Genomic DNA, 72089 nt, shown 5'->3' with positions numbered 1-72089 from the left:
AGTGAACTAGCAAGGAGGAACAGAGAGGTAGAAGGTGGTGGAACTCAGTACATTGATCAGAAGCCTCCATCATATGATAACAATCAAGAAGCAATTTTGATGCAGAAGAGTGCTGAATCTGAAGGCCAATCAAATCAGTGGAAGATGGTTCTGTGTCAAAATCAGAATCAACCACCAAGAACTCATGAGAGCTTCTCAGCTGTGTCTTTAGACCACATGTTTCTACATCAAGAAGTAGAGGAATCTAGTAAAGTGAGAAGCCATGTGTCAAATCCTTCTTCATTGGCCACAAGTCTGAGTAGCTCAAGAGAAGGTAGCCCAGATAGGACAAGCATGGCACCTGTGCTTTCTGGAATAGCTTCAACAGCTGCTGCTTCAAAACTATTGGCTGCTAATCCAAATAGTAACGTCAATTCTTGGGATCCATCACATCATCTTAGGCCTGCACTTTCTTTGCCTCAGATTCCAGTTTTTGCTGCTTGGACAGATGCATAGTCCTTTTCTTTTCTTTTGTTTTTTCTCAAGTAAAATTTCAAAGCTCTTGTTTTTTTCTTTCTGCATGCATGGAAATGGACAACACAAGAGAAAGGGTGGTGGGTTTTTAGCTAGTAAAATTGAGGGTTTAATTAATTGTTTGCAATTTTAAACTTACAAATCGTTAGATTTTAGCATTTTACTAGCAAAAATTTCCTAAATCCTCATGTCTTATGGCCTGATTTTATGGATGATTGGTTTCACAGTTTATAGGGAGTCCGAGCGACGTTTAGATTGTTGTTGACATACAATTTAAACTACGGTAAAACACAAGTTACACTTCATAGTTTCTAATCATAAGTGATTATGAGACTTCCTATCATAGGGCCAAACAAGCTGTGAGTATTTGGTTTCGCATTGTTCATCCACAGAAGCACTTCTAATGTTCTCTAATATGATTTTTCAACATCAGAACATATTTGGGTGAAATTCCTAGATGCACTTCATGCTGATAAAATCAAGTTGTAGCTACAAAAAGTCCAAGCTTTTAAGTTGACATGAAAGTGATTTGAGCTCTTTTAACAAGACATTTCAATCATTTTCCTATGAAAATCATTTTATAGTGAACTTATCCAAACTCAATCCACTACACCATCAATAACTTTTACCATAATCAATATTGTCATAATCAATTCTATTCAAAATCACTTCTTCCAACACCAAATCAAATATGCACTAAACTTATCATTTTTAATCAGCATTGATTCTTGTACATTTTACCGTGGAACCAAACATCCTTTATAAAGGTTGAGTGATAGGTTTGAATGACCGAACATGTACTAAGTAATTTCTAATCAGGAGTGATTCTATAACATTTTACCGTGGAATCAAACATCTTTTTTTAGGTCAAGTGATAGGTTTGAATGAGGAGGCTATAAAAAGGTTATGATTGAGAGGGGTTAAATGATCATAGCAATATGGGGGAGACACCATCATTGGTTTCAACATTGCAGGTCCTCTTTACAGAACCCACCTCAGTTTGTGTCTCAATAATGCAGAGCTGGGCCTAGTATATCAATTTCACTCATCCTTTGACCGTGATAAGCCTCCTGATCACGTCATTGCCACTGATTTCATTCTCCACGTATATAGTCATCATTACTAGCAACCTTTTCTAGCTAAACTTTGTCTAAAAGCATAGCAGATATTCCCTTACCTGATTCAAAACAAAATGCAGTGGGGTGCAAAAATTAGATTCCCTTAGAGAATGACTTTATGTGATGTGATCTGATTGATGACTTGATTACTAGAATGGTATTGGAATTTGTCTGCTGCGTTAAGGAAAGCGATATAGTTGGAATAGCTTTTCAATTCTTTCTTTTTGTTATTAGGAGTCTAATGATCACATTGGCCCTTAAAAGCAACATGTGGCCTATCGCCTATGTCCATTATGAACTAACCACCTTAGCGTTCAAACTATCAGCATGGGTACGTTCACATGTGAGGTACGGTTTGTTCTCATTGTACTCCTCTTGTGCCTATGATCTAAGTCAAATAATGGCGCAAGCAAAAGAAAATGACATGTAATTGATCCCAAGAGTATGTGTGTGTAGAATAGATACTAGTTAAATGTAGTGTTGAAAGACTTTCAAACTAATACGTAAAAAGAGTTTCATTACTATTTATGGAAGTGATATAATCTGATAACCAAACACACATGTTATATAGGAGTATATGTTTGCCTATAAACCATTTGAGAGATAGAACTTAACCATAATAATATCATGCTAGTGGTTATATATATTATCAACTTAAAATATTCTGGATTCGACTTCCCTACACTCGAATTTTCTTGAATTCATTATAGTCAATGTTCCATAACCCTCTGATCAAAATTGGATGACTGAGATTTAAAAATCCAATTTTAGGTCTATAATCATCTTTTTCAATTTAAATTGTTTAATTTAATCCGATAAGGCGATAAACTACTGAGTTCTAACTAGGTAATTTAGGAAAATGGATATGACAGAAAAATGTGAACATCAATTTGGTAACGCATACTTAACTAAGCTAAAGACTAGGCCACTACCACCACCTTCCTGGTGAAGAAAAAATGTATAGTATATCCCCTGTTAACTTAGGACCCTTTTATTTTTCCTTTTGGCTTTAATTAAGTGGGCGTGCCCTCCCAAATTCAAAAAGAAAAAGGCATACATATTACATAGCATGGTAGCAAGCCAAATATCCTCACAAGGGTAAAAGCAGCAATTAGGAACATATAAAGGGTAGCATGCCGACGGCAAGATCAACGTGGACAGAGTCAAGAATGAAACATTGTGAAGTCAAAAGAAGATCACCATGCAGAAAATAGAGGCATTGGCAATGTGTACGATAGGGAGAGGGTATATAAAAGTTGAATATGTGCCATGTACAAAGTATTATGTTCACATGGTCCTGCATTTTCTTGCTGATAAATCATAAATCACCTGATTAAGTAGTTGATTAAAGCTCCATTTCTAATGGGCTTCTAGTTATTGGGCCACATGCATCTATTTGACTATTTCCATTAGTTCTAGCTTTATTGACTCTAGTTTAATATCTTTAGTTTATGTTTCGATGTATCAAAAAAAAACTTTAGTTTATTGACCAAAAAAATCTTTAGTTCGATCTTAAGTTTTAGGCTTCTTTCAAAAAAAAGTATAGGCTTATAGAATATTCTATTTGTTTGACCAAAAAAAAAATTATTGTTGGTCAGCCTTAATTCTTGAGACCTAGGTTTAGCTATAAATTTTTCTTTTGTTGTTCAATAAATTATTACTTAGAAAATTAAGCATTGCTCACCGGTTTTATCTGCCCTTTTATTTTTTACCAAGTTTCTTTGTAGATCTAGTTTGGTATGAATTTTTTTTTCTATCAATCGTGTTCTCACATTGTCTGCATGCCTTCGCAATTTTTTTTCAGAAAAGGTAGCCCACTAGCCTAGTCCCGTGGTTCAGTGGTTGGTCACATCCAATTATTGACGATAAAAAAGCAGTTGGCCAGAATTTTGTTTTGAATGTTTTCAGAAATGTCGAAAAGGCTAGCCCAGGACAAGTAATGAATATGACCCTTGCTATTTAATATTTTGGTAATGACAAGAACAAATATGGAGCAACTCGGGAAGTTGAGAAATCCTAAGTCGTAACCGTAATTGACAATAAATAATAACGGCTAAATTATTTTTCTTTTGCTTATATATAGCATTGTTAAGTTTGTTATTTTGCTCATTGTTTGAGTGTTTTTTCTCTAAAAAAAAATTAACATTGTTTCTACATTGGAGTGAATTATCAAAGGAGATATTTGATATCAAAGTGTTGCAGAATCTCATTATTTCATTTCTTTGCTTCTTGTTTTCAGGTTCTATTTTTCATCATTTTTTATTATTTAAAACTTTACGTTCTTTTTCAAATGTATATATTGACAATCCTTGTAATGGTTGTTACTGCTGAAAGAAGTTTTTTAAAATTAAAATTGCTTAAATCATATCTAAGGTCAACAATGTTACAAGATAGATGAATCAGTTAGCTATTTTATCTATAGAAAGCGAAATGTTAGAATTACTTGATTTTAAAACTTTAATAAATAATTTTGCAACTCAAAAAACAAGAAGATTGATATAAAAATATAATATTTTAAAAGTTAGAAAGTTACTTTAACAGTTTTGCCTTAGGACTAAAAATACTTGTACACGGCCCTGCTCTTCTTCACTACACTTTACATTATCCAGACCATTATGAATAGGGATGGAACTAGGTCAGGTTGTCGACATGGACCTATGACCTAACCTACATCAGGCCCAGGTCAGGCCATCAGGCCTGGCCAAATTAAAAAATAGACAAGGTCAAGACTTTTTAAAAAGTCTTTTAGTTAAAAAGACCAAAGTTAGGCTACTTAAAAAACCTTATAAGTCTAACATGCCAGCATATTTAAATAAATATAAATTTATTTTAGGTTTAAATATGCTAGAGATCCCTGGAATTGTACCCCGTACGAAAATAAGTCCCTGAAAAAAAAAATTCTGATTCCCGGTCCCTAAAATTTTTTTTTTAATCAGAATAGGTCCCTACGCGTGTTTAAAGCTTAGGTGGCTCTATTTTTGCACAGTTGTTATTTCCACGTGGCCTTTATAATTTTCTTTTATTCCACATGGATAAATCAATTAATTTAATAAATAAAAATAATTAAACCTAATAAAATCAATTATACTTCTTTTGCTGTAAAAAAATTAATCAATTATAATTAACAAATTAATCTTAATCAAAAAACAACATTACAAAAAAATACTTAATCTGATAACTAACAAAAATAATAAAATATCATAATCTTTAACTAAAACACATTTCTAAACTTTTTATCTTTGATTAACGCCTTCTGTAAACAAAACAAAAAAATTAACGCCTTCTTCATTGTCTTCTTCTTATCCTCATCGACCTTGTTCCTACTCTTCTTCTTGACTCAAACCCAGAAATCCTAACCCAATAACCCAAAAACCAGAAGATGAGTTGGTGGTGCTGGTGGATTTAGGGTTTTTTGGTTTCAGATGAGGGTGGGGGTGAGGGTTGATGTCGCTGGAGAAGGTAACCCTAGAGAAGAAGAGATCACATAAATTAACCATGGTGGGAGCAGCAGAGAAGGATCAACCGCTGGAGAAAGCAGATCCTCTCTCGCACAACCGCTCCCTCGTCCCAATCTTCGAAGCAGATCCGCCATGTTTCTGGTCAAGAGAAGAAGAAGAAGAGATCAAGGCCTGAGGGGAAGTGGATGCGCTAAACAAAACTGAGCAGATCAGATGCGCCTTCTTATGCCTCACTCTGCCTCTCCCTTTCTTCATTTTCTTGTTCTGTGGTGGTTGAAGGTTTTGGTTTGGGAACTGTTGTGGTAGTTGAAGGTTATAGGTTGGGGTTGGGGCGGTTGATTTCTGGGCTTGAAAATGCAGTTTGATATTACATTTCCTGAATTACCATGTTCTATTTTCGTTTGCAGATTTAGGTTTTGAAAATTCTGGGTTTCGGTTTGTTGTTTTCAGATCTGAGGTTTGGTTGTGGTTGGGTTTTGGAAGAGAAAAGAGAGGAGTTGGAGGTGGTTTGCATGGAGGGAGTGGTGGAGCACAACTTGGCCATGGCTGGTATTGGTGCTGAGGATGGTGGTTGTGGGTTTTGGCTTGAGGGTGGTGGTGGTGGCTTGAGGGTTTAGATTCCAGAAAATTTTAATGGTTCTTTCTTCCTAGAAGAAGATGAGGGATTGAAAATTAATGTTGATTAGGTTAGTGTTAAGTTAGATTAATTTGAATAAGAAAGAGACACCTAAGCATTAAAAATAAAAAATAAATGCGCGTGGAAATGATGATTGTGTAAAAAATGAGCCACATAAGCACATAACACGCGTAAGGACCTATTCTGATTAAAAAACAATTTCTAGGGACCGGGAATTGGAAAAAAAATTTCAGGGACTTATTTTCATACAGGGTACAATTCCAAGGACCTCTAGCATATTTAAACCTTTATTTTATTATTTTTACATTGAATTTCTATTATAATATCTAAAAATTATATATTTATGGACTTATTTATATGTTTAAGCATGTTAGATTATATAATTAGCCTTGTAAGTCTAACAGACCGGCCTATTTAAATAAATATAAATTTATTTTATTATTTTTACATTGAATTTCTATTATAATATCTAAAAATTATATAGTTAGTAACTTATTTATATTTTTAAACATGTTAAATTATATAATTATTTAAACATATAAACCTCTAAATATGGAGTGTATAATCTATTTACTTTGAATCTAATGAAATTGCATCTTCAACTTTTTCTCAGGAACTCACGTGTCATGGGTATAGTCCCCGAATGATAGCTCAAGCAGTAAGAGTTAGGGACATAAAGATTGGGTGTGATGAAGAGTGAAGGATCCAAGGTTTGAACCCTGGAGATGACTAATTTACTAATATTATTAACAACTAACATTTGCCTATAAAAAAAACGTATCATGGGTATATGCAATCAATTAACACTTAAATTTTTCATTAATCAAATATCAAACAAATTGACATATTTATGAATTATTAATAAGTTAGTTTTCTAATAATGCTGGTGTAAGTAAAATGAGATCCGAGATAGCCGTGTATATTGGCTAATAAACTAACACAATAGTTTTCTAATTAAAACGATTGTTTTAGAAAAAAAAAATTCATCAATATAGATTTTTAAGATGAATTTAATGGATAATGCACTGACAGTGTAAAATAGTTTTACACATTCATCCAATCAAAGCATGCCACATAGGAGAGATAATTACATTTGACTTTAATTTTAATTAAAAGAATAAGATATTTTCTGATTTGGCGGAATTCAATTGGATGTCTGTGTAAAACTATTTTACACTGTCAGTGCATATCCATTAAACTCTTTTAAGATACTGAAAAAAGCTTTTAGTTAGCAACTATTGAGAAGTAAATGAGAGACGACTTGAAAGTAACTATGATAAGAAGGCAGCTAGTAAAATAAATAGACAATTGAATAGCTAAAGTAAAGACTTAGAAATTATAGGTTGAAGGGGACACTCCTCCGGCACACGCTATTTTTCTATCTTTAATCCTTATTTCTCCCTCAACTTTTTTTTGTCTTGAGTGTTGAAGTGCCGAGCAAGAGCTCACCTCTGGCATCCACTTAATTACTGAATGTGATAAGACGTAAACCTTTAACGGAGAAGAGAGCAATGAAGTATTCATTATATATTGTCAAATGTTTTTTACTTAGGTTCGATACCGAAACACTAAACGACTTTGGTGGGATGGGTAGTTCATTTGATGAGCTAAGGAAATAAAGGGTATTAAAGGGTGAAGGACTAGGTTTCAAATCATGGTGAAGAAACTAATTTACTGATAATAAACCACTAACATTTGTCTATAAAAAAGCTAACAACTATGTTTATTACATTAAAGACAAAACTTAGGTAGGTACAATTCCTTTAAGAACAATTTTTAGTACTTTTCTTTATAATATTTGACAAGTATAAAATCGTTCGAAAAACCGTAACAGTCTCGCTTAACAAATAACTTTATTAAAATTCGAACTTGTGTCATCATCGTGTGTGAGAATATATATTTTTTTAACAGCACCTTAATTGTTTAAGTGAGGTATATTTGAGTAATTATTCATTCACATTCATATTTATCATCTATCTTATTTTCCTTAATTTTTTTTATTTCTCTTTTCCTTATCTATTATATCTATTTAAGGTGCCGTTTGAATTTAAGTGTGAATGAATTTTTATGGGGTCTATTTACTTGCATATGTTTTATTAAAGTTTTGTATGGATGCCGCGTTGTAGAGCGAGTGAGTAGTGCGATTTGCCAAACCACAACGCGTCTCAGATCTGTTCTCTGCTTAATGTAATCATTTCCGCTCCATTTTTCTTATTACACTTAGATCTCACAACAGACAGACAGACACAACTATTTATGAATGTGATCTAAATTCTAAGGTTCTTGTTTCCATCTTCATCAATCATCTTTCATTCTTCATCTTTCTGAATTAACAAGAACAAGAAGAAGTAATGTCACGAAGGCAACCCAGTTCCACGAGACGTCCTGGTGGTGGTGGAACCTTTCCACTTTCAGGACTCTTGAATTCCAAATCTAAATCTTCTCCTCTGTTATCAGTAACCCTTCTCCTTTTGGTAATTTCATTTAATTTCTACATCTTTTATATTTTTTCTTATTTTCATGCAAAATGGGTAATTATTAATTAATCATTTTCAATTTTGGTTGAAAACATCACAGGGAGCTGTCTTTCTCATCATTTATGCTTTTGGTGGATCAGGTAACAAGATTTTATACAGTTTGTTTCTCTTCAATGGATCAACAGATTTATATGCAGTGAAAACATATTTCTTATTACTTTTTACCAGCACCAAATGTAAGTAACATAAAGTTATACTTATAGCTTGTTTGGAAATTTTTCTAAGTGCATGTTTCGAAATGAGTTTGGGTACCGCGTTTTCTTTTTTGATCCACGTTTAGTCGAAGCAACAATGTGTAGCTTTTACAAACTTCACATGATTGTTTGGTTTTTTAATGCGCAAACAATCGATCTAGATTCTAAAACCAAAATCAATTATGAGGAGAAGTTTTTATGCGTAGTTTTTACAGACTTCACACGATTGTTGGTATTTTAATGCGGAAACAAACGATTTAGATTCTAAAACCAAAATCAATTATGAGGAGAAGCTTTTATGCGTAGTTTCTGGGTTCTAGGATCATTTGTGAGAAAAAATAAGGGTATACAAGCATGCTATATTGTCTTGTTGCTTTTAAATCTGTCTGTTGTGAACATTCATTAATTAGAGGAAGAAAGAGTGCTGTTTAATCTTATATTTTCCAATGAACAGGTCTATTTGGAGGAAGAAAGGATGGGGTTAGCAGGGTTGAAGGTAAGGATGTGACCATGTTTTCAGAATGTTATTGAGACTGCTTTATGTGAAATTATTGGTTGTTTTATAGCTGCTTTTGTTTCGAGAAGCCATTACACTTGACCAAAAGCATTAAAATTTCCCTTGCCCAGGAAGTTACTTGGAAACAATGCTAATACAAATTTCAACAAGTTCCATGCATTGACATATTGTTTTAGGAAACAATTGGACAATAATACAGTGATTAACCACACTCTTCAGTCTTTAAATCAAGACGCACCAAGGGAACATGAAAAATCTTCTTGATATGAACCATATGAGCTGAAGGCTGACTCCGTGAGCCACTCATCTTTCTTGATTATAGAAACTACTATGGTTTTTAGTACTCTTTGTTGGTTTTCTAGCATTTTGTTGCTTCAATTAAGAAAGGAGAAACTAGCTTCTGTATCTGGGTTTATATCAGTATTGTCATCTAAGCATCTGATTGTATAAATTTGTTATCCTACTAGTATTAAAGACTCCCTTGGTTAGGTGCTTCTTCCAGACATGGTTCATTTTTATTTCCTGAAGAGAATGAATTGGTAAGATGACTAGAAAGGCTAGTTACTCAATCTGTCATAGAGCAATCTCTTGCAATTGCTGATGCAGCTGCATGAAGTTGACCATAAAAAGTTTATAAGGGTCTTTCTCGTTCCGCCTTTGCAGTGCATAGCTTGTGTTTACATTGTTAAATGCCTAGTATTGTTCTAAGTCAAGTTGATTGTGAAGTTTTGAAGCAGAAGACAAGTATATTAACATGAGAGTGGAGGATGCCTAGAGATTATGAAGTTGGAACATATTTTTCAATTTTCTGTATAATAGATTTGCAAACATCATGCAAAATTTTAGTACAAAAACTCTGAATAAGATCCATTTTATTTGGACCAATTTCAAATCAGGGAGGTTTTCTGTCTTTCTACTCTTTCCCTTCCTCCTTTTTCTATTTATTTGCTTTGTTCCTCTGCAAAATTTTAGGATGAAGAAATTGTCTTTATGCCCCCCATACCACAACTATTAAGATTTTGACCACTCCTGGTCATAACATCTGAACCTTAAACTATATTCTAATTAGCAACTATTAGTTTAATTGTGACCACTATTAAGATTTTACCTCAACTATAGTTTAATTAGCAAAAATGAAGTTTTTCTATCACGTGCTTTGTCTTGTAAATGGAAACAACTAGTTAAACATTACTCATTAACAAATTTCAAATTTGTTTTATCTTGTTGGTAGGTGATTTTTCATGCACATCTGAAGTGCAAAGTGCAATTCCTGTTTTGAAGAAGGCTTATGGTGGCAACATGAAAAATGTTTTGCATGTAGGCCCTGAGAGTTGCTCAGTGGTCTCCAAATTAATAAAAGAAGGGGAAACTGAAGCATGGGGTGTGGATCCATATGAAATAGAAGACGCTGATAGGAACTGCAAGGCTCTAATGCATAAAGGCATTGTACGCGTTGCAGATATAAAATTCCCTCTACCATACAGGGAAAAGTCTTTTTCTCACGTTATAGTATCGGATGCTTTGGATTACCTGTCTCCAAAATATTTGAACAAAACTCTTCCTGAACTAGTAAGAGTATCTGCTGATGGTGTTGTTATTTTCACAGGTACTTCACTTTCTAAGTAAATATGATCTTTCTAACACTGATAAACATGAATGCAGCTTTTTACCAGCTAATTAGATTTCTATTCAAGAGTACTATTCTTTTCCCCATGTTTTGGTTGTGTGCTACATCTTTCAATGATTTCAACCTTATGTTGATTTTAGTACACCTTCATAAATAGGTTTTTCAAATTCAAGGATTAGTTTTATATGGGAATTTGTATGAAAATTCATATCCAAGTTTTTCACCTATTACCAAACTGACTCTTGAATAATGTTTTTCTTGCTAGCGTTATTTCTATTTTACTTGACCTTGCTTTAATTTGGTTCCTTCCTGCCTTTTTAGGTTACCCTGGTCAACGGAGAGCTAAAGTAGCTCAATTATCCAAATTCGGCCGCCCGGTGAGTGGCCTTCTCCGGCTGGTTATATATTACTCTTCGCTACTGATTGGACTGCAATCGTTTCCTGCATATGATCCAAATATATTTTCATTCATTAAAATCCCATCTACCCTAAACAATAGAAATTGTCAAGATATAACCATGTTTTCATTTGTCCTTTCAAATTATGTTTACAAAACTGATCATAATATGATAAAAGTAGCATAAAATCTGGGCAGTAAGGACCGACATATATCATTTTCCTAACCATTGTTAACTCACTATATCCTTTGGTACCAATTTGCGATGATGAGAAATCTTCTAGCAGTTAGATTCTGCAAGATAATTAACCTTTGACAAAGCATATGCATTATTTACTATTACTGACAATTCTGATTAGGCAAGCTGGAATACCCTATAATCTTGATTCTTGGGTAACATAAGAAATGGAACAACATTAATAGATTGTATTATAAATAATAATTATGTTTTTATTGTTTTAGAAGATCATTTTCTTATCATTTCTGAGTGCTGACGATAACAATATCTGCTTCATATCTAAAGGCTAAAATGCGGAGTTCATCATCGTGGAAACAAATTTTCGCTGAAGCAAGCTTAGAAGAAAACGAAGCTTCTGTCAAGAAGTTTGAGGAAGCTGCATCAAAGATGTCCTACGCACCAAGCTGCCAAATTTTCCACCTCAGTTCATAGTATACCATTAATAATTTATTATTCACCGTTTGGTATTTTTTTGTATTCCTATAGACATGAGTATAATTTCATCTATCAGGCAATTCTGTTTTACCAGTACATGCACAAGCATTAAGATGCATGCTTGCTAAAGCAATAGGCAAAATTAAAAGTAACTTATTTTTGGATGGCTGAAAGGTTTGTCCCATCAAACATTCAAGCTATAGTATTTGAGGCAAAAAATGACACTTTCGATATGATCATGTATATGCTAGTTTTATCAGTTTGAAAATTTAATGAATATTCCTATTATTCTAGTCTGACGGGTGAATCGGGTGACATACTAAGCACATATAGTGCGTTGAGAGGTATGTTCAAAAGAATGTGTTAGTATCATTTCTCACTCAAATGATAAATAGAGATGATTTGAATGATTTTAAGAAATGATTGTGGTGCATGAATTGACCTAAGCTTGGGCAACAAAACCTGCATCCTCTTATCTACCTAAATATAACCATAAACTAGCACTAATACATGTTGGCTCAATTAGTAAGAATGTGTCACTTCCCCTCAGAAAGCTCTCGTTGTCGATGCGAGGGTTGTGTTGTAAGTTGACCTGTGGTGGTGGTGGCCACAGCCAAAGCCAATCAAACTTTCGTGGAAGAAAAAAACCATAAACTGGCATCATCATTCTAAGAGGTGAGGCAGAGGTAGTACAGTTTTTTTTTTTGGTCAATAATCAAATTCATTGATTTAAACGGGCCAAGGCCCAAGCAAATACAACAAAGAAGCTGAAACATACAAGGCCATAAAGATAGACTAAACAAATCAAGACCACTTCAGCAATTGGAATCTTGGGAGCCAACCAGCAATAGACAAAAACACGTGAAGGTTTTTAAAAGATGAAAACCAGTTAATGCATTTCACGTGAAGACAAACTGCAACCGTAGTGGAGCTGTGTAAAGTCAGTCAATGCAATAATTGCTGGGCTTCTCTAGATCTGGAAACCACAATTGGGAGTCTTTCCCCAAGGAGATGAGGCTCTCCTTCAATACAGTTAAGACTTAAGAAATGTATCATAGGCAAGGGACTTGAAAATATAAGTCTTGAGAAGCCCAATTGAGTAGCCCAGAAGAACTGCTTCGCCCGTAGAAAGGGCCAGACATTTTGTGGGTTGACCCAACCATATAAAATCTTGTATGCTTTTCATTAAATTTGGGGTAAAAAAAGCCAACAAGATAAAACTAGAGAACAGTCAAACAACACTTAACTCAAAAAAAAAACACTTACCTCACCGAAACAACACTTAACTCAAAAAAAAAAAAACACTTACCTCACCGAGAGAAAAATTAAATTAATCTAAAGATCAATATCATTTGACCAAAAAAAAAAAGATCAATATCAAAATGTATCAAACAGATAAAACTCTACAATATATCAATAAGTTCCATCATGTTGTAAATAGAATGACCATCATGGGTCATCAATGGACCAAGCTCATGTATTTTGTCTCTCTATGTTAACCTAGCTCTATAAATAAAGGAGACTGCATCAAGTAGCTACTACTCCTCATTCACACTATTCCGTCTTCTTTTGCTCTCTTCTCTCTTTACTTGCTTCTTCTCTCTTTGCTTATGTTAGTTCCTCGATTTATTCATAACACATCATACAATTTGTAGATAATTGAACTTCTAAAGAATTTAGTTCAGAGTTCGATCCCTAAACGGTGTTTATAGAGAAAGATTTGTTCGGAGGAGCCTAACAACTCTAATGTGGTCTTAGAGCTTCGAATACTTGGTTAAGAAAACTCTACAATATATTAACCAAGTCCACATGCTTGCTTGAATTTTCACCTGGTAACAAAACAAAATTGCCAATCAAATTTGAAAAAAAATACAAACGAGCATAACCTCAAACTGTACAAATTAATTAATTAATTCTCTGGCATTTTCTTGTTCTATATTCACCAGCAAGTTTTTGTCTAGAATTTTATTCTGTTAGTTTATCATAAACTGTTAGTTTTCGCATTTGACAATACAGATTATTTTACTGAGATTTTGAAAGACAAAGGAAAATAATGCAGCACATGAGAATATATGATGGTGATCATGTCCAAGTCAATTCAGTCCAATTAATCAGTAGTGATTGATGAAGTCACAAATGCGCGTTGAAGGTGACTGAAGAATTAAGAAGAGTGCATGCATTCGGTTTCAAGTTACGCCTAATAGTCCCCATCTGATAAGAGGAGTAAAATGCGGCTAGAGTGGGGCTTCTCTCCTTCTTGATTTGGACTGAAAGTGAAAGACCATTTGATGTTTGATAGTTCTACACTACAATATTAAATTGTGTCCTTAGTAGGATATTTAGGACAACAGAGTCACCGTCCACTACATACCTATTGAGAAATTTATATTTGTGGGAGTTTTTGAACGTCAATACATTTTATGGTCGTAAAAAACTATCACAAAGGTGAATATACAATGTTCTGAAAACCGGACCGGACCGGCCGGTCCAACTGGTTCGACCGGGAACCGGACCTAGTACCGGTCCGGAACACCTCTAAAACCGGCTGTGCAGAGAACCGTAAATGAACCGTGAAAACCGGACTTAAATCGGCCGAACCGGTAAAAACCGCGGGTTGGCCGGTTTTTTCGGTTCTGTTAAAGTTGCTAAAACTACGTCGTTTTGGAGTAAATTTGGCACAACCTACTTGTTTCAGCCCCAAACGACGTCGTTTAGATTATGATTTTCGAAAAAAAAAAACCAAAAAAGTAGAAAATAGAAATGCAGAGTTTGAAGTTTGGTGGCTCAAAGTTGCTGAAAGTGTATCTTCCACAGTTCCACGTTCATCTTGCACCATTGCTAGAATCCTAATTTGGTGAACTAACATGGTGGGGGTGGTGTTAGATCTGATGCTCCATTTGAAGAACGATCTCACTTGTACAAAGAAATAAATCAGAATCGATGATGTGGTCATGTGGAGTATATGATAGAAGATGATGAACCAGTAAAGAGAGAAAGAGATGGTAGTGTGCAATGGTTGACGGCCAAGGAACCAACAGCAAAAAAATTATAGGGTTTGATAGAAGATGGCTTTTTATTTAAAGATTTAAGTGGGCTCCAACATCTCCTTTTGCTTAATGGGCTTCAAACTTTAACCTTTAATTTACTTTCTTATATATATTCATATTCGTATATATGTATTTCAAAACTCTTCAAAATAACCGTATCATTTTTTAAAAAAGTTATAATATTTTCTAAAAAGTTAAAATTAATGTTACACTACTTTTTTTTTAACAATGCTACACTACTTTTTTTTTTGAAACTAACAATGCTACACTACTTACGGTTTATATATGTAATTAAAATATGTATTTTAAAATAATGCTCTCTTTCAATAATATTATGTAATTTTTGAAATTTATATATAAGTAGGTATATTTAATTAATATTTACTTTTAAGGTTCGACCTCAGTTTAACCCCGGTTCGACCTTTAAACCTTAAACCAGTGCCTCGACCGGTTCGATGGCCGGTTCGGTTTTCAGAACATTGGAATATACTATAATAGTTCACACTATGGTATAAGGATAATTAGTAGTGCGATTCACCTAGCCACAATGAGACATGTATCACAAAAAGAATTGTTGAAACAACACTCAACATTTTCCAAGGAACAAAACTACAATTCAAATACAATCTTAATTTATTTTAAATTGAGATAAATGATAAATGTTATATATGATGTAAGGTAAAAGATTGAGAAAAATAAAGGAAAAATGAGTGTTGTTAATTAATATCCAGTGTTTATCAATTGCGATTATTTTGAAAATAATTTATTTAAGGTGAAAAGTTTCATTAACACTTCGTTAATAGTGGAAATGCAGCCAAGACAATAGAGAATTTAGAAATAAGAAGAAGAGATAGAGAATATAAGAAATATGACTGATGATATGATTGAAAATGCAAAGTAAAATAGATGGAAAGTAGAATGAAAATGAAGTGGAGATGTAAATGAATCATAGCTCTAGCTTATTTCCGAACGTAACCATTTTTGTCTTGTTTCATTTCAGTGTGTGTTTGGATTTCCATTGAACTCAATATAGATTTGAATTCATGTTGAAGCCAACTTGTCAAAATCTGTTTTCTCTGATCCATATTAAACTCAACGTGACAAACTCTAACTTCTCTGTTGATGCTTTAAGATGCACGAAATCATGTTTTCTTTGGCTTCAAAGCCAAAACAAACATGCATCTACATGCCCTAAGAATGACACTAAAACAAGTTTGGATGACTTTAAAAGCTACTAACAGAACTATTTTCTTATAATAAATTTTGAAATTTTAAAATAATTTCCAAACATATATATATCCTATCTATCTATCTATCTATATATATATATATAATGACTTGGTGGGGCCATTGGGGGGGGGGCAACAATATTGAAGGAAGGGGCAAATGTGGTCCAAGGGCCATGGCATTGTGACATTGTCTCTCAGTAAGAGAGTGAAGATGGACAAATATGAACTCCATGTTAGTTGTCATGGTGGAATAGCTACCTTTCTAATGGTCCCGGTGATGACTAATGTCTATGTATGTTTCCGGAAGGTGTTAATATGTTCTGGGGGCATTTTAACGAGGGTTTCACATGCTCTAATAACTCTTACTACAAACCATGTGCTCTCTTGTTTTATTCCCCTCTCTCTTTCTTCAAAATTGCTTCTACCTTGAACTTCTTGGAAATTCAATCTGCACAATTGAGGTAAATATTGTCCTCATTTAATTTGGTTAAATCAAGACCCAGTGCTCAAGACTCCAACTAAAATAAAAACAGAGGGAAAGTAACTTCTCTACTGCGTGGCAGTGCTCAATGCTCATTAGAAGATTGATCGAGAAGATACACTTTTCCACTATACCTGTTCTTCGAGAAACCTAACCTTGAGCACCATCTTCGCGTGCTGATTATTGATTGAATGCTCTGCATACGGTAGAGATGTCCACGATGGAGCACAGTGAAGAACAACAGGGATGTACCTGCAAAAGGCACTACATTCCTCAAGTCAGATCAGGGAGAAGATCTCAAAGTCTAAGAAGAACTAAGAATTTGCAAAATGAATAATCCTTAAGAAAATGAACGTCTAAACTTGTATTTATATGCGTGATGTTCGTTGTATCTTTGACTTGAGACCTTTAGAATGTCGTGAGGAAGGTCTTTGGTGATGATGGTTTACCTATGAATAACCTTGCAGTGTTTCATTAAGTGTGTCAGAATAATCCGCTCGACCAATGCTAAGACATGAGATATTCCTTAACTTAGTCATCTCAGTCGCCACCTTGGTACTTACTTGGCGTAAGACCATTGGGGCGACTAAGAAGTTATTGGCCTATATGACCATTTGGGTCGGTTGGAATATCAATTCTCTCACCTGGGTACTTACTTGGCGTTATATCAGATCTTAACCGTTCAAATATTGTTAATCCGAGTTGAATTTTTGGCGCTTTATCAGTTGAACTCCAAAAAACCAACCTTTCAACTAGAACCCCAACTCCGAGATTTCCTTATTCCGCTTGGCAGGTTTGAATTTAAAACGTTGTGATTAATAAACAAACACACTTTAACAGTTATGACTTTTAATCATGAGTGTGTGTCATAAAGTCATGTTCTCATTACAACCACTTTTTTCCAAAAAAGTTTACCTCATTTTAGATTTCAAACATGTTCGCGCCTTATTTTTTTTTTTTGAATTTCAAGACTGGGGTAAACACAATGCAGGCCAAGCTTGGGCCACGCAAAGCTTGGCTTGACTTGGCTTATTTCCACCCCTACCTTTGATTAAAAATCTACAAATTTATTGCTATTAACTAATTTTAATTAAGTAAAATGACTTATAATAAGTGAAAGGTAGAGGAACTTGTACCTTTGTTACTTTTTGTGTTTGTTATGAGTTTTTTAGTCTGAACATGATTTCATAATCATTGGCTCTTTAAATGAAGAGTCAGAATTGCTTAAAATTCCTTGTTGCCTCATTAGCCTCTTGCAATAATGCATTGCTTAATTTCTTTCTCCCCGATATCAACAGACTGTGTTCCTAAAGTGGATCGCATGCATAATGTCTTTCTCAGAAAGATGAATGATTTGTATTCCTTAAATGCATTATGCTTAACGTCTTTCTCATTGAGGTGAATAGATTGCGCCTCTTAAGTGGCTTGCTAATGTCTTCCTCACTGAGGCGAATAAACTGAGTTCCTTAAATGGATCGCTCAATGTCTTTCTCGTTGAGACCGTGTTTCCTAAATGGATCTCTTAACATCTTTCTCAACAAGATGAATAATCTGCTTCCTTAAATAGGTCGTTGAATATCTTGCTTAGTCGAGTCTCTTGCTTAGTTGTCTAACTATTTCTTTCCTCCCTTTTCGTCCGTGTAGTCTTTCCTTCCATGTGAATTGTCAAATGGACCACTCTTCACCAATGTTATGCATATTTTCAATCGTGAATTGCTTTGTCCGTATCATAATCATAATCTCATTTTGGCTTCTAAACTTCATTAGAACTAGTTGAAAATAAGTTATAAATAAACATAAACTCTTATTCATACATTTACCAAAATTAATTTGTTAAACTTTTGTAATAATGCTTATACAAGATAAGCTCAAATATGATGATTGTGTAGAAAATTATGTATGTAGGGGTCAAAGGTCACATTTTGAAAATGTTGTGGTGGGGGTAGACAGGCGGCTTAGGGTACTTTTGAAAGTAAAAAGCGAAACCAAACTATGAGCCCAATTGTTGTATGGAAGACAACCCTGAAGCCTCGCGATTTCAAGTTTTCAACCATAGGAACTCTGAAAGAGCAAAACACACGAGGATCCTTGGAATTCAAACTTAAAGAACCTTTATCCTTCCTTGACCCCAAAAAAGGTAAAACTAAATACTAAAAGTTGTAGTAATTTTATCAAAGCACTAGTTTCTTAATTCGAATTTAATCAAATATAAGATCTTAGCATGATATTAAATGAAAATCCAATTTTTTTTTAACCAAGTGAGTTTGACATAGTGGTTAAACACTTCATCCCTTATTCGAGTGGTATAAGGTTTGAATCTCAGCTTTTATTAATGAGAAAAACTTATTACTCAACCCTACTGCTTAGTACCTTGACCATAAATAATAGGTTAGTGTTATTGGTGACTGTGGGATACATTTCATCCATTATTTTATATATGTTGATATCTTCTTTATATGAATATCACTAATGGTTTGAGCTGGTAGCTTAGGTATACAAAGTGGTTTGTTTCCGGCGCGACTCACCTCAACCTCCAAACGCCAGAGAGGTGAATGCCACATTATATAGCTGTCACTCACTATTTTTCACGGCATGCAGTATAATGTTAAGGAAGAAAAACCATCAAAAGAAATAAAAAATACGACGGACAGAGAAAAGAAAAAATATAGAATATATGGGTGCAAATCAGTGAGCGGATATCACCTGGATCTGTAGCGGCGCAGTCAGTCGTCGCATTCACCAACTCACCTATCTAATTAACCGTCAGTTAAATCACATCGTCGCTTTCATCATCCTCGTTATCTTGTCTCTCTCTGTCTCTGTAATTCTAACTGATTTTTCTTACGGATTAAGTTTTGTTCTGACTTTGAGAAATAGTAAAAAAAAAAAAAAAGGAGAAATTAAATATGATTGAAAAATAAAAGATAAATATAAAGTGAAGTTGAAGTGGAATTAAACAGTGGCAACAGATCAGATCTTATGGAGGGAAAGACCATTGGGGGAAAGACGAATAATGTTTAGTTCACCTATTAATTTCACCTCCATCTTGTGAAATTAGGTAGAAATGAGAGAAAAATGAATGATATGATTTGTGATTTGACAGAAAATACACAAAAAAATAAGAAGAAAAATATGTGAAATAAAATGAAAAAGAAAGTAAGGTATGTATGTATCATTACTCGGGAAAAGACTAAAGCAACTAAAAATTCAACAATGGAGATAACCACATCCAACAAATCATAGAACTGAAAAGATGCGAAAGGGTTATATTTTACATATTAATTCATGTACTAACATTTTAATATAACCCGTTAAACTTTTTAGTTAAAGTACATCACAATTTATTATATTAAAAATGATTCATTCACACTAATTTTTATTTATTTCTCTCATCTTATTTCTCTATTTGCATTTTCCGGCCATCACATTATCTCGCATATTGTTCATTGCTTTTCTACCCCTTCTATCTCACCTAAGTAGTGTAAGGGGAAGAGAACAATAAAGTATAGAATATTCTTTTTACGTTTATCACCTTTCATTTCATTTTACTTTCTAGCTATGTCTATTTAATAATAATACACCTAAACAAAATAAAAAAATTATGCACCTAAATACCAACCTATCACACCTATATTTAACGGTGCTAATAGGGATGTCACTCAAGTGAGATTCTTTTTATGTCTGACCCCTCTGACTTGACACCAACATGAAATGGAAAACTAATAAATCAGGTAGCTATAAAAACTAAGGGCGGGTATCAGTTTGCAAGTAATTACCAATAATTGATTCAGTTATTTATGAAATAATCTTTTTTTTTCAAAATGTTAACACCAACTTCAAATACTACGAATTAATTTCTTTTACATATAATATTATAATTAAATTGTATTTCTTTAACCAGGAAGTGCTAGCACTCAGTAATATTTTCTTTCACTAGCTAAATTATGCTTATTAGACAGATCCCAAACCTAGGGGCGAAAACCACATTAAAGTAGCGTTTGGTAGGCAGGTGGGAAGGGAACGGAACAGGACATATGGGTTCCGTTCTGTGTTTGTCATGTTTTTAAGATGGAACGGAACGGGACAAAAGGCTCCAGGAACAGGACATTTTGGTTCCCTGGAAAAGGGTGTAACGGAAGGGAACGGAACGGAACACTCTCTTAAAACTTTTGCAAGTTCAAAAATACGCCTAATTTATATTTGAAATTTTATGTATCTAAACAGTTTAAAATCACTTCTAAAATTGAAATCATTTATTATATTTGTAGAAGTTAAATGAAAATCTACTTTTTCTAAAAAAATCACTTAAAATAAAATCAATTATTTTTTCAAAAGTAAAATCACTTTTTGGAAGCTATGATAAACGAGCCAATTAGAGTGCGTTTGATTCAACTTATTTTGGAAAAATCACTTTTTAATCAAAAAATCACTTTTAAAATAAAATAAAAAAATCATTTTAAATCAAAATATAACTTATTGTGTTTGTTTCAAGTGAAGCTGAAAACAGATTATTTGAAACAGTTACTTTAGCTTATCATGAAAATCTATGATGATAGATGAGAGGAGATAAAAAGGTGATTTTAATTAGAATAGTCAAACACGAATCAACTTAATTATAATAAAATCAATTATTTTTTCAAAAGTAAAATCAGTTTTTGTAAGGAATGATAAACAAGTCAATTAGAGTGCGTTTGATTCAACTTATTTTGGAAATATCACTTTTTAATAAAAAATCACTTTTTGTGTTTGTTTCAGCTGAAGCTGAAAACAGATTATTTGAAACAGTTACTTTAACTTATAATGAAAATCTATGATGATAGATGAGAGGAGATAAAAAAAAGTGATTTTAATTAGAGTAGTCAAACACGAATCAACTTATGCTTTTCTCAAAATCTCTTAAAATAAAATAAAAATTATAGTTAAAAATCAATATTTTTAATCTAAACAAACGCACTTAAAATAGCTTTAATAGATAATTAGGTTTCTGCTTTTTTCAATAGCATACTGAAACAACTTAAACAATATATAAGTGATTATTTTAAAGAAATAAGTGATTATTTCATGAAGTAAGCAATAACAAACGGTTTCTATGCAAAATGTTCAATTGAGCTCAATTTGTTTTCCTCAATTAAATATGCAGGGTTATATATGTAATTAAAATCATGGTTCTGTTCTATTGGCTTGGAGTTACCAAACACAACACACAGAACATTATTGTCCTGTTCCATCCTGTTCTGTCCTGTTCCGTTCTGTTCTGTCCTGTTCCGTTCCATCACCAAACGCTACCTAAGAACTTCCTTTGTTACATGATCTTAATTTTACTATTTCTTTTTCAACTTAAGTAATAATAAGTCAATAACAACGTCAGGAGAAAATGTATTGTCAAAAAGACCTTCTAATTTTTTAGGAAAAAATTATGAGATTAATTTTTATGCACTGGCAGTGTAAAAAGTTTTACACAATCATTCAATCACAACCTCTCATTTTCTATTTTAGATATTATTAAATTCAAAATTAATTGTGAGCTAACAAAATGAAGGGATGTGATTAATTGATGGTGTAAAACTTATTTACACCGTCGGTGCATAGAAATTAATCTAAAAATTATAAAAAAATATGAGTCAAGACATCCCATCATTACATTAATTAACTATGATATCATATGTAAAGAAATTTATTACAATTTTTTTTGAAATTAAAATATTTATTACAAATTTGTATTAGTGAATTTTTTTGATATTAATGAGTAAAATTTTATATAATTAAATAAAATAAGTATATTTAACATGAATAATCCCCGAATGATAGCTCAAGTAGTAAGAGTTACGGAACATGTGAGTTGAGTGTTGGAGGTACATGGATCAATCCCTGAAGGGTGCAATTTATATTTTTGATATACCAAAAAAATATTTAAAAGGAAAATAAAATTATCTTTTGAGACGTTGAAAAAGCTAACTAGATATCTATATTCAAAATAGTCCTTATAAATGGTAGAGCAATCGTCACGTCACTACCAGAAAAATGTTTAATAGGTGCCGATAAAAATTTGACACCAACAAGCCAAAAATCGATGTAATCACCAATTTAGCTCCGACGTTTGGACTGCCGCTAAATGCCTCGAAGCTAACATGTAACATCAGTCAGGCACCAACGCAAAAAGGTAGTGTCGGTTTGGGATGACTAATGCTAAATCATAATTATTAGCGTTGTTCGTATGAAAGTACTATCACATTGTTAACCTTTGAATTAATTTCACCACAATGACACCAAATTTTTGTTTGGATCGGAAATTATTGAATTTCAACTCTTGTTTGCTTTCTAATTGTTTCTCGAGCCGAATCTTGCTAACTTCATTGAAATGCTTTGAAATGTATCATCATTGAAATGCTTTAAATTTGGTCATCTAGCTTGGCCACTAGATCAATATGATTTCCTTTATGTCTGCCTAATTTCATGTTTCACATATATGGCTGAATTCAAAGTATTCAATGATGATGGGTGATACTCGATGACAAATAGAATTTTTTATGTTAATTCTATTTAGCTCGGGAAAGAACTTGAAAGCAAATAAAAGATGGACTTGAATCATTATATTATCAATATCTACATATGAACCATCCGCAAATGTTTATTCTAAAACTCTAAATTCCAGTTAAACAACCCTGGACGTGAGAGATGCATTAAAAAGTCTCACGTTGCTCTAAGTTTTATGAATTATGTATGAGAAAAAAGGGGTATTTGAATAAGCCACATGGCATGTTGGGGATAGAAAATGAGGAGAAAGTCTCAGGAGAACTAAAAAAAGTTGATATGTAAAGGTTTTTTTAAAGGACATATATATGTAATAGTTAAATGGAAGAAAATCAAGAACTAGATTGTTTTTTTTTTGAATGACAAAAACTAGATTGTTAATACCATGTTCCTATCATCATTTAATGATGTTATAAAAGATGTTGATTCATATCTTCATTTACTCCACATCAATCATAACATTTTTTTGAAGACAAAACAATTAAATGAAAAAACAAAGAACTATAATATTGAAGGAAACAAAAAGGGAGCATCAACACATGACAACGTCGCTCTTATGATCTCGTTTTTCGCTTGCTATATGGTTCAAAACCCCCAATGGCGAGACTAATAATACCAATATAAAAATTGCCAAGTTTGTCCAATCAATTTGATACTCCACAATCGATATGCTTACATCATGCAATCTCTAGAAGCAGGATCATAATCAAAACGCATATCATATATGAGTAACATTAACTGTCTTGATTTGCTAATGCAGATCCTACAGTCTTGACTCTGAACCAACAAATTTGGTAGGTTGCTAGTGGCATATTTTAAAGACGAGGAGCAATAAACAAAAAATGGTGAAACATAGTGGGTATATATGTTTAGGGAGGGTAAAAGTGTGTTGAAGAAAATGGCCGACATAAAGTGGACCTAGGTTAGTGAAACAAGGGAGCATATGGACCTTGCCAATGGTCATAGGCTAAGACTCCAAATTAAGCCTTGTGGGTCACCACTACCCATTTTCCTTGAGATTTGCTGTCGGTATGGCGTTCTACCCGCCACTACAAAGCCCTCATGCCATATGCCCTTGGTTGAAAATGATTAGTTTTGAACAATGAAATTAATTTTATTTAACATCAATTGTGAAAATGATTAGTTTTTATCAAGTGTGATTAATTCAAATGGTATATAATCGATTCCTCTAAATAAATTAAGTATTAAATTTAAATCTTATATATGAAAAAGATTAGAGTTCTAAAAACCGGAGTGAATTGACTTGCGAGTTAGCTCGAGAACCAATCTGATAACTAGTTCGATTAGTTGAAAAATCAATAGATTCAAGAACCAACTAGAAGTGGCCAAGAACCAATTGGACCGGTACAAAATCAATGAAAATAGGTTACCGATGATGAAAACCTGATTGAATTGTACATTTTTTTTCTTTAGTTATTAACTTTTTTAAAATTAACCCTTTATTTTTATTTTTGTATCATATATACCAAAAATATATATAAAATATAGAAGTTGAGCAACTCATAATTTGAAATTTAATTAGGATAAAATTTTAAATACCTTACATAATTATATTTCATATTAGAGTAAATAATATTGATACTATTTAGGCTTAAATGCATTTGGTGCCCCTGATGTTTCAGGTTCGAGCAAATGACACCCTTCATCTATTTTTGTCAACGTTTGTACCCTCGATGAAACAAAATAGTGTAACGAGTACCCCTCCGTCAGTTCAACGTTAAAAAACTAACGGAGGTGATGACGTGGCTTTTTTTTTTAATTTTTTGGACCTACCACGTTTTGAAAGTTGAAAAAAAGGGTGGGGGAGATTCGAACCTAGGACCTATAAGTGGCAAAACCCACCCCTAACCAGTTGAGCTACACAAACAATTGATATATTAAGCAACACAATTTTATTTATATCATTTATCCATTTGATGTTAGTTTCTTTGCAATTGCTACTCAGTTTGAATACCCAAAATGAAAGGATCTGAGTTTGAGAAATCTTCATAGAAGAAAACACAATTCAGGTGGCTTTCAACTCACATGCTGATACTAACAACATCATTAGCATCTAGCTCATGTGTAGAACGATAGATTACCCTTCTTCTTCTTCACCTTTTCACTTTTATTCAACAACCAACACTTTATTCTCTATTTAATATTGAAGTTTGGAGTCCAAAAATGAGTTATGTAGGTCAAAACTTACCAAAACGCAATTCTGGAGATTTTCCGGCGAAGTGTCGCCGGCAAGGATGGTGGCCCGCGTCGGAGATGTCGCCGGGGGGGAAAAGTGTAATGGTTCTCCATCCTTTCGTGGCCAGGAACACGGTGGTGGCATCCGTTTCTCCAATTTCTCAACGGTTTTCCAGGAAATCGCAGTTACAGGTCGGATGGTTCGTCGGTGAACGACCAGATCGCGGCCGTGAGACGTCCAAGAGGCATTTCTGGTCGTTCCTCTTCACTTGGGTAGACGGGAATGATGATTTTGTGGGGTTTTTTAGCCGATTCAAGTGCAACGAATATGGTGTTGGTGGCGGTCTCGCCGGAGACGAATGAAGAAGATGAACTCACAGTGGTGGTGGTGGTGGTCGGCCACTGGCGGAAGTGGGGGTAACTCCAAGCCCAAATCTGATCTTGGGTTGAGGAGGACAAAGCTTGGGTAAGTTTCATGGTGTTATCCTTTGAAGGAGAAGAAACTTTGGAAGGAACACGGTGACGGTGGTGATAAGGTGAAGAAGAAGACACAACCAAGAGAAGGAAAACATGAAGAGGAGAGGGAAAGGAGAAATGGCAGCGTGAAAGGGAAAGGAAAAGGGAGAAGAACTGTGATGGTGAGAAGAAAATGACGAAATAAAGATATAAATAAAATTGTATTGCATTATATATCAATTCTTTGTGTAGCTCAACTGGTTAGGGTTGTGTTTTGCCACTTATAGATCCTGAGTTCGAATCCCCCCACCCTCTCCCTCTTTTTAAAATTTTAAATGTAATTTCCACATAAAAATAAATAAAAAAGCCACGTCAGCACCTTCCGTTAGTTTTTTAACGTTGAACTGACGGAGGGGTACTCACTACACTATTTTGTTTCATCGAGGGTACAAACGTCGACAAAAATAGATGGAGGGTATCATTTGCACGAACCTGAAACATCAGGGGCACCAAATGCATTTAAGCCTACTATTTAATTACTATTGGTTGAATTATAATACAATAATCAAATCTTGAAGATGCATTTTCTTAAGGGATTTCGCCTAGGCTTTTAGCCCAGGTTCAGTCCACTCTGAGGTAAAAAATAATACATTTGTGGCCAGGAACATCACTACCGTATCTCAAGCCAGATTAGTCACGTGGAACCCCTTTTCCCCGTGGAGACTGGTGGCCTAAGGGAAAAAAAAGTGATTGGTCTGATTTTCAAAATATTGAAAAAACATGTTAACAATGGTCTCACCAAGATATAAATGTTTTTGTCTTGAATTAAATTTATTAATTTCCCATTATGGAAGGTAGTTACTTTTTTTTTTTTACGATAGAAAAATGTTAGTGGTTAGTTGTTAGGAATTACAATTGCTCCTCCTCAGGGTTCGAACCCAGGACCTCCATCTCCAACATCTATTTCTACCCTTAATTCAACCAAGTGAGCTACCCTCCAACCCATGGAAGGTAGTTAGTTAGTTTATAAAAACTTCATTTATATGAGTTAATAAATTTTATGTTTCATTAAAAAAATTATTATGAGATTCCCAGGATATATAACTTGTAAATTCAAATTTACTATATAAGTTATTATGGGTTGAGTGTGGGAGGTACAAGGATCAATCCTTATAAAGGGTGTAATTATTCGATGTAACAAAAAAGTTTCTATATAAATAAATAAAATAAAATTAATTTTATAATATTTCTTATAAATTCAAGTCCTTTTATGCTTTGTATCTCCTTTTTTGTTTCACTCACTTGAGAGAGGGCGTTCTCAAGATTTCTCTTATTCTAATATATTTTTATTTTCTAAAAAAAAATCAAATATATTATTACTTATAAATCCTTTAAAATTAAACAACACGAACCCTTAGTAGTTAGTACATCCTCGCCAATGTAAGCATCAAAATTAATTAATGTGTTGAGTTGATAACAAGAAAAATAAAAACAAGGGAAAAACATTCATAATTTCATGAGTCAGATATACTAGAAATCCCACGCGAGGTTATACCCGGTGGGGGACACTTTCGAGAAAATAGTGTGAATAATAAACACCAATATTTAATTCGCTACTCATTGTTGAGTGATACTAGGGAGCGTGGTCTTCTCGTGCCATGGTTGGGGCGGTGGACACAACTCTTTTAAATAAACTAACACATTTATTTATAAAAAAATTTATTTCACACTCCAATTTTACGTCCACCTAAAGGATTAACATAACATAAATAAATGAGTAATATGATATATTTTTTTTTTGGTATGAAGAATAATATGATACCTATATGATAAGAAAGAGTAATGTTACTCACACACCTCTCTTTTGAGGTGCGTGAGGTGGAATGATGAGAGAGATAGGAAGAAAAGAAAAAGTAAGGGAGAAAAAGTATGAGATGTGATAAATGGTAAGAGGAGAGAGATAGAAACAAAAAGAGGTGAAAATGAAGTGTTTTAAAAATGAGGTGTGTATATATCATTACTCGATAAGAAATATAGAGAGAAATCTGAATAAAAATGAGATTAAAAAGAGAAAATGAGATGTGTAAATGTATTAAAACTATTTATTTATAGTTGGTTCTGTCTCTTTCTCACTCTCTCTCCATTTCAAGAAAGGGACTTGCATATTTTAGTCAAAAGAGTTTCTGCAATACCATGTGGCCTCATATTCTTGTATGAGTTTGCGTCTATAAATATGTGCTTACATGCCTCACTCCTCCTCACACACCAATTCATCATCTTCAAACATTCAAACCCAAAACTTGACACTTTCTCTTCTCTCTTCTTCTTTCGTTCTTCCTATTTTCTCTTAAGAACCATATATTCTTCGTACAAGTTAGCATTCCACAAAAAATAAAATGAAGCTCCTGTCCACAAAGGCAACGTGTAATAGCCACGGCCAAGATTCCTCATACTTCTTAGGATGGGAGGAATACGAGAAGAACCCATACGATGAGGTTCACAATCCCAAAGGAATTATTCAGATGGGTCTTGCAGAGAATCAGCTCTGTTTTGATCTTCTGGAATCATGGCTCGAGAAGAACCCCGATGCAGCGGGGTTCAAGCGTGATGGAAAGTCCATATTCCGTGAACTTGCTCTCTTCCAGGACTACCATGGCATGCCTGCCTTCAAGAAGGCAATCGTAGATTTCATGGCTGAGATCAGAGGAAACAAGGTCACCTTCGATCCCAACCATATTGTTCTCACTGCGGGTTCCACCTCAGCCAATGAGACCCTCATGTTCTGTCTCGCTGAACAAGGAGATGCATTCCTCCTTCCCACTCCTTATTACCCAGGGTAAGTTCAATTTATAAAATGCAAACTTTGAAAATTTTAATAAAAAAAAAAAGTAAGACCCATTTTTATGTATTAATTAAGCTGATCAATTTTGCTTACATCTATGCAGATTTGATAGAGATCTGAAGTGGAGAACTGGAGTGGAGATTGTTCCAATACAATGCAATAGCTCTAACAACTTCCAAGTCACTGAAGCAGCATTGCAACAAGCTTATGAAGAGGCACAAAAGCGTAACCTCAAAGTGAAAGGCGTTCTCGTGACGAACCCATCAAACCCACTAGGCACCACAATGTCCCGGGGTGAACTGAATCTTCTCGTCGACTTCATCAAAGAGCATGGGGACATGCACTTGATAAGCGACGAGATCTACTCCGGGACAGTTTTTAGCTCCCCAGGGTTTGTCAGCGTCATGGAAGTCCTCAAGGAAAGAAATGAACTTAAGGTTTCTTCCAACGAGGATGACAACAACGCTGACAGAGTCTGGGACAGAGTTCATGTTGTCTATAGTCTCTCCAAAGACTTGGGTTTGCCAGGTTTCCGCGTAGGCGCCATCTACTCCGAGAACGACGATGTTGTGTCTGCAGCCACCAAAATGTCAAGCTTCGGTCTTGTCTCATCACAAACACAGTATCTTCTCTCTGCCATGCTCGGAGACAAGAAGTTCACGAAGCTCTACATCACTGAGAATGAAAAGAGGCTTAAGCGACGACAGAGAATGCTCGTTTCAGGATTGCAAAAAGCCGGCATCGGGTGCCTTGAGAGCAACGCAGGGTTGTTCTGCTGGGTTGACATGAGGCACTTGTTGAGTTCCAACACTTTTGAAGCTGAGATGGATCTCTGGAAGAAGATAGTGTACCAGGTTGGTTTGAACATCTCACCCGGTTCATCGTGCCATTGCACTGAACCGGGGTGGTTCAGAGTGTGCTTCGCGAACATGTCGGAGCAGACTCTCAACTTGGCCATGAAAAGGTTGACGGCTTTTGTTGTTGAGTGCACCGGCAATGGTGGCAGTGCTAAGAGGAACGGTGGTTTGAAAATGAAGTCTCTCACTAAGTGGGTTTTCCGGTTATCGTCACGCCGTGATGGTCGTGAGCAAGAAGAACGATAGCCTGGTCATGTGTGTGAAAACGCATGCATAATTCACTTCTATTTTTCTTTTTTTTGGCCTCCCCGGTATTTTTGGTGGAGTAGCCCATGAAAAATGTTTACTTTTCATTTATTTTTTTGTGATAAAAATGTAGGGAGTAAGAGAGAGCACTCTGCCCATGTGGATGTGAAGTGTGAGCCTTTTTAGTCAACCTGGTTTGTATAAGTTTGATTTCATATATCATGTCATTAATCCCTTACCATAAAGTTATATAAATCTCCTTTGTATCATTGATTAATCAAAAGTTTGATATTTTATATAATTATCATGTGGGAAGTGATTCATAGACATTTACATGTATATATACTATCAATCGACATCTAAAGGGAGAAAAGAATAAAAGAAAGAGAATATATATTGAATGTGATAAATAATAGGGTAAAAGAAAAATATTCATTACTGTAACTCCCCGATGAAGATCTTCATGGTATCAAGTATCAACAATGAAAAGTTTGATACTGTAGTAATTGTTAACTAACATGTTAAGTGTTTTATAATTAGATTTTTAGTACTATTGCAGAGAAACCAATAATTTATTACAATGTTTGAAATCTCATGTTCTATATCTTAAGTAAGAATGCCAAGTGTTGAACACACACTTAGTTGCTTAAAAGAGATTACTTGTACGTAATTAAAGGCACCGCCGGCGAGACAAGAGGGCGCAGGCAGTGGGGTGGACCTGTCTTATACAAATCGACCTTCATACCCATTTCTCTGTTTTCAACCATATAAGCACTAATTCCCAATGCGTATGAGTAGGACAACTTGCAGTGTGTGAGTCAGAGGCTAAAAAGTCAAAGATTATTGTATAGTAGATTAGTAATAAATAATTTCTTTTCCTGTTTTATGAGTAAGTAATTAAGTACATTAAAATGTGGTCGAAGGGCCCTCCACTTTTTCTCTTCAAAGGACTGTGTGGGTATTGGGTAATATTGTGCTGTAATCCAAGTAAAATCTGTGGGAGAAGAGATGTTGAAGTTTCAACCTAAGTGTTGTAGTCTTGTAGACACCTAAAGTTAAAGTTAGTAGGAAAAAAGGAGATAAATAATACATGTAATTAATATTATAAAAAAAGAAATATAGAGAAAATTGATAACTATTGAAGATGTTGTTACCGTTGAAAATTACAAGTGGAATTGAAGAAAGGGGTATGAGAGATTCAAACTCAAGACCTGTAAGTAGCAAAACATGCATTTAACCAGTTCAGTTACATACATAATTGATATATACATCAAGAAAATTTAATTTATATCATTTCCTTAATAATCATTAACTTCATATACTTCTCTTCATCTCTCCAATCCACTCAAGAACCTCTCCTGAGAAAGCCTGACTGACAGAGGGGGAGACGATGCACTGTTTAAAAATATGAGGGGTAAAAAGTCGACAAAAATAGAATAGAGGCAAAATTTGCACAAACTTGAAACATCAGGTGCCAAAATGCTCTTTTGTTGAACTTTTTGGGAGTAATCATGATCATCATTCATCAGTGCTCAAAATGCTCTTTTGGTCTTTTGTCCCCCAAGAGATTACGCGGTGGATAGTCAGTGTGCTGTCCTGGCTGTCCACAAACCATGAAATAAATTTTTTATTATTATTTGAGGAGCTTTTTGTTTCATTTTGAGTCGCTTTTTCATTCAAGGAAGGAATTAAACGAAACCAAATGCTGTTTTTTTTTGTAACAAGAGCTTAAACTGGAAACAAAGAAAAGCAAAAAAACCTCCTACTCCCTACAATGCCAAGTGCCCATGCAATCCGCACGCAGAAGAGGAGCAACCCCTGGTGGCGGATCCTCAAACACCACCAAATCATCCTGCATGCCTGCTCCCAGCTTCGCCATGAAGTCCGCTACAGCATTCCCTTCCCGCAACAGATGACTACAACGCACCTCCCAAGCCTGCTGCAGCATCTGTTTCACGCAGCCAATTATCGCCCCATACCTATGGTATATAGAGTGCTCCCCGGTTACCAATTTCAGGGCCACCATAGAGTCCGTGAACACCTCAACCCGGCGGAAGCCCCTCTGCCAGCACACATGAAGACCATGAAACAGAGCCAAGAGCTCCGCATGAAGACAATCTGTTACGCCAATGTACCCAGCAAATCCTACCCTCCACACACCGCTGCTAGTGCGCACAACCCCACCAAACCTAGACGCACCTGGGTTACCCAACGAGCTGCCGTCAGTGTTTAAGGCCACAAAACCATCCTGAGGAGGCTGCCACCGCACCAGGCGAAGCTGAGGAGTCGACGCAGACAGAGGGTAGACGCGAGCAATCACTTCCCACAATGCGTGAACCTCGCGCACCACCCGATGGCCAATCTGCAATTCTCCATTAAAGCAAAACCGACATCTCTGCTTCCAAATAACCCAAGTTGTAGCCAACATGACAGTCAACCCAAAACCTTGGAAACTCTCAACCCACTCTTCCACAGTTGCGTGTGAGAAGAATCCCACCGGAAGCACGAAGCCAATCGCAAACCAAATCTTCTTCGCCAGCGGACAATCCCTAAGACAATGCAGAAGAGTTTCTGGCGCAGACTTACATCGCTGACACAAGCTAGACGTCACGAGATTCCTATGCGCGAGCTCAACCATGGTGGGTACAGCGTTATGGAGAGCTTGCCACACAAAAAACCGAATATTCTCAGGAACTGGGAGCTGCCACACCTTGCGCCACGGCTGCATGATGGAAACTGGGTTATCCTCCCGGTCCAACAACCACTGATATCCTGCTTTCACGGTATAGTCACCATCCACATTCTGCTCCCAAATTAAGCAATCCCTTTCCTCCTCATCACACACCACATTCTTGCACTGTCCCAAAAACTCCTTTACTTCAGCAGGGAGCGCGGTATACAAATAATCAGCATTGAACGACCCCGAGGAAAAAACATCTCCCAACGAAACCTCTAAATCATGCACATCAACAAAAGGGACGTAATCACACAAGCGTCCAAAGGGAGACCACTCCGCATACCAAAACGAGGAGCGTCCGCTGCCAATTCGGAGAGAAAACCCATCGCGCAAGATGGTTCTGATTCGCAACATCGCCTTCCAGAACGCAGACCCCGCCAGGACACCAGTTGAGAAAATACCAGGTCCAGCAGAGTACCGAGCAGCCACCGTTCTGACCCAAAACTTATCTGTTCGCTGAACTAGGTTCCACAACTGTTTTCCAAGCAGTGCAACATTACTCATGCGAGCCGAGCGAATCCCCAACCCTCCTCTCCTACGCGGTTGTGTAAGCTTCCTCCAAGCCACCATGCTAACCCCGTTACCATGAGCATTACCCCAAACAAACCTTCGAACCACCGCATCCAAACTATTACAGACCGATTAAGGGAGCCAATTTAGTTGCATCACATATACTGGAATTGCCGTCAAAACTGATCTTGCCAAAGTGACACGAGCAGGTTTATTCAGTAAATTAACCTTCCATGTTGCTAGCCGGGAAGCAACACGATCCACCACAAACTGAAAATCCTCCTTCCTTGCCCGGCCAGTGTAAATTGGAAACCCCAAGTACTTTCCAAAATGTTCTGTGAAAGGGATAGAGGTAAGAGCTACCATCCTATTTTTCAGCGCCGTATCCACACACCAAGACGCCATGGCTCTAGATTTACCAACATTGATTTTTAAACCTGAAGCTCCACAAAACCGCTCCAACACTTGGTGAACTACCCGAACTTGCTCAACTTCCGCTTTCGCAAACAACAGAACATCATCCGCAAAGAACAAATGAGAGATCCCCGGACCTCCCCTAGAGATAGTCACTGGTTTCCAGCGATTCCCCTCGACCTCATGCTGAATCATATGAGCCAACCTCTCCATACAAAGCACAAAAAGGTAAGGGGAAAGAGGATCACCTTGACGAAGACCTCGACTAGCCCGGAAGGAAGGTAAACGCGCCCCATTCCAAATAAGTGACAGCGATGAGGAAGAGACACTAAACATGATGAGAGCAACGGTCAACGGTGGGAAACCAAACTCGTTCAAAGTCTCCTCCAAAAACTTCCAATCTACTCTATCATAAGCTTTTTCAAGATCAAGCTTAAAAATTACATTCTTGCTCCGTTTCGATTTCATCCGCATGAAATTCACCACCTCCTGTAGAATAATGGCATTATCCGTTGTGCCACGGCCCGGAATAAAACTACTTTGAAGAGGCCCCACAATCTCTTGAAGACACGGTCGTAAGCGAAGAACAAGCACTTTAGTAATTATTTTGTAAAGCACATTACACAAACTAATAGGGCGAAGCTCCCGGAAAGACTTAGGCACATCCACCTTAGGAATTAGAGCAACTAGAGTCTCAGACACCACTGGATCAAAACTGCCCGAAGTAAAAGCATTACGGACCAACTGCCAAACATCGTCTCCCAAAATATGCCAGTAAGTTTTGAAAAAAACCGCTTGAAACCCATCGGGACCGGGAGCTTTATACGGACCCATAGTAGAGACCGCCTCCCACACCTCCTCTTTAGTAACCTCCGCTACAAGTCTTGCCGCATGAACCTGCCCCAACTTAGGACACATGAACGCCGACGTGTCAAGCTGCGTTACAGCTTCAGTGGAGCAAAAAAGGTCCTTGAAGAAACGAATGGCTTCCCGCTGCAAAGTCTGGTCCTCAGAGCACACCTCCCCAGACGGGAGCATCAGACTATGAATTTTATTTTTCCGCCTACGGATCAAAGCTTGAGCATGAAAATATTTTGTGTTCCTTCCTCCAAAGAGTGCATGTTGCTCTCTGGATTTCTGAAACCACAGCAGCTCTTCCTGGGATAGGACCTCATCTAGTTCTCGTTGGAGTTTGTTATGGAGAATAGACAAGGAAGCGGAGTCAACCGTCTCCAATCTACACTGAATGCCTTTTATACGTGCCTCCAAAATCCTCTTTCGCTTGGTAATATGGCCAAAGACATTCTGGTTGAAATCCACCGATTGTTGCTGGACCTGTTGTAACTTCAAATGCATAGACCCCCCGCACCACGCCCTCTCCACCACGCTTGTATACTCAGGATGAGTAGTCCAAGCAGCTTCAAAACGGAACGGGCGCTCCCCTGGGCTCACCGGAAAACCTCCACAACACACTAGGACTGGCGAATGATCCGAGTGAAACCTGGGTAAATTCTCTGCAACTGCCTCAGTGAAGCGGACACTCCAATCGTGGTCCCCCAAACACCAATCGAGCTTTTTGCTCATGGCAACCCTACCCCTCACCCGCCGCACCCAGGTGTACCGTAGACCTACTGTGTGAAGAGGGATCATTGCACAATTCTGAATAAACTCATGAAACCGGTCAGCTCTTGCTTGTGTAAAAGTCCCTCCACGCTGATCTGAGCTCAGTAAAGCTTCATTGAAATCGCCTACCATCATCCAAGGCCGCACAATCTGACGGCGGAGATTCTGAAGATGATTCCAGCAACCACCCCTCGAAGAAGGGATAGGGCTAGCATAAACCCCAGAACAAACCCAACTACCTACAGCCCCCTCCACCACCACCGTGATTGCTTGGTCACAAAAATCAATTACTGTAAAAGTGTAAGGACTATGCACTGGACTAAGGCACCAAATACCGCCTGCATGGCCTCGCGCTTCCACAATGTGTACTGGTTTGTAGTCTACATTCTCCCAAAACTTCCGTACTGTACAGAATTGAGTGTGTGTCTCCAAAATAAACACAAGAGAGGGTCTATGCCGTGAAAGCAGCCCCCTCAAGTGTCGTTTCACCCCTACACTTGCCGCACCTCTGATGTTCCAGGACACCACATTAAAATCTCTGAACACAGTCATTGGACACGATTGGTGCATGTAAGTGAGGGTAGCATCCCTCTTCACATGGTTGTGGTATCTGGAGGTTCACCCCCCTGGCTACCCTCCATCACGACTTCCCCTTCTTCATGAAGCTCTCCTGTACCAAATTGCAGCTCCCGCTGGATAGTACACGGAGCAGTACCCTGAGTTTTCCTCCCATCCGCTGCAGCAAACACAAACCCTTGTGGCAACTTGTTATCCTTGTTTTTCTCACGGTTGAAGGAGCGTGCCCCTTGCCTCGCCTTACTAGAAGGAGTATTAGTTCCTATTCTTGCTTGGGGACCTCCAGCCGTTACAACCGCGACACCACCAGGCCCTCGGCGCCGTTTCAGAGGCGTAAGCGGTGGAGGACTCGGTGACTTGTGGCCCACGCTTGCATTAGCTTTCTCACTTGCCGCGTCAGCTTGTGCGTTCTTAACAGCACCTGAGTTATTGCTCTTTATAGAATTCAATGGCAGATCCCTGGGGCCCGCAAATCTCTCCTTGATATGCTTCTTATTTTTTGAATTTTTCCTTTTAACTGGTATCCAATCATTGCGTGAATCCTGCATGATTGGAAGAGAGTTACGTTCCAGCGGCGTAACTGTCGCCCCCTCAACCTGTGCAAGATTAGGTTTAGCTGCAGCGCCGCCATCGTTCAGGGTCCTCAGGTTCCCCTTCGCCGGATCCAAACAGTTGCGCCCTAGATGGCCAAAACATCCACAATGTTCGCATATCACGTGCATTCCTTCGTACTGCACCTCAATCAGTTGTTCTCTAAACCAGATCTTTGTTGTGGCTGGCTTACTAAGCTCGATTTCCACACACACTCGTGCATACCTCCCCCTGTGCATATCCAAGGTGGCACCATCGATCTTGACGGGCTTCCCTATCGCCGCCGCTAAAGCCAAGAGGAAGCTCTCCTCATAGAACGCTGGATTCAGGCCCGGGAACCTCAACCAGACCATTGACTTAAGAGTAGCCGTTGTTGACGGCACAAACTCGGGGATCCACTGTGCTACAGCGACACAGTGGTCAAAAATCATCCACGGACCACCGTGAAGGACCTTCTCGCGATCCTCCTCCTTATCAAATTTCACCATATAAAACCCATGGTCTATCATCATGATGTCAAACCCGCCAGACGGTTTCCATAAGCTGTGCAGCTTGCTCTTCATTAAGCTGTAGCCTAGGTTCTTCCCGATGAGTTTCACCACCAAGGCTTGCTTCCAAGGCTTGCTCAGGTTCTCTATGACTGAATCCGCCGCAAACACCTTGGGTGGCTGCCTTGCATCTTCACTCAGTTCAATGCGAACCAACTTGTGGGCAATCAGATCCACTTTTGATGCCCTGTCCTCTGAAGCCCTCGGGCCAAGTACCATGTCTCGAAACGATCTTCTCTCACCATTCCGGCCTCCCGCCGGAGCCTTCCCCGGAGCTTGGACCGGAGACTCAACCATTCACTCGCTCTGCTGTTTTCACTCGTTATGCGTAAACCAAATGCTGTTTGAATTGATGTTTGGAATTAATTCGAATGAGGAAATAAAACATCTACCGTAATAACCAGTCATCACAATCGAACAGATTTTGTACGTACATCATACATTACACGAATCACATGTGTCACTTCATCACGGTAAGCTGCTTCATGTTGAGGCCCACAGTATTGAACTGGGAAAACAAATACAGTGACTAATCTCTTACTGTAAGTTTGTACTGAACAATAAATATTTGAGCATAAAATATGCTTAATTCTCAAGATAAAGAATCGAATTTTTAATTTCATCAAGGAACTATGTGTATAACTATATAAATCACGTCACATCTTCTATTATTACGCTTTGTATATATAATTTAGTTTATACGGTTCACTTTAAATATTCTAGGGAAAAAGGAAAAAATGGAAATCGAATATTCTTGATCTGTTGTATCCATGTTAGCAGCAGATCCTGCGTTATAACTGCCGCTTTAGTCAACATTTTATAGAATTGAACATATATTACTTCTTTCTTACGACGAAACAATTGTTAAAGAACCAACCTATAAGGTTATATAACAAAGGTGTATATAATATTTGAGTAATGAGATCAATATAACCAACCTATAAGGTTATATAACAAAGGTGTATATAACAAAGGTGTATATAATATATAACAAAGGTGTCTTTCACTTGAGATTGATATTAATATTCGCACAAATATCAATCTCAAAGATATTTCGTTTCATCTCAAAGATATTAATATTCGCACAAGAAACGAAATATAATATTCTTATGCCAAATCAAACTCATATTGAATTAACAGTACAACATGGAGTGCATAAATTTAGATGATTCGGGTGATCAGCTCGATAATGAATCTACTAAAGATCTTGATTACTATTTTTTTACATGTATATGTAACTGAGAATATTTTGCTCATGGCTCTACAGCTTATCCAAATCGGTTTCTAGTTTGAATATTTAAATGTTTTATTACTTTAGATTACAACTTTATGGTCTGACATAATCCCTATATGTAGCTAACTTCATATAGCCTATGTTTGGCATGTTTAGCTGATAAGCTAGCTGGAAGCTGAAAAGCTAGCTGAAAGCTGATAAGCTAGCTGATAGCCGATAGCTGAAAGCTGAAAACTGCGTGATTGAAACAAAAGTGTTTGGTAAAACTAACGGTTAAACAAGCTGAAATTATAAAATGACATAAAATAACATACTTGTATAATTATTTTTATATTTAACATTACATTATTTTCACACTAATACCTATATAATATTAATATTAAAATTATTATCACTTTAAATATTTGTATTAACCCAACTTATTTATTATCTTAAAAATATAATATTAATTTTTACTTATTTTTATTAATATAATATTTATAATACTTGTGGTGCACACCGGTGTGACGGGAATGGTGGCGGAAACTGCATACGTAAGTGTGAGGGGAAAATAAGTTTAGTGTTTTTATAAATATATAAGGGTAATGGTGGAATTTTAATGAAATAATAAGGATAAAAATGAGAATAAATTTAATAAGCTACCTGAGATAGCTTATAGCTTAAAGCTTTAAGCTACCAAAATAAGCTCCTTCACCAAACATTTTTGAAGAGTTTTTAAGCTAGTCAAATAAGCTTTAAGCTAATCAAATAAGCTATAAGCTAGCTGAAATGACATGTCAAACATAGCCATAGTATATACTGGTGACTAGTGAGTAGCTTAATGTTGATGTTAGATTAATACAACTTGATTCAATTTGCAATGTCAGCAATACTAGCGTTTTTACCCCGTGCGTTGCACGGCGAATATTGATCTCATTATTTAAGCACGATTAATGAATTAGGCTTAATGGATATTTTGGTCCCTCACTTATCACAATTTTTTCACTTTTAGTCCCTTTAGGAAAAAATTAGCAAAATTAATCCCTCATATTTACACACTTTTACAGTTTTCGTCTAAATAGGGATCATTTTTACAAATAAATAAGCAATGTGGAGGACCAAAAGTGCTAATTTTTTTTATTGGGGACCAAAAGTGCAAAACTGTGATAAGTGAGGGACCAAAAAAGCTATTAAGCCTTGAATTAAGATATGAAAAATTGAAAAGTGAGCATTCAACCAAACAAAATCACAATGAGTATTACACAACTTGCAAAATTTGACAAAAACTTTATATACATTTAATTCTAAATATTTTTAAAATTATAAAAAATATACTTAAATTAGATTAAAAATTGTTCCCAAGAGTTAGCAATAGTGGTAAAAGCTAGGAGCCATAAGGGAAGGATGGGAATGAAGAGTTAGCAAAAATTATTAGTTTTTACATTAACTATTTCTTGTGTAGAATGTTTTTCCCTGTCGAACTTTTTTACCATGTAATCTAATCATAAGTATATAGTACTCATTTAAGAAAAATGTTTTAAAATTTGACTGAAAATTTGGCCTCAATTACTATTATTTAGTACTCATTTTAAATTTCAAACTCAAATCTCAATTTTTTTTTTACAATTTTTAAAAAAGGAAATTCATTAACTTAAATTGAAGGCTAAAAAGCACTTTTGGCCCCTGATGTTTCAAGTTTGTGCAAATTCTGCCCCTACTCTATTTTTGTCGATGTTTCTACCCCTCATGTTTTCAAACAGTGCATCGTCTACCCCTCATGTTTTCAAACAGTGCATTGTCTACCCATGACGGAGGGGTAGACGGTGCACTGTTTGAAAACATGAGGGGTAGAAACATCGACAAAAATAGATAGGGGCAGAATTTGCACAAACTTAAAACATCAGGGGCCAAAAATGCTTTTTAGCCTAAATTGAATATTGACTCATTAATCAATGAGATCATTCTATAAATTATATTTATTTCTTAAAAAATTAGAAGAAACCTAATTAATTATTATGAATGAATTTACAAATGATTTAGGGTGGAAAGAAAAGCGTATTCTGTGTCTGAGCATAATAATTTAAAATCCGAGTGAAAAGTTGGATCAAATTACTTTTAGACTTTTATTTAGTACCCATTTTAAATTTCAAACTCAAATCGCAAAATTATTTTTTCAATTTTAAAAATAATAAATTAATTAAATAAAATTAAATATTCGCTCCTTAATCTATGAGATCATTCCATTATTTACCTTTTTTCTAAAAAAGGTAAAAGAAACCCCAATAATTATTATGAAAGGAAAAATTAAAATCTACTCATTAAAACGGAACTGACTCTTTTTTTCATCATTCCACTCCGAAATTTCATGTTGCCCAATTAGAATGTTTTTTTTTTCTAAATTGATTATTCATTTCCTTTTTACTTAAAAAACGGATTTGCCTTATTTATACTCATAACTAACTAAATCTGATTTTGCTTAAGAAAGTTGATTATGTACTGCACTCATTAAATTCAATATTTATTTTCTTTTTTCATTAAAACTAAAGGATTAAGCGTTTACATTTTTTTTAATATCACACCATAAATTTTGACGCAAGTACTATTATTCACAACCAATTTTCAATTTCAAATTTCAAACTCAAATTTCAATATTAAATTGAATATCCACACCATAATCTATGGAATTATTCTAAATTTTATATTTATTACATAAAAAAGTTAAAGAAACTCCATTAATTATTATTAAAGGAGAAATCAAATTTATTCACTAAAACAGAATTGACATTTTTTAATTTATTTTACCTTGAAATTAAATGTATCCCAATCAAAATGATTTTTTTTTAATTGATTATTCATTTCCTTTTCATTAAATAAACGGATTTCTCTTATTTATATTGATCACAAACTAAATCTGATTTTGCATAAGAAAGTTAATCTCTACCCATTATATTTATTATTGATTTGCTTATTTTGTTTAAAAAAGTATCAAGTGTTTTAAAATCTGACTGAAAATTAGGCTCCAATTACTATTATTTAGTACTCAATTAAAATTTCAAACTCAAATCTCAATTTTTGTTTACATTTTATAAAAAAAGAACTCCATTAACTTAAAGATAATATTATGACCTAAAAAATTCTATATGACCTAAAAAATATAATATTCACACCATAATCTAAACGCAAAACAGTAAATAACTCAAAGTGCACAAATAAATAAATAAATTACAACATAAAACGACAATCTTTGCTAAGTTGGAAGAAGATGCATCAGCCTTTAATCTAGAAGTAGTTGTCATGAACGAATCTGAACTATCCTGAAATAAGAGTAAAAATTGAAATTCACAATACATAACTATCTATAGTGATAGCATGTGCATATATAATAGTATTTAATTTTATTTTAACTTACATCACTTAATACTAATTATGTAAGCCGCAACTGTTCAACACTGTCATCATCAACCAAAATTTGTGAACACCAAAAGAAAAAGAGTATGACCAAATTGTAACATGCTAAACATTAAATCAAGCAGCAAGGTCAGTAGACAGTAGATGAAGATTCATGCCTAAAATATAAAGATGTATATGTTTTCCTGAGTTATATGTTTCAATATGCTTTGCTCAAAATAAATGTGAATCAAAAAATTCATAAGGCTTACCTCTCCTTCCTCGTATCTCTTCTTTGGTTTTTAATTGTAGAACAAAACTCAACCAAGCCACTCTGGAAAAACAAACAAAAAAATTCAGCGAAATCTAACAGAAAGTAGGAAGAGGGCAAAAACCTCACATGTTGTATTCACTCTTGAAGAATCTTCCATATAAGCTCACCATCCCCAATTCCAATTCACAATAAAAGTCCCATGGTGATGAGGCCTATGAAATTACAAAGAAAAAGTAAAAAAGCATCACTCCAATCAAAATCATTTCAATAAATCACACACGTTGCAGATCATTTCATAATGTTCATAGAAATGTAACTATACCCTTATGATATGGCAAGAAACTGGTTGAATCAGAAGCAATACCTGAACTTTTTTTGCTTTTTCAACATTTGCTTCTCAATTTTCCAGTCATCACAACAATAGTTATTTCAAAACTCTTAGATGATGGTTAAATAATGGAATGATAGAGGAGAAGAATTACATAAGAGAGTTTATATAGATGAAAACAATTAGAGTTTATGTTGTTTGCATGTGAAAAAAGGAAGGAGAATATTGTTCCAAAAAGAATATTCAAAATTTGAATTTATAGGTTGTCAAAATTTTAAAATTTGAATCTTGATGTCAAAAACGTACTTTTTTAAAGGTTAGCAAAATCAGTTTTAATCACATAAAAAAAAAGGAAAATACGTATAACAAAAGTGGGAAAGTTTTTGTTTTTAAGCCTTATGTATGAATAAGAATATTAAACATCTATTAATGTGATTTTAAATGATTATTCCATAGGTAGTCAATGATGGGTGATGACTTTTGTTACAGCATTAATGGAGAGTTTAAAAAAAATTAAACAACAATTAATAATATTTTGAATGACTATTCCATAAGTAGTTAATGATGGGTGATGACTTTTGATTCAGCATAAATGGACAGTTAAAAAAATTAATCAACAATTAATGAGATTTTTTATAATTATTCAATAGATTGTCAATTATGGGCCACAAAACCAAAATTAAGGAGAAATTGTCTCACCATAAATTTGTCAGAATGATTTAGAGCTTGACACTTGTCAGCTAATGAGGGAGGGTGGATAAGAGTGAACCTGGGAGTGCTAACTCATCTAAGTGAGTCTCACAGTCTTCTTCTTTTCTATAGTATATAGATTGTACGGGTTCTAGTCAATGGTCTTGCATTTAAATCTAAATTAATCTCACATACCTATCAGAAAAGACGTATCAAGATCCTTGAACATTATATCAGATATTGGTACAAAATTGTACGGGCTCAAGTCAATGGTCTTGTTGGGAACCAAGCGCACAGATGTATGAATATCAAAGTTAATTTTGAAAGGATGCGAGGTCGGTCGGAAATCACGACCGCTTTCTCCAACGCCGAAGAACGAAATCTGATATACACGACCCTCACTTAGTAAAGATTGGAATCGGTATATCAGAGTCTTCCGAACGGAAGCATGTATTTTACAACCCTGAAATTCAAATAAAGGATAACGTAAGAATTTATAATTTAAACAAAAATGACGTAAAAAAAGATAGTTTATGTGAAAAGTGATTTACCTTCTCATCCATGAGTATCATGTCCATGGAAAATGGAAGCTTGGATCCATATAGGCTTGGACTAAGCCACAACCGGTTCACCTTTGCGACAATACACCAGTTCTCTTTAGAGGCATCGATGGTTGAGAGATCGTCGATTGCCATTAGAACAAAGAAATCTTCAAAGGTAATGGTTGGTGGGAATAAAAGATGAATTTGAAGGATGAACATGAGGTTATTTATATAGGAAATTGAGAATTAGGGTTACTCTATTCTAAAAATGGAAGAAAAAAAATAATGGCAGTCCACCTCCATATTTGGTGCGGCCTGAATCAACACACGGAATGTTATTCTGAATCAGTCTTGACTTTTGTTTTTAAATCATATTGGTCAATCTCACTATTATTTGTTATGATTCATAATAGAATGGTCCTTTAATGGAATTTAATTTTGATGAGCTAATTAAGGTAAATACCAGGTTTGTTTTCAATTGAAATAACGTGGATGCGAACCATTTAATTATTATAGTAGTAGGTGGTGTAAATAAGGAATGATTGAAACGCTGAAAACTGAAATACGTTGATAATTGTGCTAAAAACTGATTAATGGGCTATAATCAAAGGATTTATATGCACAACACGCTGAAAACAGATTTAAAACTTGAATACCAATCTTTGATTAATGGGCTAAAAACTGAAATACGTAATTGGGTTTTTACAATTGAGGTCCAAAATAATTAGGAGGTGACACTTGTCATGTAAAGAGGGGGGGTGGTGGAGAGTGAGTCTTGGAATGCCAAGTCATGGAGGTGAGGCTCACAGCCTTCCTCTTTTCTAAAGTATATAGATATAGATTATAGGCTAAAATCTTCCTCACCTATAGTGATCAAGAGAATTTGATGCAAGTCAAAGGTCATTATCAATTAAAATGTGATATGAAAATGATTGCTTAATCGGTGGTTGAAGAATTTATAACAACAAATGTTTGACCATTTATAACCTATTCACATTCAGCAACCATAAAAATATGGAGCTGATTGGTTTTTCATGCCTCGTATGAATCTCCTAATTAAATTTTTAAGTTGGTAGACTTGAAACCATATACAACTAATTACATATTTTTATTAATGATCTCTACGTAAGTGGATGCCAATATTTAGGGAAGCATCCTATTTTGACTTTATTATTGGTGATTGACGTAATTTATTTTCTAGTTTTGATTTTTTTTTGAAAACAAAAATTATATATATAGATAGATATAAAAGGTCGATAGTACAAATAATCATCTAATGCTACAAATTTAGCAGACGTTAAGACTGCTAACCAGTGATCATGAGAACAAGCTCAGATAAAAAAACCTACGAGACGGACATCCGTCGGGACCCTATCTGTGACAAAAGTCACATAACCCAACAAAAACGGAGCCACATCTCGGCACTAGAAATGCAATAACGCACAAACTATCGACCAAAAGCACCACAGTACTAGCCCAAGAGACCAAATCACCACCGATGACTCAAGAAGCATCAAGACCACCAACCTAGTCTGCATCGAGCCTTCAGTAAAACTCCACGGCGCCACACCTCAAAGAAGATCAAAAGAAGCTCCTCTTCTGCCACTGGCATCAAAGTTGCAAAACGGTGAAGGATAGAACATCAAATAAGCGTTCTGAAAGCTTCAAATCTGAGGAAGGACGCCGAAAACAACGGATCTGAGGAGCCACGAGCAATGCTCTGAACAAGGGTGGAACTCCGAGCGAAGGGAAAAAGGGACGCCGTCGTCGCACTACACCGCCACCACAGACTCGGATCTGGCCTCAACAGGCTAGCACAGGTCAAGGCAAGCAAAGAGGCTCACCAACGACGACGTGTTGCAAGATGCAGTAGCGACGGAAGCGCCAATGGCGAGGCTCGAACCAGACCCAAATCCACATCGCAGCAAGAACGGACAGAAGACAACAGGGCTTTGACTCCATGGGGGAAGGAGGAAGGCTCCACCGCACTACAAGGCCACCACGCTCCCGGAACTGGCCTCAGCAGGCTATCACAGTTCAGGCAAGCCAAGAGACTTACTGGCGACACTCGCCACGGTGACGAGCAGCGATGTCGCCTACGTCGAGGAGGAGGCAGAGCAGCGCAGCAGAACGAAGGAACAGAGCACGCAACAGATCGAAAGGCAGAGCACTCACCAGTTCGAAAAGGCAGAGAAACCTTGCAACGCCAAACTCCTCAAAGCACCAGATGCAAAGGAAGGAAAAACGAAGGCTAACAAGAGAAATAGGGCAAAAGGAATGCAGGAAACGCAGGAGAAAAACAGGGGTTGCCGCCGCGCAAGGGGGCGGCGCGACGGCCACCCATCAAAACCCTAGAAAGCTATGTGCGAGGGAGAGAGCGTAATAGAGAGAGAAAGAAGAGAGAGGTTGTCCCGTTATTTTCTAGTTTTGATATTGCTGCTTTTTTTGTTTGTGCGTCATAGTGGTATTGTTGTTGCTGATAGTTGGAAAAAAACTCAGGGCCAATTACAACCCCCCCCCCCAAAGAGGGGATATGCAACAACAAACTAAGAGAAACAACAAGAAATAAAATAAAAAGAAGACAGGAAAGGAGTAACAAGTGAATACAGTTTTAGGGTCAGGACTCAAGATTGAGAAGGTCCCGGATGGAATTCTTTCGTTGGTTCACTATGATGTAATGACTTCTGAGCCTTCTTCTTCTTAATATATACAGGTTGTTTCAAAAAAATTGATCCCTACATAGTCAATTACTTTGTAGTTTGTGTAAAAGGGGTTATGAACAAGTAGGTTTACGTAGTATTCAACACTTCGTCTCTAAAGAAAGTGATTGGGGGTTCGATTCCTCCTCTCTTGGCAATGAGAAAAACTCATTGCCAGCCTTCTATTATTTGGTGTGCTGATAGTGGAGCGAGAGATTAAAGTCATGACTATCAGCTATAAGAATACTCTAATTAACATCAGAGAAAAAATGTAAAGGCTAGTGTGTGACTTTCTCTTGGGACTTTGGTGCTCTGCTAATGTCTTTCTTGGGGTAAAATTAATAGTACGTGGGTTGTTTATCTAGTGAGAAAGATTGAGGACCATTTGGCGATGACCGAGGAACATAAGTTAAGGCTCGATGTCGTTGGGACTTGTGAACCATAATGAGAGACTTATAAGTCTGGAGTGCAGAAATTTAGCCAAGCGGATTTGGACGAAAGACATCATCATAGGAAACCTCATGTTCATGGGCGATCTCATCTTCACAGACGACCACGTCATATGGGTTGCCTATATAAGAGAGATTGTAGTTTAGATATAACGTATTAGTCTTTAAATAAGTCAAATAAAATTTTCTGAAATCAGCTCAGAATGTGATGACTATGAAGATCATCCTTAGGTGTTTTGAATTGACATCGAAGCTAAAAGTGGAACTTCAACAAAAGCAAATTGTTGAGTGTGTCATTGGACGGAGGCGAAACCCAAAGCTATGCATCAATACTTCATTTTAAGGTGATGACATTTCCATTTACTTACTTGGGAGTCCTGATTGGGGGGAATCCCAGGAGGATCACATTATGGACCACCATTATAGAGATCATGAAATCAAAACTGTCATCTACTCATCTTGGAGGAGAAAAAGCCAATCATTTGGGGGGTCGTTTATGCTTGATTAGAAGTGTCTTAACTTCCTTACCACAATATTTCCTATCATGGTTTAATGCACCAGCAGGCTTCATTAGTTCAAGCAAGAAGATTATCAAAAACTTCTTATGGGGAAGGTCGGAAGAGTCTTCGAAAATAGCCTGGGTCAAATGAGACCAATTGTGTAAATCAAAGGAGGAAGGGGGGCTAGCGATAAAAGACTAGGGTCTCTTCAATCTAGCCTTATTTGGCAAATGGAAATATCCTCTAGAGTAAAGTTCTACAAATGAAATATGGGATCTCTGAGACTGGGGATGTGCATGAACCCTTTCCAAGACCTTCATACTGGTTGAAAGATTTGTACAATACCTGCTATAGGGATATTAATTTGTTACTCTATTCTAAAATATATGTTGTATAAATTTTAACCTATTTTCCAAAAATATATATTTTTGTAGAAATTCAGGAATACTTATCACACTCTCTTCCTTCTATACTCTTATTTAATATCATATTTCTCATCTACCAACTTCATTTTTCACCAATCACAATTTTCATCAATTACTTAACTAATAATTATCATTAATATTTCTCTTTAATATAACTCAACTTCAAATAAGGATGTTTTAATCAAATTATATAACAGTTAATGACCTCTTAAACTATACTCCCTCCATTCCTAGATATATGTCACTATTTTGATCACTTTCTTGTTCCTATTTATTTATCACTTTTACAGTTTCAAGAGAGTATTAATCATGTTTTACAAATTCTACCTTTAATTTAATGGTGGTAGGAACATTAAAATGTCAGAATTAATAAGAAAGATTAATGATTTATTAGAAAGGTAGATAAAGCATAGATAACCTTTATAAGGGTAGTGCAAACCTCAACTCTTAAGTTAGCTTTTGTGGTTGAGTATAGGCCTCCAAATTTCTAATATGGTATCAGAGTCTATCTTAGATTTATTTGTTGTTTGTTGTTGAGACCTCCCATATTTAGGCCACCCATTGTTATTGATCCCACGTTTCACTTTGTTCAGTCCTGGACGTGAGGGTGTGTGTTAGAAGTACATTGGCTAGAGATAGCATAAGTAGCATTTATAAGATTAGTGCAAACTTCAACTTTTGAGCTAACTTTTATGGTTGAATATATGTTTCCTAATTTCTAATAATATGTGTCACAACCTTAAAGTATCCGTAGAACGGAGGGAGTATATGCATGACCTTAAGATATATTTTTGAATAGATGAATATTAGTTTCTTAAGACCTTATTTGTTAGTAACTACCGATGATGCTTGCATTCAAAGAAAATTCTTGCGGATCTTAGAACTCCATTAATTATGTATCTCAGACGCGTAGTGTAATATAACAAATTAGCATTATTTAGTGTGTAAAATATTTAGGTTTGGGAATTTTGGTCGATTTCCACATTCTTGTCAACTTCTTGCATGTGCCACATAAGCTAAATATTCTTTTTTTTGCTACATTATCGCCTTCACTTTGTGCATTTAATACTCTGGTACGACTAACTAACATATCATGAGGTTCGTTTTGGTAGGTTTGAGTATGATAATACAACAAGTATTAAAAATATTGATCCATCTTCTTTGAAAATTAATAATTCTGATCCCTTAGAACTCAAAACAGAAAACAGGTCAACGCGGTTTTCTGTTAAGATTTGTGGAACGCGCCTCTGATTTTGGACGGTAGGACCGTAGGAACATATAAACCATATCTATTGCATTTTGCATAATCCTAATCGTAATAAATACAATGTCATCAAGGACATAAATAAATAAAAGCTGATTGACAAATAATTCTAGTTATCAGCACATCCAAGAGGGTCCAATTCAACCGAGTTTTTTTTTTTTAAAAGAGGGTCCAATTCATCGTTAAAAAACGAGAGTATAACTTAATTTTCTTTTATCTGAATATATCTCATCGTTGGTCGCTATGAGACATTTCAAAACTCAAAAATCATATTAAGTGAACAGGTTTTTTTTCAACAATCCTTCTATATGCGTTCCAACTAAAAAATGAATCTAAATTATATGCTTAAAAAACTCAACTACCAACTAATTATGCTAGACTTTTTTGATAACTTAAAATATTTGCTTTGGTTTTGTTATAACTTGTAACATGTGATGATTGATCAACTTCAGTTCTTTGCACTAATCATTAATGCATATATATGGACATAAATTTATTTTTTTAACTAGTCAACTAAACTTAGTTTTTCTCTAGAATTTGTATTCTACCCTACTTCTTTCAACTTTTGTGATGGAATATCATAATATGTCACAAAACCTCTAGATAAAACTATTCCATAAATAACATATTTGGTCGGTATGAATAGATAGAGATTTTTTCCATTGCAAATTTCATCTATAATTTACCAATTGACAACTTGATGCTGACCAAATAAAAAAACCAATTGACAACTTCATTCTTTTGATACATCGGAAAGGTAAATTGCACCCACCAGGAATTGATTCATGAACCTCCCATACCCAATTCATATGTCCCTCAGCTCCCACCACTTAAGTATATACATTATTTTAATCTCTAAAACCTATCACTAATTTTAAAATATTTGTTAAAACACGAATGTATTAGTGATAATTTTAGATATAGAAAAAAGTTATTGCTCAAATAAACAAATTTAAATTAGTGATGATATTTGCGACGAAAAAATTCATCTATAACATACGTTACTAATTCCTCTCTACTATTTATCAACCTCGGATTTTTGTATTTTGGATTTTAGATGCAACTGTTAAAAAGGATAGGATGAAGTGTAGATTTTAAAGAAAAACACGTTTAGTGTCATGGTATGAAGAAAGTTAAAGGCAAGATAAAAATAGTTACAATGACTTCCATTTACAAGTGTACAATTGCATAAATTAAATTAATTCCAATTATGCTTGAAGGAAAGATAAAAGTAGTTCATTATACATTTCTTTTATAATTTGTTAGAAATTCAATCTAACTTGTTACTTTTATGTTGGACTCAGAGGCGGACCTTCTTGATGACAAGAGGGAGCTATAGCTCCCTCAAATATAGCTCCCTCAAAAATTTCGGAATTTTTTTTCTAAAAGGTATACTTGGGTAAAAAATAAAATTTTACAAATAACAACTATACTGGTTCAGTGGTTCTGCACAACGCTCACTACAGGGAGGTCCGAGGTTCGAATCCAACCTCAAACCCCCATTTTACAGGTTTTTTTTTACATTTTTAACAGTCAGTTCCACTTTGCTTTTGACCAGGCCTTAGTTGAGTTGCAAAAATATTAAAACTTAGAGTAAAGTACACTCACCCCCCTTAAGGTTTGTTAGAATTACACTCCACCCCATTCTTATCTAAAATCTACATCCCACCCCATTTTATATAGAGGAAAATTTAGTGACGAAAAATATTCTTCATTAATAATTAGTTATTATTTAAATTGTTAATCAATAATTTCAAAAAAAAAATTCAATATAATCCAATAAATTTAAAAATGAAAACATCACAATCCTCCTCATTCTCTCAATCACGTTTTTCCTCCATAAATTCACAATGCAAATTATGCAATAGCACACCTGCCCGATTTACAAACCATATCTCGAACATAGTGAAACATGCTTATGTTTTCATATTTGGTAATAATTCAATTTTAATCAAAATAATCTCTTTATACCTCCAATTTTCAAAATTGAGTTGTAGGCCAAAAAAGCAACACAAATGGGTGAAGAAAATAGAGAAACAAAATTATGAAAATATGAAGTGGATCTGAGGTTATTAGAGCCCAACGAGGCGGTGGAGCATCGTTTTTAACAAAATCCAACAATATCTTAGACCAACAGAGCGTTCGCTCACAACTTAAAGGGGTGAAATTCACAAGAAGTAGTTGAACAGGTAGCTTTAGGGATGTGCGATTCACGTTCTGAGGTTCAGGTCGCAACAAAACTTTGTGGCATGGTGGTGCCATGGGGTTTCACATTGTGGGACAATGGAGCCGTGTTAAAGGGAGTAAAGGCTTGGTGGTGGCCGTTCGTGGTGAGAAATATGATTTGAAGATAGATGGAACGTAGACTTAACAGACAGAGTGGATGGTTTTTTTAAATTTAATTCAGTAAAATTATTTTCATAAATTAATGTATGATAGTGTATATGCATTAAATTTATTTAAATTTTTACTAATTAGTAATTAGATTTTAGTAGTGACGAATTTGTTTTCGTCACTAAATTTTTCCTTTATAAAAAATGGGGTGGAGTGTCATTCTTGCAAATCTTGAGGGGGGTGAGTGTATTTTACTCTAAAACTTATTTTCTTTATTCTATAAATATTTTTTTTTAGATTTCACCTATTTTTTCCTTATCATTAATTGTAATGGTAATTTTTATATTACAAATTATTAGTACATCTACCAAACAATCTCAAAATGAATCCCAACTCATTGAAAGGTGAGAGTTTGAAATATAAAAATATTTTTTTATTTGAAATAAAATAATATACAAATGTGATAAATCTCCCTCATAAAGCTAATCATTAAAAGTAAAAGAAGTTATTCAAAAGTAAAATATATATCCATAAACTAAAAATTGAATTTTTTTTTGAAACTAACTAAAAATTGAATTGAAAGAAAGACAAGTAAATTTTAAAGATTATTAACCTAACTTATAATACATTTTCAACATTCGTATTATATGAACTATTTTTTTACGATGAAATGTTTAGGGTCCGTAAAAAAAAACTATTTTTTTACGAAAATATGTGTATTAATAAGGAAAAAAATATTCTAGTTTATGTATTGAAATCTTCTTTTAGCTCCCTCAAATTTTTTCTTCAAGTTCCGCCACTGGTTGGACTGGAGATGATGTTTGGGATGAAGATGATAATTGTTAAAGCTTGTAATTAACTGAACTAGTTAGGAGTTACTAACTAGTAATTAGGAGTTACTTTCCCCTCTTTTCAGTTTAGATATTTGGGGAGGATGTGGCAATTTGATTACATGGCATGGGTGACATGTGGGTTTCACATGATGAAGCACATGATAGGGAACATAGAACACCTGCATTGCACAATTTGAATAACGCGGGAGAGAGAAAGAGGCCACTAGAAGGGTAGTAACCTGCAAGTAGAGGCCTCCTTCGTTTCTGGCGACATGAAGGGTCAAAAGAACGTGGCTTTTTGCTTCTCACAATAATGCTATTTCACCCTTAAGCCATAGAAGAATTTTAGGATTCTAATTTTGGGTCCCATGGTTCTGCTCCGGATGATCCATCTGTAGAGGTCTCTCCATGTATGATTGATCAATTAGAGTATTGTCATTGATATGATACGATATGCGATCGTGATCGAGGCACCCACCACGAGCTTGATATCAAGATTAATTATTTACCTTTTCATTATAGTTCATGTTCGGATCTAAGAAAAAGAATGATGCTGAACCTGTATGATAATAAGAATATCATTTTGGGTTGACAATATCTCAACTCATCTCTTTATTGAGATATGTGCAGTCGGCACACATACGCCACTACTTGAACTTCTTTACAAAGATCACGTTAATTGGATAACCAAGTGGCATAGTTGACCTATATGATGAATTTAATGTCCTGTTGTTCCTTCATATTCTCCTTGATGGCATTTTGTTGTTTCAGACCATTTTTCTTTTCTAGATGACTGACTTACCTCAATCCTAGAGAGTTAGTCGAGCTTCATAATAGCTGAGGGGTGAGTGATATATAGGTTTTGCCCCAAAACCTACCAAATATGTCTCAAATGACTTAGATACTTGCATGTGAGACCCATCCAACTCCTTTCAAAGCGCGAGTGGAATATGATGTCAGGCGAGCTACATAAGTCGACAAACACTCTACAGTCTTCGAAGTTGGTGATTTGCACCTCAGTGACAATATGAGCATCGTGATCGCAAAAATAATCAATTTAAGCCCTCTAATTTTTTCTGCTAGACCCCTAGGCCCCATGACCTCTTGTTTGACTTTCATCTGCATGGGGAGCGGTTGCTTTACCTCGAACTTGAAGAGAATCAAAATTTCTTCGATTCTATGTCTGTTCGTTCCATTTGAAGAAAGGAAGCACCCCTACGGGAGTGGTGAAGGGAGGGGCCCCATTGGTAGAAAAAATTGATGCGACCAAAGTTTCTTTATTAAACGTGATTTCCAGCTCCGGATAATCCTCATCCTTTGGTCGGACTGATCGATCTGCTTGAAGGAATTTGCATAACTTCCTTTAAGGAATTCTTGCAAGTGTTTGCGGATGCTCGACCACCAGTGAATCCGCCTACAGTTAAGAAGGTTACAGCCCCATGGGAGACTGGACGATTCTAGACAATGCTTTTGACTTGGATTTTATTATCCTCTAAAATCCCTTCTTGGCCTTGAGGTTAGGGCTGCTCTTTTTCTCTATTTAATTTCCTTTAACCTCGACCAAGTGGTGACCGAGATCTTCGACACCTTTTTTATGTTACTATGCCTGCAACGCAAGAAATTCTAGTTCTTTCTACACTTGTATTTACGCACATATTGACCTAGTTTCCCCATTCTAACCAAGTTCTCGGTTGCATCCCCAAGGGTGACGTGCTCACCTTTGGTGTGGCCATATCCACCTTGAAAGGGAATGCTTGAGTTCTTCCCCTCATGTTCACACACGTCACGAACATCCCTCGGCGGCCGAAGCATGTGGAAAAACAACACTAAGAGCACAATGTAAAAGGGTAAAAAAAGGAAACTTCATAGTTATCCAATCGTCGCACGAGGAGAGAGAAGACTCAAAAGATATATAATTGGATGCTCAACGTTGGGGTCCAGTGGCACCTCAAAAGGTCACTGCTATGGTAGGTGTGGCCCTAATGTGATTTGGTCTCCACAAGCAGCCTACGAAACAAAAACAAGAATAGTCGGTGGGTGATTTGTGATGTATGCTGCAATAGTGTTGACACAGGCATATCGAACAATGGAGATGTGAGATTTTATCTTCAGGGAAGTGGGGTGTAAGACCCTGAATTAAATAAATAGATCATTTATTTATGTTCGTTATATTAATAAATTGAGTATTTATATTCTATTATTATTATTATGTTATTTTGTGACTCAAACCCTATTATGAGTCATGAAAATTATTTATATGATAATTATGTTTAGTTTATGACTATGGATGACACCGTAGTCAGCTTAAGTAATAACACGAGTCATATTCGCACTCGACTAAGGTCGAGAGTGTCCGAAAAAAAGCTATATCCGCTCCTAGAGCACTGTTTGAGATAATTTTAGAATTGAAGGAAGAATAAGAACCTCTAGGTATTTTTCCCATGACCAGTGTTTTGATACGAAACCCTGGACTGTACGCTTGTTAGGTTTTGCTTCCCGGAAGTCCGTCGAAGCTAGACTTTAACTTCTCGGGGATTTTAATTAAGACCCTGAACGAAGAGTTTTTCTATTCAAAGCTTCTAACGAATTTCCTCATTCCTTTCGACGTTTGTGATATTTCTTCAGAAGGAAGTTTCTTCATCCGACGTCGACTGCAAAAAGTAGTTTTTCGGCGTAAATGAATCCATACTGCGTTTGAATCCTTTTCTTCATTTAAATGATCTCTGAAATGAGTTTCGACATTCTGTCGCCGAATACTCAAATTTTATCAGCAGATGAAAGTACCGAAACGACCGGACCCGCGAAATCTTTTTTTTCGCATTTTCCCCCTCACCTATAAAAAGGAGTTCTTCTCATTTTCCCCATGGAGGCCGCGAGCCTATAGAGAGAGAGAGAGAGAAGGAGAGAACTTCTTTTATTCTTGCCCGATCGTCCTGATTTCAGAAGCTACGCGTAGGTACAAAGGTAAGGATGTCTGATCTTACTTTTGTTTCTTCTTTCAGTTGGTTTTTCTCATGTCTTTTTGTTCTCAAAGTTTGGAGCTAAATGTCAAAATGTCTGATAGCTTTGATTTTTCTTTTCAACTATCTTCCCCACTAGCCCAACATGCTATAATCGTTGTCGGTTTGTTCGGATTTGCACCGAGTCGCCGAAGATCTGAGTTTTAAATCCCGAAACTCATTTTCTCTGTGAATTTACTTTTTGATTCAAAAAGTCTTGATCTTGCTTAGTGCTTTTAGAATTAGTTGCTATAAACGCCCCGATCTACGACCCTGTCAAATTTGTTTTCAAAGATTTTAACTTTGAGTTTTGAGCTTAAAGTTTGGACCCAAAAGCACCTAGTAGCATAGCAATTTCTAAAAAATTTCCGAGCATTTTTTTACCCTAGGTATCACCTAAGAATACCTAGGAATTAATTTAGATCGAAGAAAAGTTCGGGAAGCCCTATTTTTTGCTATGGCCGAGACTTGTTGGGCTTGTATCGGGACATGAATTAAATTCTGGGCAAACATGTCCTTATGGTTATTGTAGCCCTTACAATTGTCGAAATTTTGGCTTTGGTTTCGTCTCATTCCGAGTTCTGTAGCTCGAGTTATGCGCGTTTTAGCGAACAAAGTTTCTGGTCTCCATTCGTGCCTAAATGTCAAACTCTGAAGTTTCGAAAGCTTCTTTTCGGGTTTTTATTAGTGTTAATAGTTTATATTGATTCGTACTGACTAAGCAAGGATATTTTGCTTAAGGATTGTAACGAGTTGAGCTGAGGAACAAGGTTTTGAAGCAAGCTGTGAGGTTTCACGACAGAGGAGGACACTCCAGGGAGCTGGCGGAGTTCAGGAACTTGACTTTTGATCGAATTGCGGTGTCGAGCTTGGATGGAGAAATAAAAGGTAAGGGTAACTCGGTTTTAGCGCGTCTTTGAGTCTTGCATGTTTTTATAGAACTGCATGCGTTTGAGATGAAGATGTTTAATTTGATTGATGTTTGATTGAGATATTGGTATGCTTGCAATGTTGTATGCTTTCTTATGTTGAATGTGTTTTGAGGCTTAGGCCATTGTTCATTTCTTAATATCGATTTGATGAGTTAATAAGCATAATTGAATTGATCTATGGTCGTTGAAAATATGAATAACATGTGGTTACTCTGAATTGATTGTTGGTTTGATTAAAGTTGTTGACTGACTTGGCATATAAGGAAAGTGGCAATGAGGTGGGTATGATCCCGCGTGATTGTCCTGTCCTTCGAGGCGTTATAAAGTGGCAATGAGGTGGGTGTGGTCCCACGAGATTGTCTCATCTTTCGATATGTTCTAAAGTGGCGATGAGGTGGGTATGATCCCGCGCGATTGTTCTGTCCATAGTGACGCTAAGTGGCGATGAGGTGGGTGTGGTCCAGCGTGATTGTCCTGTCTTGAGAGGCGTTACTGATCGATCCATATTGGTAGCAACATATAGTTGCATTATAGGGCATTAACATTTGATTCTGTTGATACTTGATTTAATTCTATGTTGCTAATTCTGTTGATACTTGTATGATGTTGATTATGTTTATATATGATTTAATACTATGTTGATTGATTATGTTTATATATGATTTAATACTATGTTGATTGATTATGTTTATACATGATTTAAATCTATGTTGCTGATCTTTGTTATATATCTATCTTGGATTATATTGTTAGTTTATCTATTGGAATGTTTTGAATTACCCGAAGTGACAATGAGGTGGGTATGACCTCGCGTGATTGTCCCGTCTTTCGAGGCGTTATAAAGTGACAATGAGGTGGGTGTGGTCCCACGAGATTGTCCCATCTTTCGAGATGTTCTAAAGTGGCGATGAGGTGGGTATGGTTCCGCGCGATTGTCCCGTCCATAGTGACGCTAAGTGGCGATGAGGTGGATGTGGTCCCGCGAGATTGTCCCGTCTTGCGAGACGTTAATGATCGACCCATATTGTTGGTTTTATTGATGATTTGATGTTATATTGTTGAGGTTGTTGATATTTGATTTGATATTATATTGTTGAGGTTGTTGATATCTGATTTGATGTTATATTGTTGAGGTTATTGTTATCTGAGTTAATCTATGTTGTTAAGTTGTTGATATCTGAGTTGATTTATATTGTTGGTTTTGTTGATATTTGAATTAATTTAAGTTGCTAGTTTATTTACCATGCTAGGTAATTAAATTTGAATAGCATGGTTTTCTCTTTCATATGTGGTAATTGTATGGAGTTAACCCTTTCTGCTTGCTACTTGTTGTTTGGGCGCTTAACGCCATTAGGCGATGGAGGACTTTTGATGAAACTTGACCTTGGTGCGAGTCAGAGATGAGGACTTGAAGGACAGAGTTTAAGGCTAGAGCCTTGGGTTAGAGAGCTTATCGTTATTGGTTTAAGCTCGCATAATGATTTTAGGAATTTATATTTGAGGTTTCGGGTAGGTTTCGATACGTTGCTTTCCTGCGTTTCCCCGATGTGGAAATCGTAGGGAGTATGTCGGATCTGTGGTGTCTTTGCATAATGGATTCTTTGTTGAATCTGATTCTTGTTAGGTTTTGTAGATTGTGTGTTGTCGTTTTACCCTCGGGTATTTGTCTTGTTCAAGGCTCGATGTAATTTGATTTGCAGTTGGGAGTATGCATGACATGTTTTGGAAATACTTCGAAAAGAAAAAAATAATTACTCGTTTTATAAATCCTTTTGGAAATCATTGCATATTTATTTTAGCAGGTTGTTACCGTAACCTCCGAAAGTCGGGGCGTTACACGGGGATGTAGCTCAGTAGGTTACAACAATGCTTGCGAATTGGATATCTGGAAGAGGTATCAATGCCATGAGAGTATTAAAGGTACTAGGATGTCGTTGGGGGCTTGGGCGCTGCAAACATGGTCAAGGTTTTTTGAGATATACATTGGAGCAGTGGAAATGCAAGGAAGAAGGGATACCTGATAGTGTTAAAAAAAAAACATAGCGGGTAATGCAAAATTTGAGGAGGGAGCAAATGAAAATGAAATTTTTTATTTTGAAATTAAATTACATAGCGACTGACTTTTCAGTTGCTAAATAGTGACCGCGAGAATCTGTTGTTAATATAGGGCCCGTTTGGAAGAGCTTATGCACAGCTTATTTGAGCTTATGCTATAAAATAAGCTCTTTTTGGCGCGTTTGGAAGAGCTTGTTGAAATAGCTTATGAGCCCTCTATAAGCTCTTTTTAGCTTATTTTCATAAGCTGATAGAAACAGCTTATACGGAGCTTATACGGAGCTTATGAAAACCTTTTAATGAGATCCCCACTTCGAATCCTAGTGACCCCAGTTTTTTCACACTTTTATTATTTTTTTCCTCTATACTTAGAAACCCTAGCATACGTTCTTCTCCTCTCCACAGACATCGTTCATCCACAGCAGCTGCGCACCTCCTTCCTCTCCTTCGGCGGCGCGCCTCCTTCCTCTCCTCCGGTCGCGCGCCCCTCCATCTCTCTGGCCGAGCCTCTCGTTTCATAAAAGGTAAGCATCTTGTTGCTTTATCTGGTTTGACTCAAATCTTGTTGCTTTATCTGGTTTGGCTCAAATCTCTGAGTGGAACCCTAATGGAGATTGACATGTTTTGATGATATAATAATATGTCTGATTTGTGCCTCTGTTTTGCATCTTTGAGCTTTATTGTCATTGGTGGCCATGGGTTTTTTTTCTTCTCGTATGGTTCTGTATCAGGGTGGGTTCTAGATTTTACTTTTGAGTGCCATATGGTTGTGATGGTGTGCTTATGCCTTGGGTTCTAGATTAGGGTGTGATTCAATTATTGTGCTGTTAATTTGTATATATGTTGGCCTTGATTTGTGTCAAATGTTGCTGCCCTGCAATGTCAAATGTCAAATGATATTTGAATCTTGTTTGTATCTTGCTGTGTTTGAGTAGCTCTAAAAATGGACTCAACCCAATGTCAAGAGAATGGAAACAAAGATGGTAGTGTCAAACGATGGTAGTGTCAAACAAACTTGGACATATTTTTGAAGGCTTGTGTTGCGCAAGTACGCGCTGGGAATAGGCCACATACTCATTTTAATAAACCGGGGTGGGCAAATTTGATAGCAGATTTTAACAGACAAACTGGGTTATCTTATGAATACAAGCAATTGAAAAATAAATGGGATCTTTTGAGAGGAGAATGGAGAGCTTGGACAAAACTTATTGAAAAAGAGACAGGTCTTGGATGGGACAACACTAGGCAAACAGTTGCAGCAAGTGACGAGTGGTGGGCAGCCAAGATTATGGTGAATTCATATCTAATAATGTAATTATATCTTTATCTTATATCTTCTTTGAAGTTTAACATATATAATGATTTTTTTTATTTCAGGAGTGCCCTGAGGTTGCAAAGTTCAAAAATAAGGGTCTAAGAAATTTGTCTGAAATGGAGATCCTTTTTAAGGATACTGTGGCAACTGGCCATAATGCATGGGCACCATCTGAGGACCTAAGAGATGATGGGGGAAGAGTTGAAGTAAATAGTACATTTGATACACAAATGACAGATGAGCATGACATTCACGGTTTAGGAGTTGAAACTGAAGAATGTGAAGAGATTGGAGAACCAAGTCAATCTAGTCAGGGGCCAAAAAGGAAGAGGGGAGGTAATGATAATAGGAGAGGGGGTATTGGTCACCGAATCTGCGAGCAGTTTGATCGTGTAATTGAAAGCTTGAATAGTGATAATTCTGTTACTGCTGATAAAACAACTAATGTCCCTACACTTGCTGATTGCTTGGACATGCTTAAAAAATTGCCGGGATTGGAGTACGGTAGTGAGACTCACATACTTGGTATTCGCTTGATGAAATCAAAAACAAATAGGGAGACTTTTGTTCTATTGGATGACCCAGTTCTTCAGCTTAGTTAGATCAGTAGCCACACTATGGCTGATGTTTCTCATCACTGATTTATCATATGTTTTGTAGCTTTGACATGTTATTGGTTATGCTTTCCATTTTGTTAAGTTTGTATTCCATTATGTGTTGTTACTTGAACTTGTGTTTGTAAACTTGAGCTACCAATTTATGAAAATATTGTTCATCATTTCTTCTTATGCTTATAATAGTAATGTTATTTTTTTCATATTTGAAAATTGCACAGGATGTCTACTACTAGTAGTACAAATGACACTACTTCTGGGTCAGATAGTGATAGTTCATGTGATAATAGTCATTTATCACAACGTAGAAGGAAGAAAAAGGTATTATTGACGATGATGATGATGCATTCTACAAACTATTTCTTAAGTCATGTGGACAAAAGTCCATGCAGGGATTCTGAATTACAAGGACATGGATGGGTTCAAGAGATTAATAACGGACATGATACTCGTTGCTATCAACAATTCAGGATGAGAAAAAATGTGTTTTTACAATTATGTAATGTTTTGGAGTGTCATTATGGTCTGAAGCCAACTAGAGGCATGGGGATTCATGAGCAGGTTGGGATTTTCTTATACATTTTAGGACAACCATGCTCCATTCGTAATGCAGAGGAGAGATTCCAGCATTCTGGAGAGACAATTTCTAGACAATTCCACAGGGTTTTAGAGGTTGTACTTGCACTTTCTGGTGATATTATTAAGCCTGTTGACCCTACCTTTATGGATACACCTCATCAAATTAGAAGTGATAGAAGATATTATCCTCACTTTAAGGATTGTATTGGTGCTATAGATGGCACTCATGTGAAGTTGATAGTCCCGGTTGAACATCAGATTCCTTACACTTCTAGAAAGGGCTATACAACAACTAATGTAATGGCTGTTTGCGATTTCAATATGTGCTTCACATTTGTGTTAGCAGGATGGGAAGGATCTGCACATGACACTAGGATCTTTATGGATGCTTTGCGCACGCCTAGATTGCATTTTCCACATCCTCCTCATGGTTAGTTACTTGTATTTTTTTTCTTTAAATTTTATCACCAACATGTGTATTTAAATCATTGTACACTTTATTCACAGGTAAATATTATCTTGTTGATGCTGGCTATCCCAACTTTATGGGCTACTTAGGACCCTACAAAACCACCAGATATCATCTCCCCCATTTTAGATTAGGGCCCAGAGCTAGAGGAAGAAATGAAGTGTTTAATTTTTTGCACTCTAGCCTCCGAAGCACAATTGAACGAACATTTGGGTGTTGCAAAGCTAGATGGAAAATACTCAACAACATGCCTTCTTTTCCATTGAAAACCACAACTCACATCATTGTTGCTTGTATGGCTTTACACAATTTCATAAGAAGGACTGACACGGGTGATAGAGAGTTTCTTTTGTTTGATGAGAATGTTGATTTAGAGTACAATGTTGATGCTCATAACACTACCCGCGAAGATGTGACATGGGAGGAACCAACTCAACAAAGTGTTAGGCAAATGGAGCGAGTTAGAGACGCTATTAGGGACGGGATGCCTACAACTATCTAGTTTTATTTTTATGATTGTTGCACTTTTCAAATTTATGCATTTGTTACTATGAACTTTTTGAACGTAGTTACTATAAACTTATTTTGGTGTACTGTAGTGATTGGTAGTTTATTTTGTTTGTAATGATTTTAGTTACTATTAACTTGTGTTTTTTTTATCATGGTTTGATCTTTAAATTTTAATAATTTTAGTTCTACTATTTTAATTTTTTAATTTTTTAATCTCAACTACGGATAAGTGCTTATGTAAAAATACATCCAAACGCTTCTATTTGATATAAGCTGTTCTCAAATGCGCGCATCCAAACGCAAACAGCTTATTAAATTTAAGCGCTTATGACATAAGCTCTTATACAATAAGCGCTTATCCCATAAGCGCTTAATTAAGCTGGTATTCCAAACGCGGCCATAATCAAGTTCTATTTAATTTTCTATTTTGGATTTGATTCTTTTTGCGACAAAAAAAGTTGTCACTAAGTATTCACACACTAATCAGTCGCTGGCTAATCAGTCTTGTTTTAAAAAAATTCTTAAATATCATCATTAGATTGGTTGCTACAATGAAGGAATATTTTTCGATCGCTAAACATCGAATTTCTAAGTGTTAGTAACTTCAATTTATGGTACTGTTTGATCTGGTCGAGTGCAACAAATTTAGGTTCCTATAAACTATCATCAAATGTTGTACCGCATCACCAGTTTTGCACTATTAACAACTCATTTTAGCGTCGACCTGTTGCCTATATGATCGACATTGATATTTAAGAATTTGCGTCACTCAACGTCTCAAGCTATTTGTGTCAGCTAAAATTGTAGATTTTTTTTTATAATCTCTATAAATTATGGGCGTGAGAAACCGCTATAAACTAGTGTCGAGCCATCACTTAGAAATAGTTAAACTCTATATCGATTGTTAATTTTTGGTTAATCAAAATCTATTTCTTTGGTTCCACTTATAAGGTCAACTCAAATGAGAGATATATAGCTAAAGAGGGCATATTAATTGATTTAACTTTTCCTTATGCGCATGCATATTGTACTATGTGTTTCCAAGACACAGCACAAAGCATCCTGCAGATTCTGTCCTTGACCAGTATGATCAGTCCCACCAACAATGCAAGCAAAGAGTTAGAATTTAAAGCTGAGGATGACGATTTGGAATATGGATTCCTATTTTCTAGTTTCATAAAGCATTTTGGTCCTCTCTGTGGATGTGGACTTGCATTGCCCTCTGGAAACCACTAGCCCCATTGTTATTATTGTTAATTATGTGTACTTTAAATGGGAGATGTAGTCAAGAATACCGCAAGCCATCACCAAAAACTGATGCTAACACTCTCCTTCCACCGGCCATAGAAGGTCATTTCCTGCAAATAAAGTTTCTACGCTTCTAAAACATTTGATTAAATTGTTCTCCCCCATTTTTCAAAATGTTGAGAAAGGATAAGAAATGAGAGATTTTATGGCTTTCATTCTAAAATAACATAATCATCATCTGCTACACACAAGAATATTAAACTCATGACTCCTTATTGGCTTAATCTCCAATGATGTTACAAAGCAGTATCTGTGGCATATGAATTTATATATAGTGCGCAAACAACAAACTGAGTAAATTCCAGTAGTTTCCAGCATGGACTTCAAGTCAATTGAGTTCAAAGAGTTCAGGTCTTTACTCACTGCGGATTTGGGTTAAAACTTAAAATTGAGTTCAAAATGGTGATGAGAGAGAAATTTGAAATGTGGAAGAAGTTAAGATGAGAGAGAAATTTGTATTTTGAAATTGAAAATTAAATATAAAATTACATAAGTACCCAACAATTTAAAAGTAGGTGAGATGAGAAAGTTAGGGTTTTTTTGTCCAAAGTAAAAGGTGTTGAATGCTAACTTACTCCTTCACAAAATCTAGTGGGAGTAAGTTAGCATTTCCCATATATATATATATATATATATATATATCAACTTATACATTATCAAGCATTACCTTTTCTCCAAAAGCACAATGTAAAAGGAAAATGAGGCTATGGCTATTGCTGGGGTACTTCCTTCAAAGATATGTATCAATTTGTTCACTTAATTAATGTCCATCTTCTGCAAATGGTTGGGGAAGTTCTCATGGATCAAAATTTCCAAGAAACTTCAGAGGTAACCGACTTTAGACTATCTCTTAGTCATGCTTTGCCTATTATAGAACGTACACTTTCTTTATGGCCGCTAAAGTGGTGGGGCTATATATCCCCAATATTCCGATCCAAGTTCTCCAATTGTGATTTCATTCAAAAGCTAATGAAGTAGTACTTCAAAGTTCAAACATTTCTATTATGAAAGATTTTTGCCGGTTCTATTGTTTTCTAACTTTAATGGTGAGTTGGGGAGTCATTATACCTACTGTACAAAAGTCTCTAAATTATCCATATACCATACATAAAAGGAATCCATCTGTTACACGATATAAATTTTACACAAATCAGTCCAAACCTTATGCTTTTCTTGCTTTATCTCCCACCTGAATTTTTGCCATGTTTAGCCTGTAGTTTGAATTAATGTTGTGGAGTAGACTTTCATTGCTATATAGTGTGAAATCTGAGATGTAATTAACGAAGTCTCTAAATGAACTATGTAACAACTTATATTGAAGATGTGGTTTCACACCACAGATATTTTATAGTACACATTCCTTCACTTTGAATCAAGACATCTAGTATTGTAAAAAAGATGAGATATCTAGTTTATATATTTAATTAGTTATTCTCAATTTTAAAAGTTTTAAATGAACCTATTAAATTAAACTATGAAGGGTGTACTGGTGAGTTTTCAGAAAAATTGTTCAGTAACTATATTGGTTAAGGGGACAAACTAACCGGCCACTCAGTTTGAATCAGGTTTTAATCGAATTTGTCGACTGGTCCAATCAAATTTTGTTGAAAGGTTGGCACTTTAGAGGAACTGTTCATGCCTTAATGGTGTTAGACTTTTTTTGGACAACTGAAAGATACATTAAATGAGCAGAGGCCCAAAGAAAGGGACGGTCCAGTACAAAAAACCCAGCAAGCTGGGTCTGGATTTTATTTGAACTGGTTCATTTAGTTGAGTTTGTTTTATGGGCTTAGAAGATGTTTGGGCTATTATTTATGCCGACAAAAGAAATAGATGCTTTTTATCCTTGAAAAAACATATTTTGTTCACTCCAATAGCTTTAGAGGAACATCAGTTAGGACAATTCATGGTTTAGGTTCAAGCTGAACCAAAAAAAAAAACAGTTCAGGAAACTTGAACAATGTATGTGTAGCATGTGTGAACGAAACCGGTTCTTATTTTGGTGAAAACGTTGTGATTTCTGAGTTGAGTTTTGCATCCGTGAATTGTTTTTTACATAAGACCTAATTCAAGAGTAGTGGACTGGGATGTGGCAACTTGAGCAATGGTTGTTGAACTTGGACTTAGAAGAGGCGGGCTAGTTACTAGATTTGAATTGATCTAGTCATAGGCGGTAAGATGATGTAGTCTAGTTATGAGGTTTGCCTCTATGTTTGTGGGGTAACTAATTCTATCATGTACTTTTGGGCGACTTGTGCCTTTAGGTGATGAGTTGTACCGTAAACATGTAATACATTGAACAGGTCAAGGACACAATCTCCACTCCTAGCCACTAGCTAGCAATACTAACTGTATCGTATATAGGAAGGGTTCACAATATAGAGAGTCTACGCTCGCTTGAATACAAATTCAGGGATTCAACTCGAAGTTTTTCAATAGTTCTTAGCTTAGTCTTTCTAGGTTCACTTAAAGAACATTGACGCCCACTATGGTGTTTTGGTGAAATCGTTTTCCCAAATCCCAAAGATTCTGACCACTTGAACATAAGATCCAATGTGAATTCATCTAAGAACAATCATAAAAGAATGATCCCCTTGATGTTTTACGTGGGGTTAGTCAACACAATCAACAATTGTTGACTCAAATAAAAGACCATACACATGAGCAAGATAAACACAATGGTGAATTTAGAGCTAGCGGTGGAGGTGGTAGCAGATTTTCAACCATTCTCAGTGGAGATAATCATTAATCAATGCAGTTGATCATGAGAACCTTAAAATGCTGGTTTTGTTTGCTTATACCGATGAAGCCGACCTTAAGGAACACTTAATTTTTTTTTTGATAAGCCATGAAGATTTATTGAATAGAAGTACAAGGGGTACTTCAAACCCAATACATCAAGAGAAGAGTAGCAAAAAACAAGAGAAACCTAAGAAATTGTAAAAAACTTAGGCAAGTAAAAGAGATCACTTGGCAGTATACCACCAAGAGATCAAATACACAGTACCCCACAGACCCATTTCTATAGTTTCGAATCAAATAAAAAAATAACATGATCCTTCCTTCAAGCAAGATCCAACAACAAAGCCAATGACAGCATGCTAGAAACGACTTCACACATCAGCTAGGCAAGATAATGGTTCATTGACCCACTCGGAAACAGCATGGAAGAATTTCTTATTTTTGGCCCTCTTAATGTATTTCAACACTAAGATTGTTATTAATGGGACTACTGAGACTATTAAATACAAGATGCTTCCTTCTACACTCAGAAATTTGGCTATGACTTGGGTTTACCACTCAACCACCAAGATCTATAATCAATTTCTCAGAATTGTCGACCTAGGCGTAGAAAAAGATAATTAAGCTTAATTTTGATGCATCCATGAGTGATTTTTGGCTTGAGCCCATGTAGGGGAGGTTTTAGCTGTTGTGACAACCACCTTGTTCAATTAGCTTGATTTTTGTATATAACACTACTATTAATAAACAAAAGGAACTCTTAATCAGATACACTTTGATCTAGATTCATTTCCGCAAATTTCTCTATTACTTATCCCTCTTTTACGGTGTTGCCTAGCGTGGGTCAGTTTGTAACTGACCCACCGTGGTGTAGTTTAATTCTGACCGTTGGATTGGAGTTAAAATGATCCAATGGTTGGGTTTTTTACCGGTTAATTGAGATAAGAAGATTTTGGATACTAACTCTAATTTGCAATCTGAGACATTTACTAATTCTCTGAAATGTCCGATGGGGATGGGGGTTCCGTTCCCTTCCCTTTCCTTTTTTCTGAGATCGTTCCATACTTGATCTCTGAATTACGGACACGTTCGCCGTCGCCAACCGCCGTTCGGTTTCGCAAACGTCGCGAACCTTAAACGCGTCGTCGTTGTAGGAGAACGCGTGAACAGTAATTCCAACCACCGCGTATCCATTCCGGCCTGGTTAAAATCGATTGAATGGTTTGGAAGGGACTCAGGTAGTGGCTACTGTGCATGACATGCGTGGCATGTAGCTTTCGTATCTTGCCGATAGCTTTTAAAATCATTGGGGAATTTATGTGGTGAATTCGGCCTTAATTCTGTGAGTATTCACAGTAAACATATTAGGATAACATATTATCTTGTTGTGGAAGGTTGTTTCTGGGAGCCGCTTAACTGGGAACCAATTAACGGGTGAATAGGACTGAGGAATTTGTTATACATGAGAAGGTTGATGCTATGGAGTTGAATGTACATTGCAGTAGTTGAGATCCTGAGAAAGTGTAGCCTTGAGAAAGCACACATTTATTTGGTTAATTTGAGTGTAACAAATATGATCTGCTATGAGCCAGGTTGGAAGCCACAGAGGTTGTGGAAGCAAGCTCCAGGTAGTGTTATGTTGAATTCAAAATCAATTCTGTTTGAGGTTCTAGGGATCTAGGTTCTAGTGAAGGACATTCAGTAATTGAGTTGAAGGCAATTCTGGGTAATTTCTGGACTAAAATTATGTTGCTTGTTTTTTGCTGCGCTGGAATAAATATCCTTGTTGAGAAGAATGGGACAAATTAGGTTACAATGGGAGGGCAGAGTTACATTGTCCCTCAGAAATCTGAAGAGATTTCATGTGTGACAAACAATCCACTACATATCGGTTATTATGATAACTAGGGTTGATTTTGAATTCATTCCCCTTACACTATTTGTACATGTAATTGCAAAATTGATTTAAGAACAAATTGAAGTTGTTGTGCCTCCCCCATTCCCATTAACTATTAATCCCCTTCACCAGCTTCCTTCACCTATTTTAATAAATGAAATTGTTTTTAATATTTTCGTCATGTCTATTTAGGCCGAAGGATTTTGAGTAAGAAAAGGCTGAATAATGAGATGTAAGATATTAATTGGTGCTATTAACCCAGCATACAAGAGTGGATTTGCAAATAATGAAAGATTGATAGATTCAGCAATTTAAATCGTAAGATATGTGTTTTGCAAACTTTTGCATCGGACTCAAGTTTTAGCTACTTTTTAAAACTACCGATCGTCATTATGACCCCATAATTTAAAATTTAAAATTTAAAATGTACCCACCATCAACATAAGTATAGTAAGTTTCTTACTTGAGTGCAAAGGAACCTAGTGTAGAATGTTAAACTATATGGGATATGTAATCAATTTGAGTAGCTAAGAAGAAATGAAGCTTGTGTAATCAATTAATGGTTCAAACCTTTAATAAGAAAACCAGGTAATAGCATGCAACTATATAGTGGACGTTGGCCACTTCCCGCAGATTATATTGAATCTTATGTTGTAAGTCCTTTATACCCACTTTATTTGGTGCAGAAATTGTATTAGTTTGGAAGATGAAATTAAGGTGCAAAGTTGTTGATAAATACTCCTGCTGTGCGGATTCCTCAAACGCGTTAATTCTAAATGAAAAATATATAGAAAATCCACCCATTAACATTGGTTGAGTTTGAGAAAGTGAAATGCATCAGTGAAAAATAAAATAAGAACTGATAGTTGTCGGCGAAAAGGTGGGTTTGTACTGAATAGCAGATAGCAGTTCAAATTCTAAATTGTGCAATAGTTGAACATAGAGTTACAACCCTTAACACAGTAGTTCAAAGCCTGCAAAGTGCAACTATTTGTAGTTCACACCACAATTACAAATTTATCCAGCATGCACGAAATGAACAATTGAACTTCATTTTGCACAAAAGTGAAAAACAGTTTGTCGCCCACCGACATGTTTAAAGTCTTGCACAGGCCATGCCATCCCTGAGTTAAATAGGCTTCATGCTTATTTCTCTTAGCAGGACGAATTTGACAATCTTCAACTAAATTTGTGTTCATAACCCTCACTGTTAACATTGTATGTCCACTTTGCATAAGTTGCTCTACCACCTTTGCTGGTAAGAACTGCATGGAAAAAAGGTAATATTTCAATGCGCCTATTGATGGAAAACAAAATATGTACATGGAAATATGAGCAGTACCTGAAAAGAGGCCATCAATAATTTGAAATGTGATTAGTGCGATGCTGAAAATAGACCATGAAAAGAATGGAAATATGACTACTGCGATGCACTTACCAGTGGATCCTTACCATCTACGATCCTTTGTGTTACCACCTTTTCCCAATTTATGCCTCCACCGTTAGGAGGTGTGAACTGGTAATTTACAATTTGTTCAGGTTCAGAATCTGATTCGAGGTTAATTACTTGTGGTACTGCATCATGCTTTGGGTATTCAATCTCTCTTCCATCCTCACCAATTATGCTGAAGTAAAAAGTTTGTGGTTCTACATACTTAAACCTAACAAAGGATTTTCCATTCAATGAATAACGATGACCAAAGTCTTCAAAACCTTTGGTAAATGCAGGTCTGCCTTCCTGAAATCCTATGGTCACTTCCATAGCATATCCAGTGGGGTCGATGGCAAAAACATCATCACGACCATGAATTACATCCTCCCAATCCGAATAAAACCTTCTACTAATGTATACAAAGTCCTAAAAAATGAATTACATACTAAATTAATACTTCCATTGACTAACTTTCAATATTTGCAATTACATAAAAGGTCACTCATACACTATTTCATGTATTTCATAAAAACAATTAAATAAAATTTTGACATTGTTTTGTTTTATTAAATTAATATATGGCTCTATGTTCACTATTTCAGGTTCGAAAATGAATAGAAACATTCATTTAATGTGATGAATGATGTTACTGAAGTAAACTTTAGGGTAACCACAGTATTTAAATTTCATTAATGTAGTGAAGATAGATAGTTTTACGGTTTATTGTATTTATTTCTATAACTGGCATATGTTAATCAAGTAAATAACATCTTAATTGAGTTACTATACTCTGCAAAAAATGTACTAGCAACACAGGCACAAGTAGGTTTAATCCTCTAGTACAAGTCAAAGCCGTGTTTAATAAAAAATCAGTTAACTTGAAGCCCGTTCTTGGTAACTAAGTAATAAAATGTTGTATATAAGTGTTGATGTGTTTGTATTACAGAGAGGGAACTAATTATTTACATTAATTAATAAAATGAAAATGGTTCTAATCCATAAAAGTAGAGGACAAACAGTTTAACTTGTAGTGTATAGGCAGATAGGGCACAGGGCCATAACTCATATTTAGATATAGCACAGGGTAAAGTTAATTAGTTTGTTCAATTGAGGGTGATGCGGTTGGCTGTTTTGATTAGGCCTAGTTTTTTTTGGAAGGCCAAATGACAGATATATATATATATATATATATATATATATATATATATATATATATATAAGTAGGTGAGGGGACCGCAATGGGTGCCCTGTCCCAGTACAAGGAATTACATAGAGGGAAAGAGAAAGTAACAAACAGGACAAAAGCATAACAGAACAACAACCCAGAACAACAATGGAACAAAACAATTAAATTCTTATTTCAGGTAAATGTACAACAGCACGCAAGTAATCAGGCAATGTACAAGGGAACAGTAGATTAAAACACATCCTTAAAACACTGATTATTGTCTTTTAACATGAACACCATTATGTTTATAAGACCGAAAATATGCATGGAATATACCTGATTTGGTCTCCAATACACTCCAAATATGTCGCAGAATGCAGGTTCTTGTCCTGTGCTTGGAGTTCCCATCTAAGGTGATGATGCTTTTCTGCATAGAAATAACAATTAAAGAAATGAAGATGTGATGTAGTTTTTCTTTTAGTAGACCAATTTAAAACCCGGAATAAAAGCATAGAGTAAGAAAGCTATTGTTCGGTGAGTACCCCAAATAAGAACTGCAACGGTGTCTGGAAATCGTTGCTGCAAAGGGCGAAAGTGGTTCCGGTTAGGGCGGAGATGGTGGCAGGAGGTCGTTTGATTGTTGGGAGGAACAACACGATGACGCGGTGTGGAGAACAAAGGGGGAGGAACAAAGCATACGAAGAAATTGAAGTGAGGGTGGAGACGAGCATCGGCGGCTAGGGTTAAGAAAGAGGACAGGATGTTTGGTTATATATGTGGTGACCTGCTTATCAGGTCATTCACCAGTTGGGGACTGTGTCATGTTTGTATTATGACCGACTGGAAGCGGGATTGTTCCGGAAGTAGGCTTTTTTTAAACCGGTTTGAGCGGTGTTCTAAACCCTAGCCGTATATTATGTTATTTATAATATTATTTGAATCTCTATTAAATTATATTGTATATTGTTTTAAATATTAATATAATTTAATCTTTACTGTTATTGTTATATATATATTAATTCAATTTATTTTGATTTAGTATTATAATTTTAATTTAAATTAGGTTAAAATTACCAATGTGATATCTATGTATATATATACATATTTGATATCATGGGACCGAAGTCATGATGAGTTGAAATAAAATTTAGTGTGTGTTTAGTTTTAAATTTGTACAGGTCAACGTTGAAACGTTGATCAAGAAATTCATACACAACTATTTCTTACTTGTGTAAATGTGGATCGTGCATGAGTTTTCCAAACACACGCTTAATGCATGTCGAGATTTCAACTCATCATGAATTATGGGTCCATTTGTATATTGCATCCTCTATTGAAGGAGTACAAATAAGGAAGTTTGGAATTATTTTATTCTCATGAGGTTAGATAGCGAGTATCATGTGGAGATTTTGATAATGAACACGCTCTCAAACGAGGAGCAAATACATTTTGGACCACAATCTATAATGGTTAGACGGTTAAGCAAGCAGTCCACCAGATGTATATGAAAACATAATACAGTATTTACGCACTCTAAGAGTACTGTTCGGACAAAGGTTTTCAAAGAGACTGAAAACATAAAAGACTATGAGAAAAGTATAGAGTATTATTTTAATTTGTAGAAGATGATTTACATATGAAGGGGATTCCTCCTTTTATAGTAGGCCGACTTATGAACCCTAATGAATGTATTCATTACAAATTGACATGCCATGTCCGTAAATGGGGCGTAATAAGTACTATGTCGGTTGACTTGTGAATCAATCTTGTCTGTCAAGGGATGCCATCTTGACCTAGTCGGCTGCATGGTGTCAGTTTGCGTTGTTCGTTGACCGTCGTGACCAACGAAAACTGTGTCACTGATGGTCGGGTTGCCTCCTTATCGACAGGTAGATGTCTTTGTAATGAAGTTGACTTTTACATTCATCTCTTAGTACGTAAGCCCATACTTCAAATGCTCAGGCCAAACTCTGGATGACAGTTTGATTTGCCCGTATGGAACTGACCATTATGGCGACCTGGCTCATTCCATTCCCTCAAGCATGCATATTAATTATGTCTAACTTGCGGCGGGTGATTGTGGCGACCTGACATAGCTTTCTCTGCATACGTTTTACCAATGTATGAATTCAGGGCGTAGGAACATCTCCTGTGACATTGACTGTGACAATCTCTATCAGGCTATTCATCAGCTGGAACAGGAGATGCAGCTCCTCATCCTTAATTAGGGTCTCCTTGGTTGTAGCGTAGTTTTCTTTCGTTTTGTTGTCAATTTTCCAATGTAGCAAAAAAAAAATGATTGTTCCTCCTGTAACCAAAAACTAAAAAAAATCAATTAAGATTGTGAGAGAATTACATCTCCTACTTCAATTTGATTATATTAAAAATTTCCCCACCACAAATATTGTAATGATCTTCCTTAAAAATCAACATTTAAAGGTCAATTTAACCTTAAAATCACTTAATCATAAATCCAAATCCACATGAATTTATGTTCTTCCATTCGTATTATGAAGTCTACTTTTATCTAAAATTCTGATTCATTCTCATCCAGATTGAGAACAGGGCATAGATAG

The 72089-nt window shown here is 35.8% G+C and overlaps 7 protein-coding genes across 8 annotated transcripts in view; 5 read left to right on the top strand and 2 right to left on the bottom strand.

Moving 5' to 3' along the window:
* Positions 1–725, top strand: part of LOC130713929 (AP2-like ethylene-responsive transcription factor ANT) — a 4405-nt gene extending 3680 nt beyond the window's left edge. For both annotated transcript variants that reach the window (XM_057563756.1, XM_057563758.1), the window contains exon 9: positions 1–725. This exon is cut by the window's left edge and continues 131 nt beyond it. In XM_057563756.1, coding sequence (XP_057419739.1) covers positions 1–495 — 495 coding nt within the window. In that variant the 3' untranslated portion in view covers positions 496–725.
* A 7083-nt stretch (positions 726–7808) lies between these two features.
* LOC130711343 (probable pectin methylesterase CGR2) lies at positions 7809–11964 on the top strand. The gene is made up of 6 exons (XM_057560917.1): positions 7809–8200; positions 8304–8343; positions 8912–8953; positions 10206–10580; positions 10923–10978; positions 11522–11964. Exons 1-6 carry the CDS (start codon positions 8078–8080, stop codon positions 11666–11668), a joined length of 783 nt encoding a protein of 260 aa, XP_057416900.1. The 5' UTR covers positions 7809–8077; the 3' UTR covers positions 11669–11964.
* Positions 11965–27889: 15925 nt separating this feature from the next.
* Positions 27890–29810, top strand: LOC130709966 (1-aminocyclopropane-1-carboxylate synthase 3). The gene is made up of 2 exons (XM_057559107.1): positions 27890–28447; positions 28557–29810. The coding sequence occupies exons 1-2, from the start codon at positions 28008–28010 to the stop codon at positions 29554–29556; spliced, it is 1440 nt and encodes a 479-aa protein (XP_057415090.1). The 5' UTR covers positions 27890–28007; the 3' UTR covers positions 29557–29810.
* Positions 29811–35433: 5623 nt separating this feature from the next.
* LOC130712308 (uncharacterized) lies at positions 35434–36774 on the bottom strand. Its single transcript, XM_057562148.1, has one exon. It carries the CDS (start codon positions 36772–36774, stop codon positions 35434–35436), a length of 1341 nt encoding a protein of 446 aa, XP_057418131.1.
* Positions 36775–41060: 4286 nt separating this feature from the next.
* LOC130712307 (uncharacterized) lies at positions 41061–43142 on the bottom strand. Its single transcript, XM_057562147.1, has 6 exons — positions 42999–43142; positions 42643–42910; positions 41794–41822; positions 41597–41641; positions 41428–41489; positions 41061–41082 (listed from the first exon to the last, which is right to left on the bottom strand). Exons 1-6 carry the CDS (start codon positions 43140–43142, stop codon positions 41061–41063), a joined length of 570 nt encoding a protein of 189 aa, XP_057418130.1.
* A 15317-nt stretch (positions 43143–58459) lies between these two features.
* Positions 58460–59396, top strand: LOC130712306 (L10-interacting MYB domain-containing protein-like). Its single transcript, XM_057562146.1, has 3 exons — positions 58460–58478; positions 58592–58770; positions 58857–59396. Exons 1-3 carry the CDS (start codon positions 58460–58462, stop codon positions 59394–59396), a joined length of 738 nt encoding a protein of 245 aa, XP_057418129.1.
* Positions 59397–59630: 234 nt separating this feature from the next.
* LOC130712305 (uncharacterized) lies at positions 59631–60958 on the top strand. Its single transcript, XM_057562145.1, has 2 exons — positions 59631–60417; positions 60495–60958. The coding sequence occupies exons 1-2, from the start codon at positions 59631–59633 to the stop codon at positions 60956–60958; spliced, it is 1251 nt and encodes a 416-aa protein (XP_057418128.1).
* Positions 60959–72089: the final 11131 nt, after the last annotated feature.

Source organism: Lotus japonicus, chromosome 4, assembly GCF_012489685.1.
Source record: "Lotus japonicus ecotype B-129 chromosome 4, LjGifu_v1.2".
Lineage (NCBI taxonomy): Eukaryota > Viridiplantae > Streptophyta > Magnoliopsida > Fabales > Fabaceae > Lotus > Lotus japonicus.
This window is presented reverse-complemented; position numbering and strand designations above follow the sequence as displayed.

Bases quoted from the DNA above. Each gene is read 5' to 3' on its own strand.
- LOC130711343 (XM_057560917.1), top strand. From the start codon at position 8,078: ATGTCACGAAGGCAACCCAGTTCCACGAGACGTCCTGGTGGTGGTGGA. The intron at 8,954-10,205 runs GTAAGGATGTGA...TCTTGTTGGTAG, and splicing joins TGGGGTTAGCAGGGTTGAAG to GTGATTTTTCATGCACATCT. The intron at 10,581-10,922 runs GTACTTCACTTT...CTGCCTTTTTAG, and splicing joins TGGTGTTGTTATTTTCACAG to GTTACCCTGGTCAACGGAGA.
- LOC130709966 (XM_057559107.1), top strand. From the start codon at position 28,008: ATGAAGCTCCTGTCCACAAAGGCAACGTGTAATAGCCACGGCCAAGAT. The intron at 28,448-28,556 runs GTAAGTTCAATT...ACATCTATGCAG, and splicing joins CCCACTCCTTATTACCCAGG to ATTTGATAGAGATCTGAAGT.
- LOC130712308 (XM_057562148.1), bottom strand. From the start codon at position 36,774: ATGGTACTTGGCCCGAGGGCTTCAGAGGACAGGGCATCAAAAGTGGAT.
- LOC130712307 (XM_057562147.1), bottom strand. From the start codon at position 43,142: ATGGCAATCGACGATCTCTCAACCATCGATGCCTCTAAAGAGAACTGG. The intron at 41,490-41,596 runs GTGAGCTTATAT...TTGTTTTTCCAG, and splicing joins GTGAATTGGAATTGGGGATG to AGTGGCTTGGTTGAGTTTTG. The intron at 41,083-41,427 runs GTAAGCCTTATG...CTCTTATTTCAG, and splicing joins AGAGATACGAGGAAGGAGAG to GATAGTTCAGATTCGTTCAT.
- LOC130712306 (XM_057562146.1), top strand. The intron at 58,771-58,856 runs GTGAATTCATAT...TTTTTATTTCAG, and splicing joins GGTGGGCAGCCAAGATTATG to GAGTGCCCTGAGGTTGCAAA.
- LOC130712305 (XM_057562145.1), top strand. From the start codon at position 59,631: ATGTCTACTACTAGTAGTACAAATGACACTACTTCTGGGTCAGATAGT. The intron at 60,418-60,494 runs GTTAGTTACTTG...CTTTATTCACAG, and splicing joins TTTTCCACATCCTCCTCATG to GTAAATATTATCTTGTTGAT.